The sequence below is a fragment of the Peromyscus californicus genome, unplaced genomic scaffold (genome assembly GCF_007827085.1).
Source record: "Peromyscus californicus insignis strain IS unplaced genomic scaffold, ASM782708v3 Scaffold_53__1_contigs__length_281908, whole genome shotgun sequence".
Taxonomy (NCBI): Eukaryota; Metazoa; Chordata; class Mammalia; order Rodentia; family Cricetidae; genus Peromyscus; species Peromyscus californicus.
The window spans coordinates 103,223-175,311 of record NW_026294566.1 but is presented as its reverse complement, the minus strand read 5'-3'; the positions used below and the strand labels follow the sequence as shown (position 1 = coordinate 175,311).

The window sequence follows — 72,089 nt, the reverse complement described above, 5'->3', positions numbered from 1 at the left end:
GATCCTTCTGCCCAGGTATCTATATGCTCAATATAGCCTGTTTCAAGAAAGAGGCACTATGAAAAAGGGTGGCATAGCTTTCTGTCAATGTATGATGATTAAAGTAGTAGTATTGCTATGAAAGACATACTGTGTTATATACTATGATGAGGTGTTTAAATGTAATACAAACTTCCAAAAGGAATTTGTCGGTCATAAGTTGGTGTGAAATTATCCTATCAGGTGAGTTTTCTTTTGTTTACTGTTCTGTTTTGTATTCAATCACTTCTTTTTGTAAACTACTAACCTCCTTGTGAACCTGTAATGACCTTCTGTTGTGCTGAGACCAGCAACCAATCTCTTCCCTGGAAGCTGATGCTAATGTTCTTGCCCTGGCTGTGTGCTTTTGTCTTTGCCTTCACCACTTAGAGGTCACTATTTTCTCCTTAACAATAATAACATTTCCGAGGAAATTTACAGAGGAATGTGAAAATTCAATAAGGGTCAAAGTAGAAGGTAATCTTCATCTTTAGGTATGACCTGTACTCCCTCTCTACAGAGTAGTAGGTATTGAGAAATGCCTGTCCATGCAATTTGTCTTTTATTTATTTTCCTTCATAAATAACTTGAGAGTATATTTTGACATTAATTCATGAGTTGAAAGGTTGCTTTTTATGTAGCAGTTTAATAATGAGACCATATATCACACTAAAAGTACTAATTACTCCCCTAAGGACCAGAATATACTCAATCAGGGATATGCTCAGTAAGTGGTTTCCATCATGAGAATTACTTTCTATGGTTGCCCTGAATTTAAGTTTGAAAGTGGATATGCAGCTGGGCGGAGGTGGCACATGCCTTTAATCCCAGCACTAGGGAGGCAGAGTCAGACGGACTTCTCTGATCTCATGAAAATGTCACAACATCCTACCTCTTAATATATAACATTTAAAACTTGCATATCGATTACTGATAACACAGCAAATTCTTTAGATAAATACTCTTTTCTGGGGCAAATAAAGGACTCAAGCCATGATAACAAAGAAAAATTGAATTTTCACCTCAGAATCCATTGACTATCAAGAACGTGGCCATGAATTTCTCCAAGAGGAATGGGAATGCTTGGACACATCTCAGAGGGATTTATACAGAGAGGTCATGTTTGAGAACTAGAGCAACCTGGTTTCTGTGGGGGAGAATAAATTTTTTCATGATTGCTACTTAGCCCCAGCAATGTCTAGCAACTTATATTAGTATTTTGAAAAGTTTCTATCAACAAATTTCAATTGTTTCTACATATTGGTGAGTGTAATATTGACTGAAATTTTTCCTATTTTAAATGGTCTTTTAATTTAGCCTAATACTTCCTTCAATCCAATTTTTTTGTAGTCAGTCAGTAACAATAATGTGTGAATACAGTTTGACTCCAACAGTTTCATTTTGTAATGGGGCAATTTAAGGAAAGTTGAATGTATACAAAATTAACATTAAGGCTTATTAAAAGTCTACAATGACTGTCATATATGTACTAGTAAGACTCCACTTATGAATCTTTCTTTATATAACTTCATATCCATTGAGTACAATCCTGTGTTAGATCCCAACTCTTTTCCACATCATGTTAAGAAATATTCATATGTCTTTCCTAATTCACAGACTTTTCTGTATCAAAGTCAGAGCTACTCACCTGTCTTGAATAGAAAAACAACCCTGGATTGTTTACATAGAGGAAGCAGAAGGTAGAGACTCAGGTAAGTTGGAAGAAAACTGCTTCATTTGTGGAGTACAAAGAAAGAAGCAAATAATAGCTTCATTTGGATTAGCCCAACTCCTCACTAGAAGCGATGCCTGAGAATTTTCATTTAGAATTGTGTACTAGGATCAAGCGCACAGAGAACTTTATATGATTTTCCCTCATTTCTTCAGACTAGTGATTAGATGAAATTTAGAATGCCAATATTAATTTGACAATTTATGTGGTACTTTACTTTGTGTTCCAATAAATGTCTGATATTTTTCTCCTATATGACAGTGATTATAGTGTTTTTCTGTATTTTTTGAATTTTTTTATGGTGTATCTGCATCAGTTTATTGTTATTTCTTTGACCCCCTTGCATGCCATTCCTTTACCACACTAACCTAATGTCCTGATTCCCACATCCCCTCTCATTCTCACTATCAAAAAATAACATAAAATACATTAAAAATTGAGGAAGATTTCTGCTGGCCAATGATTTCTGAACACAAGGCTTTGAATATGATTGATATACCCTGATGATACTCAATTGAAAAATCGATTTTCTTATTCCTGGAAGCTTAGTACTACACATGCTCTTGGGAAAAAGATGTGACTATCGGCCTACTTTCCATTTTACAAGCTGAGATTTTGTCTGTCTTGAGTTTCTATGGGTTTTGGCCTTGCTGTCACACACATGGTGGTTGTATGGCCATTATTCTTATAATGTTGTAAACTTCTTCCTTAAAGTCATTTACCATTTCTTGTCCTTATGTTCTCTCTGCATCCATTTTTTCATATGTGCCTGAACCCTCATGTAAGGAATAAGATAAAGGAATCCCAGGTAAGATTAGTTCTTCAAAATTTCCATATTAAGCTTCTCTAGTGAAGGATGAGTGATGCACAAAACTAACGGTATAACAATACAGCATTATTTGCTGGCAAATAATTTCAAGTTTGGGTATTGGTTACACCATCATTTAGTAAAGACATTTAAATTGTTTTTAGATATATACCTGCTTTAACAAGCTTCTAGAGAAGTACAGTTGTCTGTGTTTCTTCAAGATTTCTCCTGTGGTCCAGAGAGATAAAAATACTTGTTGCACATCTGATTACCAGAGTTCAATTACCAGGACACAGACAGTAGAAAGAGGTTTCTGAAAACTACCATCCAATCATATGTATGCCCAAATATATAGTCAATAAATATATAAATATATTTTTAAGATTATCAAGAACTGGCCTATAATCATAGTTACTCTTCTTTGTATTTAAAATTTATTTAAATTTTCTGGTATAAAATATATATTCAGAAAATTTGAATCAAGATTCTTATGCTTGGTGCTAAGGTTATTGCTAGTCTCTCTTTCACCTATTGTACTGACTTTCCTTCCTTCAAAACTGAAAAATTGTCCCAAATTTTTGTTTCCTAATTCAAAGTGTCCCTCTATCTCAAATCCCTAATCAAAGAATTATAGACACCTATTGAATGCTGTGACAAGGAGAATTACCATCTGCCATGGGTTATCCCTGTTAGTGCTTGTTTAATGCAAACAGTTATCCCTGTTAGTGCTTGTATAATACAAACTGGTGAGACCTGAAATGATATAATCATTAACAATGATTATATCCATTAAGCTGGACTAACATTCTAGTTATATATTTTGTATGTATACTTGAAAAAATTTACATAAATATATAACTGTAACAATTATGAACTGGAGGTTGTAGGTAGAGTTTTCTTGCCTGGCCCACAGTCAGGACAAATCTCTCTCACCTGCCAGTCCCACAGCCATTCAAACCCGACCAAGTAAACACAGAGACTTATATTACTTACAAACTGTATGGCCATGGCAGGCTTCTTGCTAACTGTTCTTACAGCTTAAATTAACCCATTTCTATTAATCTATACATTGCCACGTGGCTTGTGGCTTACCGGCATCTTCACATGCTGTTTCTCATCATGGCAGCTGGAAGTGTCTCTCTCAGCCTTCCACTTCCCAGCTTTATTCTTCTCCTTGTCCCGCCTATACTTCCTGCCTGGTCACTGGACAACCAGTGATTTATTTATTGACCAGTCAGCAACACATTTGCCATACAGAACATCCCACAGCACTTCCCCCTTTTTTTTCAAAAAGGAAGGTTTTAACCTTAACAAAGTAAAAATACATATAATTTGGGAATTTGGGCGTAGCTTCTCTTACTACTTCCTGCTGGAGGGGGGCGCTGTATCTTATGGGGAAACAAAGAAAATTTTAGAATTATGGAATAGTCCATGAGGGTGTATCGTCTGAGCCAGTTGCCTTCAAATCATTCTGGATGTTGGATCATCTGGGCCATGGTGTCATCAGAGACCTTTCAGGGGGTCTTGGCTGGTCAAACCTGATGTATCTTAATCTTGAACAAATCCATAGCCTCTGGCTTTTTGTGGAAACAAAAGAGACTCTTTTCCAAAGCAACATATCCTTATATCCAAATTTTGAAGTGAAGGTACCTTTAAAATATACATTTTGGCATAACTCAACAGCTTTTACAATCAAATGTTTTAATGCAGTTAAAAATCCCAAAGACAATACAATCCAGATTCTCTGTGTAATACTCATCTTTACGTGGCTTATTTTTTATATTAATTTTACTGTCTCTTTAAAGACTTTATTTTTTAAAACTATGTATTTGTTTCTGTAACTGTATATATCACCTTTTTAATCTCTTTCAAGCCTACATATATTTTACACACATTGTAAACTATTACATCTGAATCTGTCTTATTGTGAATCTACTGCTTTAAACTGCAGCAGCTGTGGCTGCTGGCTCCGCCCACCTCAGCTTCCCAACATGGCTACATTTACCTCCAGCTCTAAAAACTGAGAAAAAAAGATTCTAAAACGGAGCTAAAAACAGCTTCCTAATTGTCTCTCTCAAATGAGCGGCAGCTGCCTGTTTGAGCTTCTGGTGGGTTCCTAGAGTGCGTGCTCGACCTGCAGTATGGCGGGAATGAGGCCTCTGCAAGTGGCACATTAAGCTACATGGTGGATTTAGCCTTTGCTAGTACAAAACAAAAAAGAGGTTTCTGGGCTACACGCTGCTTGGCTAAAAGCATAGACCCACGATAGCTCCTAGAGCTGGAGGTAAATGTAGCCATGTTGGGAAGCTGAGGTGGGCGGAGCCAGCAGCCACAGCTGCTGCAGTTTAAAGCAGTAGATTCACAATAAGACAGATTCAGATGTAATAGTTTACAATGTGTGTAAAATATATGTAGGCTTGAAAGAGATTAAAAAGGTGATATATACAGTTACAGAAACAAATACATAGTTTTAAAAAATAAAGTCTTTAAAGAGACAGTAAAATTAATATAAAAAATAAGCCACGTAAAGATGAGTATTACACAGAGAATCTGGATTGTATTGTCTTTGAGATTTTTAACTGCATTAAAACATTTGATTGTAAAAGCTGTTGAGTTATGCCAAAATGTATATTTTAAAGGTACCTTCACTTCAAAATTTGGATATAAGGATATGTTGCTTTGGAAAAGAGTCTCTTTTGTTTCCACAAAAAGCCAGAGGCTATGGATTTGTTCAAGATTAAGATACATCAGGTTTGACCAGCCAAGACCCCCTGAAAGGTCTCTGATGACACCATGGCCCAGATGATCCAACATCCAGAATGATTTGAAGGCAACTGGCTCAGACGATACACCCTCATGGACTATTCCATAATTCTAAAATTTTCTTTGTTTCCCCATAAGATACAGCGCCCCCCTCCAGCAGGAAGTAGTAAGAGAAGCTACGCCCAAATTCCCAAATTATATGTATTTTTACTTTGTTAAGGTTAAAACCTTCCTTTTTGAAAAAAAAAAAAGGGGGAAGTGCTGTGGGATGTTCTGTATGGCAAATGTGTTGCTGACTGGTCAATAAATAAATCACTGGTTGTCCAGTGACCAGGCAGGAAGTATAGGCGGGACAAGGAGAAGAATAAAGCTGGGAAGTGGAAGGCTGAGAGAGACACTTCCAGCTGCCATGATGAGAAACAGCATGTGAAGATGCCGGTAAGCCACAAGCCACGTGGCAATGTATAGATTAATAGAAATGGGTTAATTTAAGCTGTAAGAACAGTTAGCAAGAAGCCTGCCATGGCCATACAGTTTGTAAGTAATATAAGTCTCTGTGTTTACTTGGTCGGGTTTGAATGGCTGTGGGACTGGCAGGTGAGAGAGATTTGTCCTGACTGTGGGCCAGGCAAGAAAACTCTACCTACAACCTCCAGTTCATAATTGTTACAGTTATATATTTATGTAAATTTTTTCAAGTATACATACAAAATATATAACTAGAATGTTAGTCCAGCTTAATGGATATAATCATTGTTAATGATTATATCATTTCAGGTCTCACCAGTTTGTATTATACAAGCACTAACAGGGATAACTGTTTGCATTAAACAAGCACTAACAGGGATAACCCATGGCAGATGGTAATTCTCCTTGTCACAGCATTCAATAGGTGTCTATAATTCTTTGATTAGGGATTTGAGATAGAGGGACACTTTGAATTAGGAAACAAAAATTTGGGACAATTTTTCAGTTTTGAAGGAAGGAAAGTCAGTACAATAGGTGAAAGAGAGACTAGCAATAACCTTAGCACCAAGCATAAGAATCTTGATTCAAATTTTCTGAATATATATTTTATACCAGAAAATTTAAATAAATTTTAAATACAAAGAAGAGTAACTATGATTATAGGCCAGTTCTTGATAATCTTAAAAATATATTTATATATTTATTGACTATATATTTGGGCATACATATGATTGGATGGTAGTTTTCAGAAACCTCTTTCTACTGTCTGTGTCCTGGTAATTGAACTCTGGTAATCAGATGTGCAACAAGTATTTTTATCTCTCTGGACCACAGGAGAAATCTTGAAGAAACACAGACAACTGTACTTCTCTAGAAGCTTGTTAAAGCAGGTATATATCTAAAAACAATTTAAATGTCTTTACTAAATGATGGTGTAACCAATACCCAAACTTGAAATTATTTGCCAGCAAATAATGCTGTATTGTTATACCGTTAGTTTTGTGCATCACTCATCCTTCACTAGAGAAGCTTAATATGGAAATTTTGAAGAACTAATCTTACCTGGGATTCCTTTATCTTATTCCTTACATGAGGGTTCAGGCACATATGAAAAAATGGATGCAGAGAGAACATAAGGACAAGAAATGGTAAATGACTTTAAGGAAGAAGTTTACAACATTATAAGAATAATGGCCATACAACCACCATGTGTGTGACAGCAAGGCCAAAACCCATAGAAACTCAAGACAGACAAAATCTCAGCTTGTAAAATGGAAAGTAGGCCGATAGTCACATCTTTTTCCCAAGAGCATGTGTAGTACTAAGCTTCCAGGAATAAGAAAATCGATTTTTCAATTGAGTATCATCAGGGTATATCAATCATATTCAAAGCCTTGTGTTCAGAAATCATTGGCCAGCAGAAATCTTCCTCAATTTTTAATGTATTTTATGTTATTTTTTGATAGTGAGAATGAGAGGGGATGTGGGAATCAGGACATTAGGTTAGTGTGGTAAAGGAATGGCATGCAAGGGGGTCAAAGAAATAACAATAAACTGATGCAGATACACCATAAAAAAATTCAAAAAATACAGAAAAACACTATAATCACTGTCATATAGGAGAAAAATATCAGACATTTATTGGAACACAAAGTAAAGTACCACATAAATTGTCAAATTAATATTGGCATTCTAAATTTCATCTAATCACTAGTCTGAAGAAATGAGGGAAAATCATATAAAGTTCTCTGTGCGCTTGATCCTAGTACACAATTCTAAATGAAAATTCTCAGGCATCGCTTCTAGTGAGGAGTTGGGCTAATCCAAATGAAGCTATTATTTGCTTCTTTCTTTGTACTCCACAAATGAAGCAGTTTTCTTCCAACTTACCTGAGTCTCTACCTTCTGCTTCCTCTATGTAAACAATCCAGGGTTGTTTTTCTATTCAAGACAGGTGAGTAGCTCTGACTTTGATACAGAAAAGTCTGTGAATTAGGAAAGACATATGAATATTTCTTAACATGATGTGGAAAAGAGTTGGGATCTAACACAGGATTGTACTCAATGGATATGAAGTTATATAAAGAAAGATTCATAAGTGGAGTCTTACTAGTACATATATGACAGTCATTGTAGACTTTTAATAAGCCTTAATGTTAATTTTGTATACATTCAACTTTCCTTAAATTGCCCCATTACAAAATGAAACTGTTGGAGTCAAACTGTATTCACACATTATTGTTACTGACTGACTACAAAAAAATTGGATTGAAGGAAGTATTAGGCTAAATTAAAAGACCATTTAAAATAGGAAAAATTTCAGTCAATATTACACTCACCAATATGTAGAAACAATTGAAATTTGTTGATAGAAACTTTTCAAAATACTAATATAAGTTGCTAGACATTGCTGGGGCTAAGTAGCAATCATGAAAAAATTTATTCTCCCCCACAGAAACCAGGTTGCTCTAGTTCTCAAACATGACCTCTCTGTATAAATCCCTCTGAGATGTGTCCAAGCATTCCCATTCCTCTTGGAGAAATTCATGGCCACGTTCTTGATAGTCAATGGATTCTGAGGTGAAAATTCAATTTTTCTTTGTTATCATGGCTTGAGTCCTTTATTTGCCCCAGAAAAGAGTATTTATCTAAAGAATTTGCTGTGTTATCAGTAATCGATATGCAAGTTTTAAATGTTATATATTAAGAGGTAGGATGTTGTGACATTTTCATGAGATCAGAGAAGTCCGTCTGACTCTGCCTCCCTAGTGCTGGGATTAAAGGCATGTGCCACCTCCGCCCAGCTGCATATCCACTTTCAAACTTAAATTCAGGGCAACCATAGAAAGTAATTCTCATGATGGAAACCACTTACTGAGCATATCCCTGATTGAGTATATTCTGGTCCTTAGGGGAGTAATTAGTACTTTTAGTGTGATATATGGTCTCATTATTAAACTGCTACATAAAAAGCAACCTTTCAACTCATGAATTAATGTCAAAATATACTCTCAAGTTATTTATGAAGGAAAATAAATAAAAGACAAATTGCATGGACAGGCATTTCTCAATACCTACTACTCTGTAGAGAGGGAGTACAGGTCATACCTAAAGATGAAGATTACCTTCTACTTTGACCCTTATTGAATTTTCACATTCCTCTGTAAATTTCCTCGGAAATGTTATTATTGTTAAGGAGAAAATAGTGACCTCTAAGTGGTGAAGGCAAAGACAAAAGCACACAGCCAGGGCAAGAACATTAGCATCAGCTTCCAGGGAAGAGATTGGTTGCTGGTCTCAGCACAACAGAAGGTCATTACAGGTTCACAAGGAGGTTAGTAGTTTACAAAGAGAAGTGATTGAATACAAAACAGAACAGTAAACAAAAGAAAACTCACCTGATAGGATAATTTCACACCAACTTATGACCGACAAATTCCTTTTGGAAGTTTGTATTACATTTAAACACCTCATCATAGTATATAACACAGTATGTCTTTCATAGCAATACTACTACTTTAATCATCATACATTGACAGAAAGCTATGCCACCCTTTTTCATAGTGCCTCTTTCTTGAAACAGGCTATATTGAGCATATAGATACCTGGGCAGAAGGATCATGGAACATAGCTTCTTTCTCATTCATAAGAGATGACTCAATTCCATTTTCAGTAGGACATGTGTATGCATGTTTTTGTTATAGCAAAAGGTTACATAATGCATTAATGCAGAGAATTTATGCTAAAAACTAACCACATGGCATGGCACACGCCTTTAATCTCAGCCCTCAGAAGGCAGAGCTTGGTGGATCTCTATGACTTTGAGGCCAGCCTGGGCTACAGAGTGAGTTCTGGAAAAGGAGCAAAGCTACACAGAGAAACCCTGTCTCAAAAAAACACAACAAAATTGCCGGGTGGTGGTGGCGCACGACATTAATCCCAGCACTCGGGAGGCAGAGCCAGGCGGATCTCTGTGAGTTCGAGGCCAGCCTGGACTACCAAGTGAGTTCCAGGAAAGGCGCAAAGCTACACAGAGAAACCCTGTCTCAAAAAACCAAAAAAAAAAAAACCACAACAAATAACAAAAATAAAAATAATAATAAAAAGGTGACAACATAGTAGAAAGGAGCACACACTTATGAGACATGAATTCTAAAGACTTTCTCTTAACAATCAGTTCAAAAACAGAAAAAGAAAGCCTTGTAAACACTGAGGGATAATTTAAAGGTTTGGGATCCTGGAAAAAGAAGCTTTTGTAGGAGAACAGACAACATGTCCCACCTCCACACATAATACATTTACCTGAGAAAAAGCCATCTCTTTTACTCTTGTCTCTGGATCCTCTCAGGAAACTTTTATCTCAAAATTTTACCTTCCTGGGGCTGGAGAGATGGCTCAGACGTTAAGAGCACCGACTGTTCTTCCAGAGGTCCTGAGTTCAATTCCCAGCAACCACATGGTGGCCCACAACCATCTGTAATGAGATCTGGCACCCCTCTTCTGTATACATAATAAATAAATCTTTAAAAAAAAAAAATTTACCTTCCTAATAATATTTTGGGTTTGAAAGTAAGCAGAGTCCCATATACTTTTTACCAAAATAAGAGATTGAAAGGCAGGATCAAAAAGCTAATTCTGTGTATTATAACAGAACAGAGATGTAGAACAACATGAGCTACTAGAGGCAGACAAAATTGTAGGTTCTACTTTCTTGCACTCAGGTAGCTAGGTTATTTGACCAGCATCATGAATGACTTTAGTACAGACCTGGCAGCATGGTTAAATTGACTTGCTAGAGCTAGCAGTGACAGGATGACATTTCAAAGGGAGGCTGAGCGCGGCTGACATTGAGAAGCATTAAGAATCCTCACACTCTTTCTTTGGGTTAGACAATCAAAGCAAAATGAGGCTCCCGTGGAGGATAACAGACAGTGTCTGTGGAGTAGTCTCAGATGAAAGTAATTCTTCAACTGGGTAAAAAAAAATCTAGTTGCTTGTTTCCAAGAAGCATGAAGGCAATGAATTCACCTCTAAAGTCTCCACTGATTTTTCTCATTAGTTACCATGATACAATTAACTGACCAATCCATGGAACTGGAATTCACTACATAGAAATCTGCACACATATGAAGTTTCTCTTTGTTTTCTACATGAGTTGCATAGTAATTACTCAAACATCCCTTTAATATTTGGAAGAAGCTAGGCAAACCTTTAAAATAATAATAGTCAGAGCAAGATGATCATGTATTTATGAACATAGAGACAAACTTGAAGGAGACAAAATAGAAAACTATAAAACAGAACAGACAGAATTGAGGGTCCCCAAAATCAAGGAAGTAGTATAACCTGAGAGAAGTGTTTCAGATCCCTTTTCTGCTTTTCTATGACAGTTGAGAGTGGTTGTGAGTAGGAGGGGACTAATAATGAGATCAGAACTTCAGAAGCTAATTAGAGGCTTAATCCATGCAGATGGCATAGATCTCAGTGATTCTACATGGTGAGTTACCTTTTGTCCATGTGCTCCAAAAACTATTAAATTCTCTATCAAGATGTAACAACAGAAATTGAGCTAAGTAGCCTTGTGATGAAATACCACAGGCAAGAGTTCAAATAAGCTTTTCTTCATTTGAGATGATTTTCTTCGATGATCATGATCTTATGTGATTTCATATGATAATATAGGTATATGCACAGCTACCTAGACCCACATGAACACACCACATGCACTTAATTTTCTGTTGGAATCATCTTTCTGTGTAACATAACTCAGTATTTCTTTTACTTATTGAATTTTCTGTTAATGTTTTCAATTGTGGAAGTCTTATTTAGAGTAAAAAAATTCACTTACATTTTGACAACAACCAAACCTTGCCTCAAAATAAAGGATAATAGGCAAAGAAAACAACACACTAGATGTGCTTCTTAAAACATTTAAAAATAGAAATTTACTTACATAATAAATACAGCCTGAGTTATGAATATGCCTCCAATTGTTAGTTTTTGAGTGGTTTGATTTCTAGTAATGCATACACAATTTTTTCAACTCTTGGGAATCCTCTAAGTTCTAATATGACACTCAGTCATTGCTAAAATCAGCATGATGTATTTTACAATATGAGGTAGAGAGTAAGATTAAGGAAATATTCAGTGAAGTTTTATGATATTAAGGAAATATCAAGTATAGATATTCTTTCAAATAATACTCCACAATATTCTTTTAAATGATTAAAGAGTGACAATAATCTTCAAAAAATATCATTGTGGTTGAAGATATGTGATATATTCCATTTTTAAGTTCTGTAGGAAAAGATCCTGTGTCTCATATTTATATTGAATCACACTGGCATTTGCATTACTTACACTATGAACTGAATAATTTGTGAAGGTTTAAAGGTGTGGAAGATTTTTCTGTGACATATAGATATTTTTATTTTATATTATTATACTCAAAACAGTTTATGAAAGGAATTCAGCTCCCAGAGTGATTTAGCATTTACATTTGCTTTAGTAGAACACTCATTTTAGCATTTGTCAAAGCATTTATATAGATTCCTTAAGGAGTCATTTAGCCAATTTTTGAGAAGTGTTCAAAGATACTAGGTTATCAGGTATCTACCTTGAATTTCACTTGACAATATTTGAAGAATAAGTTACATCTTGTTTATTTTTGCCTGTATGCATACCTCTCTACATAATCAGTTTATAGAAATCATACAGCCACAGTTCTCAACCTGTGGGTCATGGTCCCTTTAGTGGGTGCAATGACCCTTTACCAGGGGTCTTGAAAGACTGTCAGTAATATCAGATATGTACATTACAATTTATAACATGAACAAAATTATGCTTATTAAAGAGCAATGAAAATAATGTTATAGTTTAAGGTCATCAAGAAATTAATAACTATATTAAAATGTCTCAGCATTAGGAAAGTTAAGAATGACTATCCTACACTGAGACTTATCAGTAGTCAATGTACAAAAATTTTTTTGTCTGTGTGTTTGTACTGTTATTCTTCTACAAATTTAATAATTTATTAATTATTTTATATCCTGACCTCCTTGTCCCCTCCCTCCTTTTCTCCAATTCCTTACCCAATTCCACTCCACACCCCAATCCACTCCCCCTCTTTCTGTTAAAAAAAGGGGCAGCCTCCAATGCATATCAGCAAAGAATGACCTATCAATTAGCTCTAATGCTAAGCCCCTCCCCTTGAAATTATGTTAGGCAAAGCAATCCAGTAAGAGGAATGGGCTCTAAAGAGCCAACTAAAGCCTTAGGGACAGACCCTGCTCCCAGTGTTATTACTTCCACAAATAGACAAACTACAAACATGTTACACATATGTAGAAGGCTGAGTTTGGTCACATGAAGGCTCCCTGGTTGCTAGTTAAAACTCTGTGAGTTCCTATGAGCAAGAAGAGAGGGAAGAAGAATTGCAGGAATCAAGGGGATCAAGCATTATCTTATCTCACTGTGAAACTAGAGACACAATTTACTTAAAACAATCCTTTCTCTCCTTCCCTTGGACTTATAATATTGTTCTTTGCATATGTTTATTTCCACCATTATAGTTTTCTATAGAACACAGTTTAAATTTTAATGATGTGTTTTTATTATAATTGACATTTCTGAAATAGCTAATCTTCATAATGCCATCATTTTTTTAAAAATGAAGATTCAACTTGACAAGGAAAATAGAAATAAACAAAAGGTATAATACATTTATTTGTACTCATAAAAACAGGAAATTAATATGAGGTTAAAAACAATCATTAATATACACTCTTCAAAAGTTAAAATATTGAGAATATAATAATGGCTTGGAATATAATGATATCACATGTAAGTCAATATCATCTTTCACAAATTGTATTATGTAACTACTTGGACTTTGTATTGCAGTCATTAATCATCTATTAGCAAGAATTCTTCTGTTTCACATTGCTATCGCTTTAGTGTTTTCAAACACAAGCAATAAATAATGAGAATAAATGTTTTCATAAAGCCATATGCATAGCTAATTTTTCAATAAGCATTTAGTAATTACAGGGTCTACTTCTGAATAAACACTTCCAAATTCACATCAAGTATAGGGCTTCGTAAAGTGATGTTTGTGGTCCTGTCTAAGGAATGAATATTGATCAAAGTTTTGTTTATTTCACAAATTCAGAAGGAAATTTTATTGCATTAATATATGATACTGAAAGAAAGTTGATAATTATTATAGAATTTCTTCAAGTTTCTTTCTATTGAGTTGTCTGATGTCTTCATTTTCCACATTCTTCATATTTGTGAAGTTTCTCTCCAGTATGGGTTTAAGAAAGATAAAGAAGTGTTGAGGATGTGGTAAATGAATTTTAACATTCTTTAAATTCATAAGTCTTGACTCAGATATGAGTTCTGTGATGATCATTAATAGAAGAGCAATGGGTAGAAGACTTGATGCATTTTTAGTTTTTCTGCAGTTTACCTCTAGTAAGGATTCTATGATGAACATGAAGAGAAGAGCCATGCATAAAGCACTTTCCACATTCATCACACTTATAATGTTTCTCTCCAGTATGGATTCTCCTATGACATTGAAGATTGGAGGACTGGACAAAAGACTTTCCACAGTCATCACATTTATAAGGTTTCTCCCCAGTATGGACTCTGATCAACATGAAGAGATGAGTCATCTCTAAAGCACTTTCCACAGTCATTACATTTATAAGGCTTCTCTCCAGCATGGATTCTTCTATGGTATTGAAGTTTGGAGGACTGGACAAAGGATTTTCCACATTCATTACATTTATACGGTTTCTCTCCATTATGGATTCTCTGATGAGCACAAAGAGATGAGCCATCCCTAAAGAATTTTTCACATTCTTCACATTTATAAGGCTTTTCTTTAATATGGATTCTCTTGTGATATTGAAGATTGGAGGACTGGACAAAGGACTTTCCACATTCATCACATTTATAAGGCTTTTCTCCAGTATGGATTCTCTTGTGACGTTGAAGATTAGATGAATGGACAAAGGACTTTCCACATTCATTACATTTATAAGGTTTCTCTCCAGTATGGATTCTCTTTTGACGTTGAAGATTGGATGATTGGGCAAAGTACTTTCCACATTCATTACATTTATAAGGTTTCTTTCCAGTATGGATTCTCTGATGAACATGAAGAGATGAGACAACTCTAAAGCACTTTCCACATTCATCACACTTATAAGGTTTTTCTCCAGTATGGATTCTCCTATGACATTGAAGTTTAGAGGATTGGACAAAGGACTTTCCACATTCATCACATTTATAAGGTTTCTCTCCAGTATGGATTTTCCTATGGCATTGAAGATTGGAGGACTGGATAAAGGACTTTCCACATTTATCACATTTATAAGGTTTCTCTCCAGTATGGATTTTGTGATGAACATGAAGAGATGAGAAAATTCTAAAGCACTTTCCACATTCATCACATTTATAAGGTTTCTCTCCAGTATGGATTCTCCTATGACATTGAAGTTTATAGGATTGGACAAAGGACATTCCACACTCATCACATTTATAAGATTTCTCTCCAGTATGAATTTTGTGATGAACATGAAGAGATGAGACAATTCTAAAGCACTTTCCACATTCATCACATTTATAAGGTTTCTCTCCAGTATGGATTCTCCTATGACATTGAAGTTTAGAGGATTGGACAAAGGATTTTCCACATTCATCACATTTAAAAGGTTTCACTCCAGTATGGATTTTCCTATGACATTGAAGTTTGGAGGACTGGACAAAGGACTTTCCACATTTATCACATTTATAAGGTTTCTTTCCAGTATGGATTTTCCAATGACATTGAAGTTTGTAGGACCAGACAAAGGACTTTCCACATTCATCACATTTATAAGGTTTCTCTCCAGTATGGATTCTCCAATGAACACAAAGAGTTGAGCCATGCCTAAAGCACTTTCCACATTCATCACATTTATAAGGCTTTTCTCCAATATGGATTCTCTTGTGACATTGAAGATTGGAGGACTGGACAAAGTACTTTTCACATTCATCACATATATAAGGTTTCTCTCTAGTATAGATTTGGTGATGAATGTGAAGGTATGAGAGTTTGTTATAGGACTTTCCACACACATTACATCTGTATGGTTTCTCTTCTGCAGTGTGACTTGAATCATTTTCAGTTATATTTGAATTAATATCAAAAAACTCATCACAGTCTTTAACCTGGCAAAATTTTGTTCCACTGTGCTTTATATTATTCATCTCTAGATGTGAGGATTCAATTGTGACCTTCATATATGCATCATCTGTTTGTCTCTCATAAATATCTTGAGTATTAGTTCCATTATACTGAGTACAGTTTGAGAATTCATAATGAATTTGGTCTTTTTGATTGTTTGTCCAATGCTTCTCTTTGATATGGTCATGTTGGTGCAAAGAAGTCTTTGAGTACTTATCAAAAATCTTTGGATGTGCATGGTTTTCAGAATCATTAACTGTCAAGCAAGTATTTATCTGAGAATTTTTAGGAATTGTGTCATCAGTAGAGTAAGTCCATGGGTCCTTGTCATTAAAAGGTATTTCAAACTGAATATTCTGGTAATTATTTAGCAAAGAAAACTTAGCAAGGTCATTATTATCATCACTAAGTATATAGGAATTTTGAAAAGTACTTTCCCTATGGTACATAGTATGCCACATTTTATTCTTAAAATATTTATGTTGATCTAAATTGTAGAAATTTTCACACAGTGGAAGTAATTGTTCAGGAAAATCTACTGAATTCTGAGTAGAGGAAGTAGCATACTGCTGATGATTTAAATAATTTTCTGTGCTTAAAACATTCCTTTCTTCAGGGACTTTTTGAGTACCATTTAATCCCACCACACTTGAAAAATATTGCAAAGAATTTGAACTATTACACTGTGGGTCCCTTTGTGAAGTTTTCACATACCCATGTAGAGTATAGCCAGGTGTCCATGCATGGTGCAAATATTTTTCCATATAATCACTTGGTTCTGAACTTGTAACTGACATAGAGTGTGCTCTCCTTGGACACACTAGGGGTTCTTGATGTTTTTCATAACTAATACCTTTGGTATTTTTTTCGAAAACATAATTCTCTTTGAAACATAATTTATAGTCTCTCTTGTAACCATGATAATTCCAGAATTTCCTTGTATGTAACACGTCAAGACCACAATTTTCACCTAAGCCTGCTCTTTGTTCCTGTAAAGAATCTTGTTTGTACTTCTGTTGAAAAACCTCCTGAGTCTGGTAATATGACAGATCTGGAAAAATTAAAACAAACAAACTCTTAATTCGTACAATGATTTGAAAACAATATGAGAATATAATGCATAAAAGAACAGCAGTTTGTGGAACATATCAAGGCTGTATAGTAGGAAATTTTCTAAGTTTGACTGTAGGAACTAAATGTGCTTATGAAAAATGAGTGTAATCCATGGAATGTTTGGTCTTTGTGAAGTCATATAACAGGCAAACTTACACAACAATTTTGGGCAAAAAAATTGAAGCTCTTTCCCACTTGCCATGTAAATTGGAAACATGTCTATTATATTTCTTGCTATGATTCTTTCTGCTTACAAAATCATAGTCCAAGAAATCACAGTTTTTTTGTTGACTCTACTCCTCCTTGGGAACATCCACTTTTTTCCTTTTTACTTAACAGGACAACCTGGATTGCATCACAACTCATTTTCTCCCACAAAGACAGCATGCCCCTCATCCCTTCTGTAGGCATACACCAGAACCTGGTCAATCATGGCAGTCATCCACTCTGAATTATTACTGTCCCACACAAGAGTGAGCAAGTAAGTCCATGCCAACATATTCTCTCATCCACATGCAACAAATGCATAAATAATAAACTCTGTGTCATTTCCTGAACACATGATCAAGATAAAAACTACAACCTGTACTGCTAACTCTTACAAACATTATGAAGGACCCTGGCTTTCTTCTGTCCCTAACAAGGGAGCATAGAATACTTCCCAATTCTCCTTCATGCAAGTCATCAGCACTTTTGATCCCAGTCTAGTGACATACATTTTATACTTGATCTCAGATTGGTGGTTCCACAATATCCCCTCATTCACATACCCTCACCAATCCCAGGTTCTAATCTATATTTTATCTGATGTGCCCACACCTAGATGGATTATCTCTGTCCAGAATACTCCTATACTCACCCTTATAATTGGATGCCATTCTTGCAATTTTGCCCAGGTCCTGTGCCTGCTTGACACCCCACCACCGATTCTATATCTAGCCTACACAATAAGCTTCCATGTACTTAGTGTGGTCTCTTAAGTCTTCTTTGTGCATAGAAGACATAAATTACAAAATAGTTCACCGGGCCAATTTTGATCACAAGATCACAGAATGTGATCACTACATATGCTAGCTTGAATAACAATGTTCCCTAAAGGTCACACACTTGACAACTTTGTTTTCATGTAGCCACATTATTTGACTCGCAGTATGGCTTAATGTATAAAAGGTAGGACTGAGTTAGGACCTTGAAGTATAAGAAATACAAACTATCTTTAGTTTCCTTTCTGGTGCTTGCTTGAAATTTGATATTTGAACCATATCTGTTCTTTCTACCACATTTACTGCCTCTTGACTTCATCCTGTGGCATAATGGAGTCTTATTCTCATGTTACCTTAAGCCCAATGAAACTCTGAGTTTTACACATTTTCCTGGTAATGGTGTTTAATCAAAATGATAGAAAATTACACATAGAATATAAAGAATAAAGCCAGCATTTTACCCCAGCCCCAAAGTCTATCTGTCTCATATAAGTATTCTGCAGTCCATAATTACCATGATACAGAAGATGGAAGAACGATCATGAACACTATAAAAGTAGTCAAAGTGCTTAAATTAGACAAAGACAAACAGCCCAATAAAATTAATGAGGAGAACCTAAAAAACCTGAGTGATGTAAGAGACCACAGAGACATAAATGAAGACAGTCCAGTCTCAAGAAAATTCAAAAAAAAAGTATAGATTTATTGATGAGAACTCAGTCTAAATTGAAGTTGTTACAGGAAACTAATTAGAAAAGTCAAGATAAATCTTTATAAATAAGAGAGAAAAAAGTCAAATATAATATCAAAACTTAATAAAAACAAAAAAACTAATTTAACTGCATATCAGAAACACACACATATATATTTGTATATTTAAATATAGCACTAAAAAATTGCACAAGAAATGATCAACACCATAGCAATGTGAATATATATATATACATATACATTTATGTGTATATATATATATATATATGAAAAGAATCTTACCTCAATGGCATAGATAAAATCTTCCCCAAGATCATGAAAGACAAATTTGCCAAACTCAAGAAAGTCATAACATTTCAGATAATGGAAACATTCACAACACAAAATAGGCAAAAATATAAAGAGAAATACCACACAGCAAGCCCTAGTTAATATACAAAACAAAACAAATGCATTAAAACATGAAGGCAGTGCTGGAGTGATGGCACAGTGCTTAAGAGCACTGGCTGCTTTTCTAGAGTACCCAGGTTCCATTCCCAGCCCCCACATGGCAGTTCACAGCTCTCTGTAACTCCAGTTCCAGGAGATCTGACACCTTCACATCAATGCACATAAAATAAAAGTAAATAAATTATAAAAAAATAAAATATGACAAAGGGAATTAAATGTCTCATATAAAGAAAAGCCCGCTAATTGGACTCCCAGAGATCCACCCAGGGCCTAGTCATGGATCTCTGCATCCAGATACCTCAGTAGTTGGATGAGGTTTCTAGCACAACAATTAGGGTGTTTGGCCATCCCATCACCAGAGTAGGTCAGTTCGGGCTGTCTCTCGACCATTGCCAGCAGTCTGTTGTGTGGGTATCTTTGTGGATTTCTGTGGGCCTCTCTAGCACTTTGCTTCTTCCTATTCTCATGTGGTCTTCATTTACCATGGTCTCCTATTCCTTGTTCTCCCTCTCTGTTGTTGATCCAGCTGGGATCTCCTGCTCCCCCAAGCTCTCTTTCCCTCGACCCTCACCTTTCATTACCCCCACTCATGTCCAGGCTGTTCATGTAGATCTCATTCCATTTCTCTGTCATTGGGCGATCCCTGTGTCTTTCTTGGAGTCCTGTTTTCCAGGTAGCCTTCCTGGTGATGTGAGTAGCAGACAAGTCATCCTTGTTTCATGTCTAGTATCCTGCTATGAGTGAGTACATACCATGTTTGTCTTTCTGAGTCTGGGTTACCTCACTCAGGATGATTTTTTCTAGATCCATCCATTTGTCTGCAAACCTCATGATGTCATTGTTTTTCTCTGCTGAGTAGTATTCCATTGTGTATAAGTACCACATTTTGTTTATCCATTCTTCAGTTGAAGGGCATCTAGGTTGTTTCCATGTTCTGGCTATTACAAACAATGCTGATATGAACATAGCTGAACAAGTGCTCTTATGGTGTGGTTTAGCATTCCTTGGGTATATGCCCAAGGGTGGTATAGCTGGATCTTGGGGGAGATGGATTCCCAATTTTCTAAGAAAGCACCATATTGATTTCCAAAGTGGTTGTACAAGCTTGCATTCCCACCAGTAGTGGAGGAGAGTTCCCCTAACTCCACATCCTCTCCAGCATAAGATGTCTTCAGGGTTTATATGAGCGAGAATTGTTGAGACCAAGGTTGGATAAAGCACAGGGACAAATAGCCAAATGAATGGAAACACATGAACTATGAACCAATGGCTGAGGGGTCCCCACTGGATCAGACCCTCCGAATGGGTGAGACAGTTGATTGGCTTGATCTGTTTGGGAGGCATCCAGGCAGTGGGACCGGGTCCTGTGCTCATTGCATGAGTTGGCTGTTTGAAACCTGGGGCCTATGCAGGATTGTTTGGCTCGGCCTGGGAGGAGGGGACTAGACCTACTTGGACTGAGTCTACCAGGTTGACCTCAGTCTGTGGGGAAGGCTTTGCCCTGGAGGAGATGGGAATGGGGGGTGGGCTGGGGGGAAGGTGAGGGGGGCCGGAGGGGGGAGAACAAGGGAATCCGTGGCTGATATGTAGAACTGAATTGTATTGCAAAGTTAAAAAAAAAATAAAGAAAAGCCCATTAGAATAATAGCTGATTTCAGAGGAGAAGGTACTAACCCAAAGAGCCAGGGACAGTGCAATTCTAAAGAGAATAAGGGCCTATACTGACAACAGTAGTAAGCAAACCTGCTATAATTGAAGGAGACAGGATTTTTTTATGAATTAGAAGGTATGAAATGATTCATAACATGCATACCCATAGAAAACAAGAGACAGGAAACAGTATTTAAGACTGACAGGCAACTCCGGCCAGGACAGCAGATATCCTAACTGCAGACCTTCACCTCAACATTTTCTTTTCTTAATCCAATCCCACAGTACCATCTCCAGCTCTGATAAAATGGCCTGCTGCAGGTTCCCTGCTGCCTGTAATTTCATCTCCATTGGTTAAAACACATCTTCCAATTCTAACACCATTTTTCACAACCTTTCTTGATCTCAGCACCCAACTCTGGCAGGAATTCCCTGGAACTCCAGAGCCCCTCCTGCCAGGTAAGAAGTAAACTCCAGGACTTCACCTCTCATCATGGCTCTTTAAGTCCAATGTAATAGATTCATCCCAAGCTCTGTAGCAGAACTGCAGCAGCCTCATACTTCCCTATGTCAGAGTATCCCACAAGCCACCGCTGAACCATCCTTCTATTTCTGATTGCATTGTCCACACTACAAATCCAGCAGAAACAAAGACCCGGGATCCCATCTGGGAAGGGAAGCAGGGAGGCAAATTGCTGATTTTCACCTTTTTCTCTGCTCTTCTAAATCTATCCCCCAAAACTGATCCCCAGATCTGGAAGAAAACACAACAACTTCTGAAGACATTTCTTCCCTCCTGCACTAATCTAAAAAGGATCACACAGATTTCCCCATCCAAATTTTCATCTCATAATTCATTGCTTTGTTCCTATTTGAAACTCCAGCAGTAATTCTCTTCAAACAGAGGCCATCCTTATCAGAGAAGCCAAGACACTAGTTGCACATTATCTATTCTGCATCCATGCCCCCATGTCCTGTCTCCCAATCTCATCCTCAGACCTTTATCAGACATTCTGCCATTGACTCTACTCACTCATGGTCTACTTATTAGTGGATAAGAGCCATGAAGACAATGATAACAAAGCTACAATGTGTAGAAGCACAAGAGGAATGAAACAGATATATATTCTTCAGGAAGGGAAATAGAATAAACAAGTATGAATAGATAGTTCAGGGTGAATAGAGATGGGGTTCTAGGCAGGGGTACAGGTTGAGACTGATAAAAGTAATGGGCATTTGAGGTGTAGCATTGAAACCAAATTTAGTAGGAACTTCCAGAAATATACATGAAAGATATAAAAAAAATTGCTAAATAATAGGGGAATCAGAGTCGAAAATATCTCTCTTTTATAATCTAAAACAGATTTCAGTATAAAAATTGTTCCAAATAATTGAATGTTAGCGCTGTAGACCAAAGTATATACCCAAACATGCATGGCATTTGCCAGTTCTACCCCTTCCTCTCAGTGAACTGAAAATAAAGTTTAATTACTGAAGACAATAATGATATAAATCATTGAAAATTAAGACATAGGCCTAGTGCCTACAGAGAGCACTAAACCCCTATTTTCTTTGGTAGAAGAATAATGTCTGCATTTTAAACAGAAACATATGCCAACTCAGCCCAAACAGCCTTTATCTTCAATGGTGTTCTGCCAGCAAGATAAGGTAGGACAAAGGTGGAACAAATATTGATGGAGCAAGTAACCAATAATAGATTTGAATTAAGGCCATTTCTCCAGATGGATACCATACCTGACATTTCTTTTTTTCTTTTTCTTTTTTTTTTTTTTTGGTTTTTTTTGAGACAGGGTTTCTCTGTGTAGCTTTGCGCCTTTTCCTGGAACTCACTTGGTAGCCCAGGCTGGCCTCGAACTCACAGAGATCCGCCTGGCTCTGCCTCCCGAGTGCTGGGATTAAAGGTGTGCACCACCACTGCCCATTTCTGACATTTCTTAAATGACCATAAACTTGATGCTATAAAGCCCATGGGATTAGGATAAAACAACATACTACTTATCTAAAGAAAGAAATTGTAGCAATAAAATGACTCCTCATGACATTCTGCAATACTCATAGGTCAGTGTGTTGTTTACATGTTATCAGGGAAGATTTCTCCTAAAGAATATACAAAAATATATAGACATACTGCCAGAAATTCTACAGTGAGTCAGAGACCTTGAACAATCAACTCTAAATGAGATCATTCTATCAAATACCTCCCCTCCATAGCTCAGGAAACCCTGCAGAAGAGGAGGTGGAGATAGTATAAGAGCCACATGGATGGAAAATATCAAGAAAACAAGGCCCTCTAAATTAACATGGGGGAATTTCATATGAACTCAGATAGAATGAAGCAACAAACACAGGGACTGCACAGGTTCATTCAAATTTTCTGTGTAAAAATTATGGCTTCTGGTTTAAGGGTTTTATGGGATTATTGAGCATGACAATGAGTTGATCTTTGATTATTCTGTCTATTCTTTTACTTTTTTGGTTCTGTTGTGTTTTTTTGTCTTGTAAAACTCCAATATGATAGATTTAATCTTATAAGAATTAATTTTGTTATATTTAAAAATAATCAAAGATTGAATTAAACCAAACCACTATTTTACATGTGAACAAGTGAACTGTCACTTAACATACTGAGACACAACATAACTTTTCTCCAATAGAGTGACACTCAGTCTATCTATAGGTCTCTCAATTTTTCAGTTGCCTAAGAATATCTTAAATTGATAAAAAGACTTGCCTTTCATCTCAGCATTTGAAAGGCAGAGGCAGGTGATTCTCTATGGTTATGAGGCCATCCTGATCTACATATTCAGTTCCTGGCCAACCAGGGCTACATGGTTACAGACCCTGTCTCAAAAAAGAGGAAAGGTGAGAAAAGCAAATTATATGTCCATGCAATAAAAAAAATGCCAATAGAGTCAATTAGGCCAAGTTGCCCTTTGCAACATTAAGATGGATGGGTTTCTCCCCTGTAAAACTAGTTGTCAGCTAAGCAGACCTTGATCTTGACCTCACTATGTCCTCTCCTAGTTTACCTAACTGATAGCAACATCCCAGATGACCCTTCGATATGAATCATAGTCTGACTTTTTCTTAAAGTGTTCTTCACTGACTTGAATGCAGACTATGAATGGTGGCCAGAGTGTTTTAGAATCTGTATTTTGCAAAAAGTCTTAGATCTCTAATAAGTTTCTATTCAAAAACACAAAAAACCACACTGGACAGTGGTGGCACATGCCTTTAGTCCCAGCACTCAGGACACAGAGGTTTTATTCTCAGAACTCTGGGGACAGAAGCCGGCAAATCTCTGTGAATTCCTAGACAGCCTGGACTACAGAGTAAGTTACTGGACAGCCAGGGCAGTTACACAGAGAAACTCTGTCCTCCCAAAAGCACCACAATGATTAAAGGCCTACTGAATAAAATTTATATTTTCAAAGTAGACTGGAAGGTAGAAGTCTATTTCAAAGTAAAATATCATAACTCAGAGTTTACATGTGAAATTAAAAAAAATTTTAAGTGTAAATTATTTTAAATATAATTATATAATTTCTTTTTTTTTTTTTTTTTTTTTTTTTTTTTGGTTTTTCGAGACAGGGTTTCTCTGTGTAGCTTTGCGCCTTTCCTGGAACTCGCTTTGGAGACCAGGCTGGCCTCGAACTCACAGAGATCCGCCTGGCTCTGCCTCCCGAGTGCTGGGATTAAAGGCGTGCGCCACCATCGCCCGGCATAATTATATAATTTCATTTTAACATTATCCCTGCCACTTTCCCTCCAACTCCACCCATATCCTCAAATCAATAATAAAACCTCCAGTTGATAATTGTTACAGTTACATATTTATGTATATATTTTTTCAAGTATACATATAAAATATATAACTTCAGAATGTTAGTCCAGCTTTATTGTTAATGATTATATCATTTCAGGTCTCACCAGTTTGCATTAGACAAGCACTAACAGGGATAACCCATGGTAGATGGCAATTCTCCTTGTCACAGCATTCAATAGGTGTCTATCATTCTTTGATTAGAGATTTGAGATAGAGGGACACTATGAATTGGGAAACAAAAATTTTGGAAAAATTTTCAGTTATGAGGGAAGGAAAGTCAGTACAATAGGTGAAAGATAGACTAGCAATAACTTTAGCACCAAGCATAAGAATTTTGATTTAAATTTTCTGGTATAAAATACATATTGTGTATAATGTAGATACTATGACATTTCTGTTCCTACCTGTATCCCCTTGAATGTCATATCATCTTAGACTGACACATAAGTCTTCAAGCATAACATATAATATATATGGAGAGAGTGAGCATCCTTTATTTTCCCATTTATCGAAGAACTGTTTTGAGCTTTCTCCATTTAAAATGTTTATGTTGGTAATTACTTGTAATAAACATATTCTATTATATGTAGATGTGTTCCTCCTACTGTTGAATTTTATAATGAAGTGGTGTGTTTTTCAAAAGCCTTTTCTGAATTTAATGAAGAGATCATTTGGGCTCTCATAGACTGTTCTTCTAATGTATTACATACATTGATTTACTCACATTGATTCTCATTAGCATCTCTTTGGTGAAGCCACCTTGATCCTAGTAGACAATTATTTTTATGTTTTCTTGAAATGGAAATTTTCCATTTTGTCTTATAATTGCAAATGTATTGGTGTTAGTTTTTCTTTAATTATCTGGAGGGATTCTTTCCTGAATTGATCTGGCTTTCTTAAGTTGAGTTTTTTGTTGTTGTTGTTCCTTCTGTTCAACTTAAAAACATGTGACATGATAAATTATTTATGTCATTTGATTTATCTTTGTTAGGTTCTATGCTAAGAAATTCACTCATTTGTTTTTGATATTATACATATTGTAGGTAAATGGATAAAACTGAGAAGAATTATACTAAGTAACTTAATCCAGAAAGACAAATGCTGCATATTTTCTCAAATTTATGGATGCTAGCTTTTAAGATTTTAGTCTCTATGTTTTCTAGAGGTTTTAATTAGCTAGTATGGGGCCAAATGGGATATTGGGATTTTCAACAGAAGGGATAATTAAAAATATCACTGTTAAAAAAAGGAGAAATTAAAAGAATATTAAGTCATGAAAGTGATGATATAGTAGTGTAGAAGAGCAAATACAAAGAGGAATTATTATGATTATAAGCCTGTTGTTGATAATCTTATTTATTTATATATCTATTGACTCTATGTATGTGGGCATACATATGATTGGATGGTAGTTTTCAGAAACCTCATTCTACTGTCTTTGTCCTGGCGATTGAATTCTGCAATTCAGATTTGCAGGAATGTTTTTTTATCTCTCTGGACCACTGGAGAAATCCTTTGAAGAAATATAGACAACTGTACTTCTGTAGAATCTTGTTAAAACATGTGTATATTTAAAAACAATTTAAATGTCTTTACTCTATGATGGTGTACCCAATACCCAAACTTGAAATCATTTGCCAACAATTAATGCTATATTTTTATACCATTAGATTTGTGCATCACTCATCCTTCGCTAAAGAAGCTTAATGTGGCCGGGCAGTGGTGGCGCAGACCTTTAATCCCAGCACTGAGGAGGAAGAGCCAGGTGGCTCTCTGTGAGTTCAAAGCCAGTGTGGGCTGTGGTGGTAATAAATAAAGTTGCCTGGGGTCAGAGCTATTAGAGCCATAGCAAGTGCATGGCAGTGGTGGTGTACGCCTTTAAGGACCTGGAGTGCGGTACATACAGGCAGTGATGAGGCAGTCACATGATTGGGTTTACAACCAATCAGAAGCCAGAACAAGGAGACTAGAGACAGACACACAGGAAGAAGGGCTCCTCTTTTGGAGAGCTCTCTGGGCTGAGGAGGATCCCTGAATCAGGAAGGGTGAGGCTCTTGGCTCTGACCTCTTGGTTTTCTTCTCTAAATCGGCTCTGTGTTTCTTGTCTGATATCTACACTGAATTACATCTACATTTGGCACCCAACGTGACAAGAATCCATTAAAAACCGTTTAACTGCTAAGCTGGATTCACATCTCGGACACTAGGTGGCTGTTTTGAAATTCCCTCAGATTTGTACTGTTCTACGAGGACTTAGTTATCCAAAATTTTAAAGGAAACTATTTAAAAGAGAAATTTTTTTCCACATTAAAAAAAATGGGTTTTCTGTGTTCATTGGAAGAAAATTGGGCTTCGTTTGCAATTTTAGACAGTCTAACAATGGAACAGCTGTATGAGAAGATTAATGTTGATAGAATTATGCATTTTATTACTACATTTATTCTTATTTTACTATTTAAGAAGATAGTCAATTTAAGTTCCAGGGTGACAGCTTTAGAAACTCGATACAATTGTAAAAACTCAGACAGAAGAAACTAACAGTGAAGTTGCTTCAAGATTGGATCATAGGGTTACAGAAAGAAAGCCTGTTTTCACACAGTCACCCTTAGTTTGTCCAGTAACCGTACAGCAGTTGCCTGATCAAATGACTACACAAAATATTTGGGCTCCAATCGAAATGTTGGATTTACGAAGGTTTAAGGAGGCAATAGTATCTTATGGCATGCATTCCCCATATGTAAAGCAAACGTTAAACTCTTGGTCAACATATAATAGGATTGTACAACAGGATTGGCGGGAGCTGGCACAAGCTGTTCTGGAACCCAGTCAAAGGCTTCAGTGGCTAACTTGGTTCAAGGATGAAGCTAAAAACATAGAAAAACAGTGGAGGGATAAAGGAATACAAGTCTGCCAGGATCAGCTTATTGGAGAAGGTCAATATGCTTCAGCACAAACACAATGTTTATATGATGTACAAACCCTAATTTTATGTCGAACAGCAGCCTTGAATGTATGGGACAGAGTTGAGGAAACAGGAAAAAAACTGAGTCATTTACAAAGGTTGTACAAGGCGCAAAAGAATCTTTCATAGATTTTTTACAAAGACTGGCTTCAGCAGTAAAGAGAATGGTCCCGGATTCAGAAGCTAGTAAGATAATAATTGAGTCTTTGGCCTTTGAGAATGCGAATGCAGCATGCAAAACAATAAACAGGCCATTAAAGCCAAGATCTGCACCTTTGGAAGATTGGATTAGAGACACGGTTAATGTGGAAGCTCATGAGCATGATGATACGTGGGTAGGAGAAGCAATTTCAAAAGGTTTGAGGAATGTTAGAGTTTTGGATGTGGAAAGCAAGGACATTTGAAAAGGGACTGTAAACAGGTCATTCCTAGAAACATGTTTCCTCAAGGAACAATGGCAACAGAATGCCCCTTCCTTCTGGAGTATGCAGAAGGTGTGGTAAAGGAAAACACTGGACCAACAAATGTACATCAACAAGGGACAGACAGGGTAATCCTTTGCCTCAGTCTTCGGGAAACTCCCAGAGGGGCCTCATGCAGGCCCCAATAGCAAATCCAGTTCAAACCTTTCCTGCAGTCGTAGAGGAAACCCCTACTCAGAGCAATTAAATAACCAAATGCCTATTGGAATAAGTCATGCTGGTCAGGATGCTGAAACAGAGAGAATAGAAAATTCAGGAGAAAACATAAAGAAAATTTTTTGGCAAACTTCTATTAATGAACAAAGACCAAAATTATCGATAAAAATAAATGGTGTTTTGTTGTCTGGTCTGGTAGACACAGGTGCAGACATTACCATAATTGCACCAGAATTTTGGCATCCAACTTGGCCTCTTCAGGAGGCAAACATTCAACTGTTAGGAATTGGGACATTATCTCAGGTGAAACAGAGTGCAAGATGGCTCGAATGTATAGGTCCAGAAGGACAGAAAGGAAAATTGAAACCATATGTGGCTAACATAGCTATGAACCTGTGGGGTCGAGACTTGTTACAACAATGGAATACTCAGATTAACATCCCTCCAATCTCAGAAACAAATCATAAACTATCACATGTTTCTGAAAGAAATATTAGAAGGCATTATTCTAAGTGGTCACCAGCCATCCATATTATACAAGAACAGGGCACAACAACTGATGATCTTCCAAAAACAACAACAGCTCTACCTTTAAAATGGTTAACAGACAAGCCTGTATGGGTCCAGCAATGGCCTTTAACAACAGAGAAACTCCAGGCTTTACAAGAGCTGGTAGAAGAAGAGTTAAATGCTCAGCATATTGAAGAATCAACCAGCCCTTGGAATTCTCCTGTATTTGTTATAAAAAAAAATCTGGTAAATGGAGAATGGTAACAGACCTTAGAGAAATTAACAAAGTAATTCAGCCAATGGGCTCTTTACAATCTGGAATTCCTTTACCTACTCTGTTACCAAAAGGCTGGCCTCTCATAGTTATTGATTTAAAAGACTGTTTCTTTTCAATACCCTTACAAGAAAAAGACAGAGAAAGATTTGCTTTCACAGTGCCTACTTATAATAATTCTCAACCGGTTAAAAGATTTCAATGGAGGGTTCTCCCACAGGGAATGTTGAATAGCCCAACTTTGTGCCAATATTTTGTAAAACAGCCATTAGAAGTGGTATGTAAAAAATTTCCTAAATCTATAATTTATCATTATATGGATGACATTTTGTTAGCTGATTCAAATGCAGATACTTTAGAAAGAATGTTTGAAAAAGTAAAGAAAATTTTGCCTTGCTGGGGATTACAAATTGCTTTAGAAAAGGTACAAAGAGGAGATTCTATTAATTATTTAGGATATAAAATAGAACTTCAAAAAATTAGACCTCAAAAAGTGCAAATTAGGAGAGATCGACTACAGACTCTTAATGACTTTCAAAGATTATTTGGAGACATATCTCATCTAAGAACTATTGTTGGGGTAAAAAATGATGAACTGAATAATTTGTATAAACCTTAGAAGGTGATAAGGACTTAAATAGTCCAAGAGAATTATCACCTGAAGCTGAGAAAGAATTGGCCTTGGTAGAAAAGAAAGTACATGAAGGGCACGTAGATCGTATTGATCCAAAGCTGGATTGCATTTTGGTTATTTTACCTTCTAGGCATTCCCCAACAGGAATATTAATGCAAAGGGAAGATATTATATTGGAATGGATATTTTTACCAAATAAACCAAATAAAAAATTAAAAACTTATGTGGAAAAAATCTCTGACTTGATTTGGAAAGGAAAATTGAGACTTCGTCAATTAGCAGGAATAGACCCAGCAGAAATTGTCGTACCTTTAACTAAGGAGGACATTGAAAAATTATGGATAGAAAATGAAGCTTGGCAAAAAGCTTGTAGTAATTTTTTGGGAGAAATTAACAGCAAATATCCTAAAAGCAATAGAATTGATCTTATAAAGAGAGCTGATTGGATCTTGCCTCGAATTGTGAGGAAAAAACCCATATCTGGAGTTCGTACATTTTATACAGATGCCAACAAACAAGGAAAGGCAGGTTACAAATCAGAAAATTTAAGTAAAGTGGTTCAAAGTCCTTATAATTCAGTTCAAAAATCAGAATTGTATGCTATTCTGTTGGTATTAATGGATTTTTCAGAACCTCTCAATATAGTAACTGACTCTCAGTATGCTGAAAGAGTAGTATTACATATTGAGACTGCAGAATTTATCCACGATGCTTCAGAATTAACTTCATTATTTATTCAATTACAAGATACAATCAGAAAAAGGAGTCATCCTTTATATATAACTCACATCCGATCCCATACTCGTCTGCCAGGCCCTCTAGCACAAGGCAATGATGAGATTGATAAATTATTGATAGGAAATGTGCTGGAGGCCTCAGAATTTCATAAAAACATCATGTAAATAGTAAAGGTTTAAAAAAGGAATTTTCCATAACCTGGCAACAAGCCAAAGAAATAGTAAAAAAATGTCCTACTTGTTCCTTCTACAATCAAACACCATTACCAGCAGGATGTAACCCAAAGGGTACTCAGAGGAATGAAATCTGGCAGATGGACGTGTTTCACTTTGCAGAATTTGGAAAACTGAAATATGTACACCACACTATCGATACTTATTCAGGATTTCAATGGGCAACTGCTTTGAGTTCTGAAAAAGCTGATTCTGTAATCACTCATTTTCTAGAAGTTATGGCCATTATGGGTATACCTGCACAAATCAAAACTGATAATGCTCCATCATATGTCTCTGTTAAAATGAAACAGTTTTTTGCTTATTATAATATAAACCATGTTACAGGTATACCACATAATCCTACAGGTCAAGCAGTTATAGAAAGATCAAAGAGAACTCTAAAGGATATGCTAAATAAACAAAAAGGAGTAACAAAAACCCCCAGAAATAGACTACATAATGCTCTATTAACTTTGAATTTTCTCAATGCCAATGAGAAAGGAACAACAGCTGCAGAGAGACATTGGATAATAGAAAAAACTACAGAATTAAATCAACCTATATACTTTAAGGATGTGCTGACCTCAGAATGGAAACCAGGATATGTGTTACGTTGGGGACAAGGTTTTGCTTTTGTTTCTACAGGAGAAGATAAGCTGTGGGTACCATCAAAATTGATAAAGGTTCGATTTGAACAAGAGAGACCTCTTAATTAGAGGAGGTGATAGTTCATCAACTATCATAAACATCCAATTTAAACTAACTTACACCAGTAACACATGCCTTTTCATTTAATCAGATAACTTGTCAAAAAGGAACATCCCCAAAAAACCTTGGGGAAAGGTTTTTGTTTTTGTCTTTTACGAGAATGAAGGTTAAGGAATTTGAAGAACACTGGACAAATGAGACAACTGAAGAAAAGGGACAAATCATCTATCCTAAGAAACAGAGTGAAATGGCATATGGGTATGTTATCTAAAAAAATTTTATGTCTTCCTAAATGTTTGTTTCTGCTTTTCTTTAAAGATTTAACACTATTTAACTTCTAATAGTCCCAGTTCAATTAAAATTTAAAGCTGACTTTGGAGTTGGAGAATGGCTCTCTCCTTCTTTAAACTCAAGCATGTTGTTAAAAGGAAAATGCAAACTCCCTGTATCATGCCAGAAGAAAAGAGCCATCTTCTGCTATGGGACAGGAGAAAAGCCAAATTAATTAAGGGACTATTCTATTACGAATCTCAACTCTTTGATTCTATTCTGATTCTTTAAACTTTTCTTAAAGTATGAATTTTATATCAAAATTTACAAGATCAATATATATATAGATATATATACATTTTAAACTTTAAGATATAAATGGTCATATAGAGTACTAACGAATTCTAAAAAGTTGCATATATAGTCTTTGTGTTCGAGTCTCTTATCAGCTTTTTGCAGGAAATCACGGTTAGGCCTAACATCAACTGAAGTCTCCAGGAAGAAGATGGGGCCCCACAGCAACAACAATTCCACGTGGACAATAATAACATCACTAAGCTGACAAACATCATCTACAGATAGCTTTGAACTACAAAGTGCTCAGAGCAATTTTGAGATGACTAGCTGAGATGATCGAGTCTCAAAGACTACTTGAATAAGGATTTGAGATAAACCCTGAAATTTGGCATTATACACAGACTGGATAACGAAGGATATATTTACCTTTCCTAGAATTTGACAATTAACCTAAAATTTTTCTTTCAGGATAAAGATACCTTCGCCCATACCCAGCAGGAAGCAATTTCAAGAATACGACGCCCACATTCCCAAAGAGGTGGTGTGGGGCGGTTGGTTTTTTTTTTGGTCTTTTAATGGGTTTTGGGTCTGGGATAATTTTCATTGATTAGGGGGGTTGGTTACAAGTTGTTGTCAAGGGTTAGGAAAAAGGCTAAGCAAAGGAGATTAGATTTAAGGTTCTTATTAAAAAAAAAAGAAAGAGAGACAAGAAAAATGTAAATACTTTACATTGGATTGGATTGTTTTATATTGTATACAAATTATATATATTGAAATTGATATTGTTAGAAAATGTTATATATATATTTTTCTAATTGTACCATTCATCTAACAATGTAACGCAATTTTCTGATCCTTGAATGTTATTACCAACTATTAGGATATAAAGAAATGAAAGTTAGTAGCTAGATATTATAATAGAACTTGCAGTTATATTAGGTATGTTTTCAAGATTGAGTAGATATATTTTAGATAGACAGGTTATCTTCAAACCCTTCAGAGATCTACAGAATATGGCATTCAAAATGTTTTAATAACTTAGAAAATTTTTCTTTTTTGTTATGACTACGAGACATGTCGGCTCCTGGCAGTACCAATCTACTTCAGAGAAAATATGGGCATTGAAGAAACTGTATATGGAGTTAGCTTTCATTGTGGCAAAAGTTAGCCACTGGACAACAAAGTATCCTTGAATCAACAGGACAAAATTAACAGACAGGACATGAAACAAAGGACTACTGATTCTTGCCAAAACAAGTGTGGTTATGGCTTTATCAAAAGGCATCTTCAGAGGCCAGGACAATATGGCACCATCCCTGAAGTGGCCTTCGCAATTCGGAAAAGGTACAGTGCCCTTTTCTTCAAAGGCAGCTGAACAGGCAGTGGGCCGATGGCCTCTGATGTGCAATGGAACAGCAGCTGAAACAGTTATTCTTGAAGAGTAACTAAGCTCATGCCTCTCAATAGTAGACTGGCATTTGATAGAGGGATATGGAGAAGAATGGGATGCTGAGATGAAGCCATATATACACAGCCAAGAAGAATGGACAGCTGAATTAAAAAACCATCAACAATTTCCAGAATTTAAAATCCTGAATCATGACATGACACTAGTGGAATTCAGGTGTTTCTGGTACATGGACTACTCTCACTCAATGTGAGGTTGAACTGTTGACCTTGTGTACATCCTACTTCACAAATGAGTCTGTCAGATATGCTAAGGCTATAGGCTGAAGATGATGCCCCAGCACTGCAGAGAAACCTCAGGTGGCTGTCCAGACAGCTGTCTGTTTCTGTCAACTCACAAATTTTTTGGAAGTTGCTTGCATGCACTTCCTGTTTTTATTTTTGTTAGCTAATATTATTTCCTTCTTGGGTCTCTGAGCGAGTTGAAGATTAGTTAGTTATAGTTGAAGGTTAGTTAGTTGAAGATTAATTAGGATACATTTTGGACTTACCAAAATAGGATAGATAATGAAATTATTTTCTCTGAATTTGTCAAATACAAATGGACTAGACATTGTTTAGGTATTTATTACTTATATATATTGTATATAGTTATTGTACTTTTGTATATAGTTTTTCTTATATTAGTTATAAGCTTTTTCCTTTTTTTTCCTTTTTATTAAAATAGAAAAGGGGAAATATGGTGATATTTTATTTGTATTAAAATGTTATTTGTATGTTAATAAATAAAGTTGCCCGGGGGTCAGAGCTATTAGCAAGCTATAGGAAAGCAGGGCAGTGGTAGCGTACACTTGTAATTCCAGCACTTGGTAGGCAGAGCTGGGTAAGTCTCTGTGTGTTCAGGGATACAGCCATTATTAGATACACATCTTAATACCAATCATGGAAAACCTGGAGGCCTATACAGACAGGCCGTGAGGAGGCGGTCATGTGGTTGGGTTTACAACCAATGAGAAGGCAGGACAAGAACTCTATATAAAGACTTTAACACAGGGGTAGCTCTGGTTCGGAGAGGTAGGACCACCGCAGGAGGAAGGGTAAGGTTTTAGCTCTTAGCTCTGACCTCTTGGCTTTCTTTTTTGCATTGGTTCTGTGTTTATTATTTAATAAGAAGGTTGGATACATCTACAACATACTCTCTCCATACCTGTTCTATATTCTGATTGAAGTCTTAAGTGTCATTCTAAAATAATATGAAGTTCAAGGGATTACAGAAAGGAAAGAAAAAAGTCATAGTATCCTTATTACATATAATATTTATTTTATACCAAAAAATTAAATTAAGATTCTAATGGGTGGTGCTAAGGTTATTGCTAGTTTCTCCTTCACCTTTTGTACTGACTTTCCTTTTGTCATAACTGAAGAACTCTTCTGAATTTCTGATTTCCAGTTCATAGTGTCCCTCTATCTCAAATCTCTAATCAAATAATAATAGACACCTAATAAATACTGTGAGGAGAGGTACCATCTGCCATGGATTATCCTTTATTGCTTGTCTAGTACAAAGTGGTGAGACATGAAATGGTATAATCATTAACAATAAAGCTGCACTAACATTCTGAAGTTTTATATATATAAATATATATATATTTGAAAATATATGCATAAATACATAAGGGCATCAATTTACAAATGGAGCTTATATTATAAATTTAAGGATATGGGAAGAGTTGGAGGGAAAGTGGCTGGGATAACCTTGAATTGAAATGATATAATATCTGAAAAAAATGAAAGTCCTATGGAATTATCAATGTGATTGTGGAGATTTTGAAACATTCTCTCCTCAGGTCCATAAAGCTCTGTGGACCTGACAGGCATATTTGTTTTTCATGATCTTTTTTTGTTTTCCTTTTAGTAAAGACTCACTTTCAATAACTACACATTAACATGTATTAATAATCATTAATTATAGAAAAACTATATATGATATTTTATCATTTATATATTAGGAAAGGATATTTTTACCTGAATTGATAATGCAATTTCCAAGTGAACAGAATATTTTTAATAATGGCTAATACTTTAATTTCATATTCTAACAACTATGTTTACAGTTGTTTGTTACATGACATTTTTAAAGAGAACCCTGTCAAATCTTACATATTATAAAATACTATTTTATGAAATGACCTTATCCATGTTTACCATGTTTGAACATTTGTTTCTTTTTGTAATAAGTCCTGAAGGTTTATGATTCATCTTTTTGCTACAGTCCACATATTGTTGTCATTTTATGTATAAATTTCTATGTTATCTTTGGCTAATTCTATATACTTAGATAATAATTGCCTTTCATTTCCTACAGCTTTGCTTTGTTATCCCTTTCAAGAGTTGCTTCCAAAAGAGCACACAGAGGATACTTACCAAAAAGAAATATCAGGGCTATTTGTAAGTACTAATCTTATTGAATTACACATAAGAAAGTTCTGGGCATGTAGATCTTTCAATGATGAACCAGAATTATGTACTGTTGGAAATGATCTTCATGAAGCACACATCACTGGCATTTCTGACAGAAAAGATGAAGTTTCCCCAAAAAAAACCTCACTCTGCATCATTTCCATTCAGATCTTGCAATATTTATTCAAATACTCAAAATGACTCATGCCACATTGAAGGGAAAACACCAAAATCCAAAGTGTGTAGACAGTACTTCAGAAACGCTTCAAAATTTGGAGAGAATCCAAGATTTAGTGTTGGACAAAAATATAAGAAATTTGGGAGGAGTTATAGGAGATGCTCAGACCTCTTTAGAATTATTGTGGTTCATACTGGAGAAAAACTGTGCAAATATAAAATATGTGTAAAATTGGTTTCTAAGTTATTAGTACTTAAGGAGCATTATAAAATCCATATGACAAAAGAATCATGCAAATGTCCAGAGCCAGACATGTTCCTTTCACATGCATCTAAATATAGAGCTCATTGTAAAATTCACACTGAAGAGAATGCTTTCTAATGTATAGAGTAAGTCCATTGCCCATGGGTTTTCTTTTCATTTTTCTCAGAGACCCAATACTGGAGTAAAACCTTTTATATGTGAAGCATGTGGCAAGTCTTTTACATGGAGTTCATCACTTCATATTCATCAAAGGAACCATACTGGAGAGAAACCTTATAAATGTAAAGAATTTAGCAAGTCATTTAATCAAGCCTCAACTTTTAAAGTTCATCAGAGGATACACACTGGAGATAAATCTTACAAATGTAATATCAGTGGCAAGTCATTTACTCACATATCAACACTTCAAATTCATAAAAGAATACATACTGGATTGAAGCCTTACAAATGTAAAGAATGTGGAAAGTTCTTTACCAAAGGCTCAAAACTGAAAGTTCATCAAAGAATACACACGAGATAAAACTTACAAATGTAATGAGTGTGGAAAGTCCTTTATTGTTAGGTCATATCTTAAAGTTCATCAAAGACTATATACTGGAGAAAAACCTTACAAATGTTCAGATTGTGGAAAGTCCTTTACTGATAGCTCAAAACTTCAAATTCATAAAAGAATACATACGGGAGTGAAGCCTTACAAATGTAAAGAATGTGAAAAGTCCTTTACCAGTGGCTCATCACTAAAAGTTCATCAAAGAATACACACTGGAGAGAAACCTTACAAATGTAATGTGTGTGGAAAGTCTTTTGTTCAGAGCTCAACACTAAAATATCATCAAAGAATACACACTGGAGAGAAACCTTACAAATGTAAAGAATGTGGCAAGTCCTTTAACAATGCATCAAATTTTCAAGCTCACCAGAGGATCCACACTGGAGATAAACCTTACAAATGTAAAGAATGTGGAAAATCCTTTACTGCAAACTCAACACTTAAAGTTCATCAAAGAATATACACTGGAGAGAAACCATACAAATGTAAAGACTGTGACATGTCCTTTACCAATACATCAAATTTTCAAGCTCACCAGAGGATCCATACTGGATATAAACCTTACAAATGCAAAGAATGTAGAAAGTGTTTTAGGACAGACTCACATCTACAAAGGCATCACAAAATACACACAGGAGAGAAAATTTACAGAAGAAAAGGATGTGACAAATCCTTTACTGGAGCCCCAACACTTGAAGTTTATCAGAGAATCCATAATGGAGAAGAAAGTTAATATACAGATTGTGACAAGTTCTTTGTCCATGAGTGATGTTTTCAAGGCCACTAAAGACCCAATGAATGCAGAACCCTTAAAATTATAATTAGTGTGTTATGTACTTTTCCTGTGTATCATCTCTGCAAAAACTCACCAAAACCATACACTAGAGAAAGCTTACAAATACAAAGCATGTATAATAACATTACCTGGGTACTTAAATCTTAAAAATCATCACAGTGCATACTAGAGAGAACCCATACAATATTAAGAAAGTAGCAAGTGTTATGGAGTCGTCAGATATTGAAGGCTAACAGAATATCACTAATGGGAAGAAATTGAACAAATGTACAGAATTTTTTAAAAAATTCTTTATAAGAAGCTCAAAACTTAGAGCATGTCAGAAAATTCATGAAAGAAACAAATTCAATTGGTAATTATTGACCCAGTACTCATATAAAAGAAGGGTTCTTCATAATGTCAGTAGTGGAAGGAAACCTTTAGCAAATATTCAAACCTTACTCCATGTCAAATGAGTGAACTCAGGAAGCCCTATTCTTAGTGTGATTTTACAAATATTTTAACAAGAAATAAAATTTATGTTGACATAAAATTTCCTTGGAAAACTATCTACATATATAGCAATGTATTAAACAGAATTACACAGAAATCATATATTTTAATGATATAGGATTAATTTGACAATAGATGAAGGTAATAATAACTTAAAATGTGAAGACTTAATGTATGTCAGGAATAGGTTACTAGTAGCCATATTGAGTCAAAAATCACTGCATAATTTTCTGTATATTTTATGGGATGAGATATTGAGCTCAGAATGATATTACTTTTATACAAATATTCTTGTTTTTCTAATATTTGAGATTTTATTAAATAAAATACAGATTGTTTTAAATCTCAAGCTATTCTTCCTTTTTCCTCAATTATCAATAAATACAATAAAGCTGATATTCAATTTCTTCTTCATTCGAATTTTGGACATTGATCTTATACAGATATTTTGTATGTAATGTCAGTCATTGCATTACAGAATATACAATAAAAAATCATGAAAATACAAAGTAGAATTGCTTTAGGAAAACTGTAACAGGTTCAATCATTTGAAGTATAAGTGTGTGTTAAGTCCTGAGTGGGTGTAATTGTGAACTTGAGTAGTTTACATTAGCAGATCTAGGTCAAAGACTATAGAATTAGACACACACAAAAAGGCAAACAAATTTTCTCTCATTGCTTGAGGCTTGAAACATTACAAATCCTGTGATCATGTGAGTATATTATAAGTTTGTGCCCAATCTGTTCACCATAAAAATCTCTTCAGATTATTAGGCCTCAGCAGTTCAAGGCTACAGAGACTGGAAGCACTTAGATGAGCCAAGCATGTCTACCTGTATCACTTTAGAAATTAACCCTGCCTCTCTATTATTAATATGCAATAACTCTTTGAATCTATTTGAATATAGGTATTACTGTTTTTTGTGGGGAATCTAGGTTGTTGTGGTTTCTCATCAGAGAACACAGAACACCTGATCCCAACTTTTCTTTGTTTCTCTGTGTTGAATCTGTCTGGGTTTTCTTCATTCTCAAACCAATCCTCTTAGATCTGTCACTATAGACATACAGGGCATGAAAGCAATAGCCAATAGTCTCTATTCAAACAAGGAAGGAATTACTTGGATGTTTACAATGAATTTTATTCATAATTTCTCATTAAGGAAGAAAATTGACTGCTTATTACCAATGAGCCAGAGAATAGCACTACCTCAATAAAATTTTATAGACTAATGAACAAGAGCAACCATCAGCAAATTTTACCTATTTTTGACTATATGAAAGTAATGCTAAACTAGTCAACAGATAAGCAAATAATTTTGAAGTGATTTTTTTTTTGTTTTTTCAAGACATGGTTTCTCTGTATAGCTTTGCGCCTTTCCTGGAACACATTCGGTAGCCCAGGGTGGTCTCAAACTCACAGAGATCCACCTGCCTCTGCCTCTCAAGAGCTGGGATTGAAAGCATGCACCACCAGTGCCTTGCTGTAAGTAATTTTCAAAATTGGAAAAATGACTCATGTAACCCAGAAATTGTTTCTTCAATGTCTGATCTCACGATTTCATCATGTACATGTGACATTTTCATCTCTTTTTAAAATTGATGGAAGTTTAATTTATTTTAATGAATAAAGTATATTATATTAATTAATTGATATAATAGAAAACCTAAATCTAACATAAAAATTATCCATATTACTTAATTTTGCCCAATTATTTGTTCTTCCAGGAAAATTTAATTTGGATTCTATTTACTTGGGGCATGGTGGAAGATTACTCTAGAAAAGACTTCCTCCAGGACATTTTAGTGAACTAACTTGCACAATAATGGTGTGGTCATATCTGATGAGAAATGCAGGTCATAAAGCCATTATAGCTGCTTGAAGAAGATCCAGCAAATCTAAGCTTCATGATGGCTTCTGTGTCCATTTTTTTTTATCTGGAATAGCTGCATGCTTGAGGGACTTTTAATAGTTGTACAAATTGGGGATATTGAATTGCTGGGTAATTTCTTGTGAATCATTTATGCCTTCTCCTAGAAGTTCTGCTTCTAAGCTTTGACAGGAAAATCCTGAGCATACTACCCCTCCCACTTTTAGGGAGATATCCTTATCTATTTCATGGGCTTCTTGTCTCCTAGGAGAATGTGACAATCATATAAAATCCAGAGGCCTCCTTTAGAAGACATGACATATTCTTAAAATATCTGTCCCTGTACTTTCTCAGAAACAGGAAAATCAAAACAAAGTAAACTTACAAAGGTCAACAAGATTCAGTAGGTTGAAGGAGTTGGCCACAGATCAGATTGTAAAACTCTTCCCACTACACACTCAGGCAATTTTGTGGCACATACAGCATTAAAGTGAAATTAGCAAAGGTTACTTCTGCCCCACATTAATATGCAAAGAATGATGTGAAGAGATGATAAAAAGATGAGGTGTCAGGAAATCCTTTTCTAAGAAAAAGTTAGCTCATGAAGAGCCATTGTGCTGTCTATGACCAAGGAATATAAAAATGCCAGGATTAGAACTATAAATAAATTAGATAAAGATATAAAATATAAACATTGTATTATGCCAGAAATTTAATAATAACGCCAACATCTTTTGCCTGAGCATTTTTCTTGAGCATTCTGACCATTAATAGTTAATAATATATAATTAATATATTAATAGTTAATAATATATAGGCTGGCAGGGAAATTTCATTTTGGTGTAGAGTCCTTGAAGCCACAAAAGTTACCAACTTTAGAAAAGGCCTCCAGTTTCTTTAAAAACAGGGATTATATGGTTGAATTGTAAAATTTATTGTAAAAAGATAACTGTTTATCAAAGATGACTATACTTGAGGAAAAATTATTGTAAAAGATAACTGTATTCTGTCACAGTTCATCAGTGATGACTAAACTTATAACCCCAGATGCACAAAAGAAAAAAGTTAAACACATGCCCAAAAACAAAATTTGTTTGATCTATGTTTTAGAACAATGTGAATCTATTCCTGATTAATGAATTCTGTATAAATAAGTAAACACTCTGGCTGCAAGTCAATCAGGCTGCAAGATTCTCTGGGTACTCATCCCTGGCTCATCCTACCCTTATATACTCCTTATCTTTTCTCTGAAACCTGGCCACATTGGGGAAGGCCTCAGGTATAATACTATTCTAAATGGATGTTGTAATATTACAAGGGCATTGAATTTGGTAAAAAAAAAATTAAGCATAGTATATAAATGAATTATCTGTAGGTTCTTAATCAATATTATAATACTAAAGACAGTATTTCCCATATTTCTGCTTCTAATTTTCTACTATTCAATATGTGGTTTTACATTTAACTTCAAGTATATTAAACTAAAAATATTTTAAAAAATCAACCTTGGATTATTGTTTTTGCTTATGTGTGTTTATGTGTCTAATGCATATGTATAGCTTCAAGCCTGCTGACATATTCCTATAAATAAGGAAGTATTCAACCAAGCAAGATAAATTTACTGGAGATGGTCCACTGAACTCCACTGCTCTAAGGAAACTGCAGAGGAAATATCAGCAAATAGAAGAAAGGCTGATTTTTCTTATATTTCTCTTATTTCAGTCACTAGTGGTGAGAACATGTGAACAAAATGCTACTCATCTCATGGGAACTGTATGAACAAAGTAAGACACTTGCTAAAACTCTGATTAGTTCACAAAGTTATCAACAACTGGTTATGACTTTCCTGTGCTTATAACATCTTAACAGTTGACCTTCTAAACAGAGTTCACAAGTGTTAACCTATTTAACAGCTGAGTCTCTGTCAGAAATTGTGGATCCCAACCTAACAGTTGGGAATGTTAAACAAATGATAATATCTGAAATGAGCAAAAAACCCTATTTCACTACTCTGAAACATTAGGATTATGAGTTCAAGCATATCCTTGACTAATTACTGACACACAAGCCAGGCTGGATAACAATGAGTATTTCAAAGGAATTTATGAAAAATGAAACCAGGAACAAAAAACCACCATCCTTTCACAGACATCCTTACTTGAAAATTATGTTCACATTCTGCCTGATATTTAAATACAAATAGACCACTTACATGATAACCATTATTCTATACATTGCAGCAGAAAAATACCACTCACTAAGTGAATGCACAATAGAACATGAAAAAAAGTCACAGAAGGAATAGATGAACCACAAAATAAGCTTCACTAAATGGATTTGCAAAACATATAGCCACTTTATACATCAAATGTTGCAAAAGAGAAGCCATAATGTGACCTTCACATCAGTCTTTAGTGAACATTTTTAGTAATTTACTTACTTCAAAGAAATTAGAAAGGGATGTTAGAAGTTTTTTTCTTGACTATGAAGAAAACTGTGATGTCTACAGTTTTACCAAATGTTTATATGAAAAGAATTTTTCTCTTCTATGACCTTTCCCCTATTTCCTAATATAAATATGACATGAAAAAAGCTCTAAAGTATTTACAGGGCTAGAGACACGGCAGTATCTTAATACAAGCTCATTCCCAGGAACAAAGTATGGATTTTGAGAACTTGCAGTAATCCAAACAACAAGAAGTTCCAAAGGTCTAATCTTCTTGGGAACAAGAATAAACATGCACAAGTACAGAGAGATATCACATAATTAAAATTAAAACAACTCTTAAACTAATTTTTACTCATGTTTTTCTCCTGTAATTCTAGTCACAAAGGTATTTAGGAATCTAAATGCTTACAGAATTTCTCTGCATTATGTATTGGTTTGTGTAACAGAAAGCAAGCATGTAGGATTGACATCAGAGAAATCAATCATGTTTAGTTTGTGATATTATTTGGGATTATTTAGAAAATGCTGCCCTAGGGGAAGAAATATGTCATGGTGGGTTGGTCTAAGAGTTTACCATTTCCCTTTTACACTTTGTGCTTTATGTTGCAGATTAAGGATGGGAATTTTCAGTTTCCTACTGTAGCTGCCATGTATGACACTTGTTTCCATGTCACTTTCATTCTGACCCTATATCAGTCTGGAACCAATGGCCAATTAACCACTTTCATATGTTCACATTGACATGATATATCAGAGCAACAGAAATGAATTAATACACATTCATAAACTTTTACACGTGGATTCATTATCTCACGTAATTGAAGTATGAAATCTAAATTAGTTACCATATCCTTTAAATCCATAATCCTTTCTTCCATGTGAATTTGCAGGTATAAACCAAATACAGAGGGACATCATAATGTTTGAAGAGATTTTTGACACCTGTGAGATATTTCCCTCAAGAAAAATCTTATGTACTGAATGTAAGTGTTTTGGCTAAAGATCTTACCAAATCTTTATAATCACATTTCCTTTGGTATGAGTTTCTTTAGATCTTCAAAATCTAATGTTGTATTCACAGGATTTAAGACAGCATTATACACTAATAGTATTACTCTTGTAGGGTTCTTCTCCATTATGTGTTCTTTTATGTATTCTAAGATTACTGTGACGTTCAAATTCTTTATCACACTGATTGCATTTGTAAGATGCCATTGCAGTATGCGTTCTTGTACGCCTTTGAAGATGATTGTGATGTGCAAAGGCTTTACAACACTGGTTACTTTCATATGGTTTCTCTCCTGTATGTGTTCTTTCATGCATTTGAAGAACATTGTTTTGAGCAAAGGCTTTATCACCATGTTTACATTAATAGGGTTTCTCTCAGTATGTGTTCTTTTATGCACTTTAAGATCACTGTTACAAGGAAAGGCTTTACTGCATTGGTTACGTCAATAAGGTTTCTCTCCTGCATGTCTCTTTTTATATATTTGAAGACAAATGTGATGTAAGAAGGCTTTACTACACTGATTACATTCATAGGGTTTCATTCCAGTATGTGTTCTTGCATGCCTTTGAAGATGACTGTAATGTACAAAGGCTTCATTACACAGATTACATTCACAGGGTTTCTTTCCAGCATGCATTGTTTCAAGTGCTTTAAAATGACTGTGATCTGCAAAGGCTTTACCACATTGATTACATTCATAAGGTTCCTCCCAAGTATGTGTTTTTGCATGCCTTTGAGGATGACTTTGATGTTCATAGGCTTTACTACATTGATTACATTCATATGGTTTGTAACCAGTATGTGTTCTTTTATGGCTTTGAAGATAACTGTGTTGTGCAAAGGCTTTAACACATTGGTTACATTTTTAGGGTTTCTCTCCTGTATGTTTCCATTTATGTATTTGAAGATAACTGTGATATGCAAAGGTTTTATTACACAGATTACATTCATAAGGTTTCTTTCCAGTATGTGTTATTTCATGTGTTTTAAAACGATTGTGATCTGTAAAGGCTTTACCACACAGATTACATTCATAGGGTTTCTCTTCAGTATGTGTTCTTTCATGCCTTTGAAGGTGACTGTGATCTGCAAAGGCTTTACCACAGTGATTGCATTCATAGGGTTTCTTTCCAGTATGTGTTCTTTCATGCCTTTGAAGATGACTTTGATATGCAAAGGCTTTACCACAGTGATTGCATTCATAGGTTTTCTCTCCAGTATGTGTTCTTTCATGCCTTTGAAGATGACTATGATCTGCAAAGGCTTTACCACAGTCATTGCATTCATATGGTTTCTCTCCAGTATGTGTTCTTTTATGCCTTTGAAGGTGACTATGATCTGCAAAGGCTTTACCACAGTGATTGCATTCATAGGGTTTCCTTCCAGTATGTGTTCTTTCATGCCTTTGAAGGTGACTATGATCTGCAAAGGCTTTATCACAGTCATTGCATTCATAGGGTTTCTCTCCAGTATGTGTTCTTTCATGCTTTTGAAGGTGATTATGATCTGCAAAGGATTTACCACAGTGATTGCATTCATAAGGTTTCTCTCCAGTATGCGTTCTTGTATGCCTTTGAAGATGTCTGTCATGTGCAAAGGATTTATCACACTGTTTACATTCATAGGGTTTCTCTCCAGTGTGTGTTCTTTCATGCCTTTGAACAACACTGTTTTGGGCAAAGGCTATACCACACTGATTACATTCATACAGTTTCTCTCTAGTATTTGTACTTTCAAGCATTTGAAAAGTACTGTGTTGTGCAAAGGCTTTCCCACACCGATCATGTTCATAGAGTTTCTCTCTAGTATGTCTTATTTTTTGCAAATGAATAGAAATATGATGAGGAAAGGCTTTACCATATTGATTACATCCATATGTTTTCTCTCTAGTTTGACTTCTTTCAGGTCTGCAAAGATAATTTGAAAATGTAACAGCTGTACCATATTCATTAATCTTTTGCATCTTTATTTCTGTGTGAATTAATTTTACATTTTGGTGTAAATGTAAAGAGAAATTGGATCATAAGATTTTATCACTTTGCTTATACTTATGTTGTTCCCCTTCATTAAGGATTATTTTGCTCTGTTGAAGATACCTACGATGTTTAGAGCCTTCATTACATGGATCACTGTAGATGTATCCAACCTTCTTATTAAATAAGAAACACAGAACCAATGCAAAGAAGAAAGCCAAGAGGTCAGAGCTAAGAGCTAAAACCTTACCCTTCCTCCTGCGGTGGTCCTACCTCTCCGAACCAGAGCTACCCCTGTGTTAAAATCTTTATATAGAGTTCCTGTCCTGCCTTCTCATTGGTTGTAAACCCAACCACATGACCGCCTCCTCACAGCCTGTCTGTATAGGCCTCCAGGTTTTCCATGATTGGTATTAAGATTAAAGGCATGTGTATCTAATAATGGCTGTATCCCTGAACACACAGAGACTTACCCAGCTCTGCCTACCAAGTGCTGGAATTACAAGCGTACGCTACCACTGCCCTGCTTTCCAATGGCTTGCTAATAGCTCTGACCCCCGGGCAACTTTATTTATTAACATACAAATAACATTTTAATACAAATAAAATATCACCATATTTCCCCTTTTCTATTTTAATAAAAAGGAAAAAAAAGGAAAAAGCTTATAACTAATATAAGAAAAACTATATGCAAAAGGACAATAACTATATATAATATATACAAGTAATAAATACCTAAACAATGTCTAGTCCATTTGTATTTGACAAATTCAGAGAAAATAATTTCATTATCTATCCTATTTTGGTAAGTCCAAAATGTATCCTAATTAATCTTCAACTATAACTAACTAACCTTCAACTATAACTAACTAATCTTCAACTCGCTCAGAGACCCAAGAAGGAAATAATATTAGCTAACAAAAATAAAAACAGGAAGTGCATGCAAGCAACTTCCAAAAAATTTGTGAGTTGACAGAAACAGGCAGCTGTCTGGACAGTCACCTGAGGTTTCTCCGCAGTGCTGGGGCATCATCTTCAGCCTATAGGCTTAGCATATCTGACAGACTCATTTGTGAAGTAGGATGTACACAAGGTCAACAGTTCAACCTCACATTGAGTGAGAGTAGTCCATGTACCAGAAACACCTGAATTCCACTAGTGTCATGTCATGATTCAGGATTTTAAATTCTGGAAATTGTTGATGGTTTTTTAATTCAGCTGTCCATTCTTCTTGGCTGTGTATATATGGCTTCATCTCAGCATCCCATTCTTCTCCATATCCCTCTATCAAATGCCAGTCTACTATTGAGAGGCGTGAGCTTAGTTACTCTTCAAGAATAACTGTTTCAGCTGCTGTTCCATTGCACATCAGAGGCCATCGGCCCACTGCCTGTTCAGCTGCCTTTGAAGAAAAGGGCACTGTACCTTTTTCGAATTGCGAAGGCCACTTCAGGGATGGTGCCATATTGTCCTGGCCTCTGAAGATGCCTTTTGATAAAGCCATAACCACACTTGTTTTGGCAAGAATCAGTAATCCTTTGTTTCATGTCCTGTCTGTCCCTTTTGTCCTGTTGATTCGAGGATACTTTGTTGTCCAGTCGCTAACTTTTGCCACAATGAAAGTTAACTCCATATGCAGTTTCTTCAATGCCCATATTTTCTCTGAAGTAGATTGGTACTGCCAGGAGCCGACATGTCTCATAGTCATAACAAAAAAGAAAAATTTTCTAAGTTATTAAAACATTTTAAATGCCATATTCTGTAGATCTCTGAAGGGTTTGAAGATAACCTGTCTATCTAAAATATATCTACTCAATCTTGAAAACATACCTAATATAACTACAAGTTCTATTATAATATCTAATTACTAACTTTCATTTCTTTATATCCTAATAGTTGGTAATAACATTCAAGGATCAGAAAATTGCATTACATTGTTAGATGAACGCTACAATTAGAAAAATATATATAACATTTTCTAACAATATCAATTTCAATATATATAATTTGTATACAATATAAAACAATCCAATCCAATGTAAAGTATTTACATTTTTTTTTCTTTCTCTCTTTTTTTTTTTTAATAAGAACCTTAAATCTAATCTCCTTTGCTTAGCCTTTTTCCTAACCCTTGACAACAACTTGTAACCAACCCCCCTAATCAATGAAAATTGTCCCAGACACAAAACCCATTAAAAGACCAAAAAAACCAACCGCCCCACACCACCTCTTTGGGAATGTGGGCATTGTATTCTTGAAATTGCTTCCTGCTGGGTATGGGCGAAGGTATCTTTATCCTGAAAGAAAAATTTTAGGTTAATTGTCAAATTCTAGGAAAGGTAAATATATCCTTCGTTATTCAGTCTGTGTATAATGCCAAAATTCAGGGTTTATCTCAAATCCTTATTCAAGTAGTCTTTGAGACTGGATCATCTCAGCTAGCTCTCTCAAAATTGCTCTGAGCACTTTGTAGTTCAAAGCTGATCTGTAGATGATGTTTGTCAGCTTAGTGATGTTATTATTGTCCACGTGGAATTGTTGTTGTTGTGGGGCCCCATCTTCTTCCTGGAGATTTCAGTTGATGTTAGGCCTAACCGTGATTTCTTGCAAAAAACTGATAAGAGACTCAAACACAAAGACTATATATGCGACTTTTTAGAATTAGTTAGTACTCTATATGACCATTTATATCTTAACAAAGTTTAAAATGTATATATATCTATATATATTGATATTGTAAATTTTGATATAAAATTCATACTTTAAGAAAAGTTTAAAGAATCAGAATAGAATCAAAGAGTTGAGATTCGTAATAGAATAGTCCCTTTATTAATTTGGGTTTTCTCCTGTCCCATAGCAGAAGATGGCTCTTTTCTTCTGGCATGATACAGGGAGTTTGCATTTTCCTTTTAACAACATGCTTGAGTTAAAGAAGGAGAGAGCCATTCTCCAACTCCAAAGTCAGCTTTAAATTTTAATTGAACTGGGACTATTAGAAGTTAAATAGTGTTAAATCTTTAAAGAAAAGCAGAAACAAACATTTAGGAAGACATAAAATTTTTTTAGATAACATACCAATATGCCATTTCACTCTGTTTCTTAGGATAGATGATTTGTTCCTTTTCTTCAGTTGTCTCATTTGTCCAGTGTTCTTCAAATTCCTTAACCTTCATTCTCCTAAAAGACAAAAACAAAAACCTTTCCCCAAGGTTTTTTGGGGATGTTCCTTTTTGACAAGTTATCTGATTAATTGTAAAGGCATGTGTTACTGGTGTAAGTTAGTTTAAATTGGATGTTTACGATAGTTGATGAACTATCACCTCCTCTAATTAAGAGGTCTCTCTTGTTCAAATCGAACCTTTATCAATTTTGATGGTACCCACAGCTTATCTTCTCCTGTAGAAATAAAAGCAAAACCTCGTCCCCAACGTAACACATACCCTGGTTTCCATTCTGAGGTCAGCACATCCTTAAAGTATATAGGTTGATTTAATTCTGTAGTTTTTTCTATTATCCAATGTCTCTCTGCAGCTGTTGTTCCTTTCTCATTGGCATTGAGAAAATTCAAAGTTAATAGAGCATTATGTAGTCTATTTCTGGGGGTTTTTGTTACTCCTTTTTGTTTATTTAGCATATCCTTTAGAGTTCTCTTTGATCTTTCTATAACTGCTTGACCTGTAGGATTATGTGGTATACCTGTAACATGGTTTATATTATAATAAGCAAAAAACTGTTTCATTTTAACAGAGACATATGATGGAGCATTATCAGTTTTGATTTGTGCAGGTATATCCATAATAGCCATAACTTCTAGCAAATAAGTGATTACAGAATCAGCCTTTTCAGAACTCAAAGCAGTTGCCCATTGAAATCCTGAATAAGTATCGATAGTGTGGTGTACATATTTCAGTTTTCCAAATTCTGCAAAGTGAAACACGTCCATCTGCCAGATTTCATTCCTCTGAGTACCCTTTGGGTTACATCCTGCTGGTAATGGTGTTTGATTGTAGAAGGAACAAGTAGGACATTTCTTTACTATTTCTTTGGCTTGTTGCCAGGTTATGGAAAATTCCTTTTTTAAACCTTTACTATTTACATGATGTTTTTTATGAAATTCTGAGGCCTCCAGCACATTTCCTATCAATAATTTATCAATCTCATCATTGCCTTGTGCTAGAGGGCCTGGCAGACCAGTATGGGATCGGATGTGAGTTATTTATAAAGGATGACTCCTTTTTCTGATTGTATCTTGTAATTGAATAAATAATGAAGTTAATTCTGAAGCATCGTGGATAAATTCTGCAGTCTCAATATGTAATACTACTCTTTCAGCATACTGAGAGTCAGTTACTATATTGAGAGGTTCTGAAAAATCCATTAATACCAACAGAATAGCATACAATTCTGATTTTTGAACTGAATTATAAGGACTTTGAACCACTTTACTTAAATTTTCTGATTTGTAACCTGCCTTTCCTTGTTTGTTGGCATCTGTATAAAATGTACGAACTCCAGATATGGGTTTTTTCCTCACAATTCGAGGCAAGATCCATTCAGCTCTCTTTATAAGATCAATTCTATTGCTTTTGGGATATTTGCTGTTAATTTCTCCCAAAAAATTACTACAAGCTTTTTGCCAAGCTTCATTTTCTATCCATAATTTTTCAATGTCCTCCTTAGTTAAAGGTACGACAATTTCTGCTGGGTCTATTCCTGCTAATTGACGAAGTCTCAATTTTCCTTTCCAAATCAAGTCAGAGATTTTTTCCACATAAGTTTTTAATTTTTTATTTGGTTTATTTGGTAAAAATATCCATTCCAATATAATATCTTTCCTTTGCATTAATATTCCTGTTGGGGAATGCCTAGAAGGTAAAATAACCAAAATGCAATCCAGCTTTGGATCAATACGATCTACGTGCCCTTCATGTACTTTCTTTTCTACCAAGGCCAATTCTTTCTCAGCTTCAGGTGATAATTCTCTTGGACTATTTAAGTCCTTATCACCTTGTAAGGTTTATACAAATTATTCAGTTCATCATTTTTTACCCCAACAATAGTTCTTAGATGAGAAATGTCTCCAAATAATCTTTGAAAGTCATTAAGAGTCTGTAGTCGATCTCTCCTAATTTGCACTTTTTGAGGTCTAATTTTTTGAAGTTCTATTTTATATCCTAAATAATTAATAGAATCTCCTCTTTGTACCTTTTCTAAAGCAATTTGTAATCCCCGGCAAGGCAAAATTTTCTTTACTTTTTCAAACATTCTTTCTAAAGTATCTGGATTTGAATCAGCTAATAAAATGTCATCCATATAATGATAAATTATAGATTTAGGAAATATTTTACGTACCACTTCTAATGGCTGTTTTACAAAATATTGGCACAAAGTTGGGCTATTCAACATTCTCTGTGGGAGAACACTCCATTGAAATCTTTTAACCGGTTGAGAATTATTATAAGTAGGCACTGTGAAAGCAAATCTTTCTCTGTCTTTTTCTTGTAAGGGTATTGAAAAGAAACAGTCTTTTAAATCAATAACTATGAGAGGCCAGCCTTTTGGTAACAGAGTAGGCAAAGGAATTCCAGATTGTAAAGAGCCCATTGGCTGAATTACTTTGTTAATTGCTCTAAGGTCTGTTACCATTCTCCATTTACCAGATTTCTTCTTAATAACAAATACAGGAGAATTCCAAGGGCTGGTTGATTCTTCAATATGCTGAGCATTTAACTCTTCTTCTACCAGCTCTTGTAAAGCCTGGAGTTTCTCTGTTGTTAAAGGCCATTGCTGGACCCATACAGGCTTGTCTGTTAACCATTTTAAAGGTAGAGCTGTTGTTGTTTTTGGAAGATCATCAGTTCTTGTGCCCTGTTCTTGTATAATATGGATGGCTGGTGACCACTCAGAATAGTGCCTTCTAATATTTCTCTCAGAAACATGTACTAGTTTATGATTTGTTTCTGAGATTGGAGGGATGTTAATCTGAGTATTCCATTGTTGTAACAAGTCTCGACACCACAGGTTCATAGCTATGTTAGCCACATATGGTTTTAATTTTGCTCTCTGTCCTTCTGGACCTATACATTCGAGCCATCTTGCACTCTGTTTCACCTGAGATAATGTCCCAATTCCTAACAGTTGAATGTTTACCTCCTGAAGAGGCCAAGTTGGATGCCAAAATTCTGGTGCAATTATGGTAAGTCCGCACCTGTGTCTACCAGACCAGACAACAAAACACCATTTATTTTTATCGATAATTTTGGTCTTTGTTCATTAATAGAAGTTTGCCAAAAAATTTTTTTTATGTTTTCTCCTGAATTTTCTATTCTCTCTGTTTCAGCATCCTGACCAGCATGACTTATTCCAATAGGCATTTGGTTATTTAATTGCTCTGAGTAGGGGTTTCCTCTACGACTGCAGGAAAGGTTTGAACTGGATTTGCTATTGGGGCCTGCATGAGGCCCCTCTGGGAGTTTCCCGAAGACTGAGGCAAAGGATTACCCTGTCTGTCCCTTGTTGATCTACACTCGTTGGTCCGGTGTTTTCCCTTACCACACCTTCTGCATACTCCAGAAGGAAGGGGCAGTCGGTTGCCATTGTTCCTTGAAGAAACATTGTTTCTAGGAATGACCTGTTTACAGTCCCTTTTCAAATGTCCTTGCTTTCCACATCCAAAACATCTAACATTCCTCAAACCTCTTGAAATTGCTTCTCCTACCCACGTATCATCATGCTCATGAGCTTCAACATTAACCGTGTCTCTAATCCAATCTTCCAAAGGTGCAGATCTTGCCTTTAACGGCCTGATTATTGTTTTGCATGCTGCATTCACATTCTCAAAGGCCAAAGACTCAATTATTATCTTACTAGCTTCTGAATCCGGGACCATTCTCTTTACTGCTGAAGCCAGTCTTTGTAAAAAATCTGTGAAAGATTCTTTTGGGCCTTGTACAACCTTTGTAAAGGACTCAGTTTTTTTTCCTGGTTCCTCAACTCTGTCCCATGCATTCACTGCTGCTGTTCGACCTAAAATTAGGGTTTGGACATCATATAAACATTGTGCTTGTGCTGAAGCATATTGGCCTTCTCCAATAAGCTGATCCTGGCAGACTTGTATTCCTTTATCCCTCCACTGTTTTTCTATGTTTTTAGCTTCATCCTTGAACCAAGTTAGCCACTGAAGCCTTTGTCTGGGTTCAAGAACAGCTTGTTCCAGCTCCCGCCAATCCTGTGGTACAATCCTATTATATGTTGACCAAGAGTTTAACATTTGCTTTACATATGGGGAATGCGTGCCATAAGATACTATTGCCTCCTTAAACCTTTGTAAATCTAACATTTCAATTGGAGCCCAAATATTTTGTGTAGTCATTTGATCAGGCAACTGCTGTACGGTTACTGGACAAACTAAGGGTGACTGTGTGAAAATAGGCTTTCTTTCTGTAACCCTATGATCCAATCTTGAAGCAACTTCACTGTTAGTTTCTTCTGTCTGAGTTTTTACAGGTTTAACAAGTTTTTCCAAAGCTGTCATCCTGGCACTTAAATTGACTATCTTTTTAAATAGTAAAATGAGAATAAGCATAGTAATAAAATGCATAATTCAGTCAACATTAATCTTCTCATATAGCTGTTCCATTGTCAGACTGTCTAAAATTGCAAACAAAGCCCAATTTTCTTCCAATGAACACAGAAAACCCATTTTTTTAAAAATGTGGAAAAAAATTTCTCTTTTAAATAGTTTCCTTTAAAATATTTGATATGTTAAGTGACTTACCAAGTCCTTGTAGAACAGTACCAATCTGAGGGAATTTCAAAACAGCCACCTAGTGTCCGAGGTGTGAATCCAGAGAGAGAGAGAGAGAGAGAGAGAGAGAGAGAGAGAACACCAAGAACCGTAGCCGCAAGTTCTGCCTAAGAGCTTGAGTCCAGCCTCGTGTTCCCGCTTGAGCCTAGTCAAGCCTTGGCTCTGTCTACCTTAAGCTCCAACCACTTATGTTGGCTTTACAGGCAGGGGCCCTGTTCGGCAGAGCAGGCCTGAATTGTTTGTAGCACCGGCTTTAAGCAAGTAGCTCAAGGTTAGTCCGGCCTGAGGCCAAGCTGACCTGGGCCCGGGCTAGGGAGCTGGCCGCCCTGGCGGGAAATGGGACCTGCTGGCCGCCCTGGCGGTAGACTGGACCTGCCGGCCGCCCTGGCGGGAAACTGTACCTGCCACCAAGAAAAGTTAAGCGGTTTTTAATGGATTCTTGTCACGTTGGGCGCCAAATGTAGATGTAACCAAAGGTCTTATTAAATAAGAAACACAGAGCCAATTCAGAGAAGAAAGCCAAGAGGTCAGAGCTAAGAGCCTCACCCTTCCTGATTCAGGGATCCTCTTCAGCCAAGAGAGCTATCCGAAAAGGGGGAACTACTTCCTGTGTGTGTCTTTATATAGTCTAGCTGTTCTGCCTTCTCATTGGTTGTAAACCCAAACATGTGACGGCCTCGTCACTGCCTGAATGTACCGCCCTTCAAGTCCTTAAAGGCGTGTGCCACCGTGGCCACGCACTTGCTATGGCTCTAATAGCTCTGACCTCCAGACAACTTAATTTATTAACATACAATTAAAATCACATTTTAGTACAAGTAAAATACCACCACATAGAAAGTCCAGAAATCTATTAGCTGATCAGTCTCCCAAGTCTGGGTGTCTCAGGTATTTTTTTGGTAGGTGTTGGAATCCCAAAAATGTAGGCTTTGGGGCTGAAGAGAAGGTTCAGAGGTTAAGAGCATTGACTGCTCTTCCAGAGGTCCTGAGATCAATTTCCAGGAACCACATGGTGGCTTCCAACCATCTATAATGCGATCTGGTTCCCTCTTCTGGCATGCAAGCATATAATGCAGGCAAAATACTAAATACATACATACATAATACATACATGCATACATCTTAAATAACAAAACTAAGCTTCAAAGCCAGGGAAGAAATGGATGTGCTGACAAGGTGAAGGAAAGAAGACAAAAAACCAACACACCACCTTCCTCCTTCCATTGTCCTTCAAGCAAAAGGTGTGACCCAGATTAAGGGTGTGCCTTCCATCTTTAAGGTCTGGATTAAAGGCACATGTCATCCACCCTCAGGATCCTGATGAAAGGCATGTTGTCTTCTTGCCTCAAGTCCAGATCACAAATGTGCCCTCCATTTTAAATTATAATTCATTGCAGATATAATAAACTTTACAAACAATAATATTGATCACAATCCACATCTTGCCAACTAAACACACAATCCTATCTTCATAAGTCATGATTAATTTCCAAATGAAATACAATAACCAGGTCATAGTTATGCCTAAAGATAACCTAACTATCCCACATAAAATTATAAACCCATTATATATTTAGAATAGTAGCAATGTCCCTTAAGGAACATCTTTCTAGTAACTCAAACTTACATCTCATATCAAATGATCTTCTCTTAATTGGTTTTGCAACATATTATAAGGAAACTAAGAAAAATACAAATATGTGTACAAATGCATTAACAAAATACAACAGAAACACTCGTGTCAGTTATAATCCTCATTCTTCAACTGGTCACATGGCCTTAGATGGTATTTAGAATTACATTCCTGTGCTTTGCATTCTGTATTTCTTTTACCCTCTAAAAGCACATCAGAGGCTCATGGTTCTTTTCCTGGAAAAGTGACCTACACCTTCATTCCTGATTGGTGTGTTCCCTTTGTCATCCTTCTTGGGTTAGATTAATATATTTTCCCAATGACTTTAATCACAGGGCACAGTAGCACATAGAGATGCCCTAAAGGATCTCCTACATTTCAGACATAATCTTTCTTACCTCCATTGTAGAGAGAGTCCAATTTTTCTTACAGTAATCCTGATGTATCACTCCTCCTTAGGGCTTTATTCCTTTCTTAGTCTGTTGTTTTAAGGGTATTTGAAGACCAAAATGACCAAGGGTCAGTCTGAGTTTCCAATTCATTGGAAAGTGTGTTATGCCTCCTGGCAGGAACACAATAGCCTCTGAACAAAAACTTCTAGGCCAGCAAAACTTAGTGTTGCAGAAACAGCAAGCACAAACTCTTCTAGTTGGTCACTAGCAGTAATAGTGAGTAGAAGTATTCACTTTTCCATACCCTACTTCCTGTATCCATGGATGCTGGCTATAGGAGAAACTTATCATATATTGGATGCTGATTCAGAGCATATACTGCCTTCTGGAGAACCTTTCCCTAGCTGTCCAGATGTTGCCACCTTATGGGTGCTGTAACCTTGTTTTCAAAAGACCAAAGTCAATTCTCTTTTCTATGAGGCTATATCTGTGACTCAGTGTTGTTCTCGGTTGTTGGGTGAGCAGCCACAGTAGCCAGATTAGCTGTGGTGAGTGGAATTTTATGTTGAGTGCATGCATTTTTCCCACCTTTGCCACCATGGCCACTTTGTTCTTGGGCCCATTGGGCAATGACAAGAATGGCTGAGAAAAAAGGCTGACTGTTGAAAGTAAGAGTCATCCTTCCTTTGTGATTATTGAACTCCTCAACTTATCACATGTGTGCTGAACTTGTGCATCAGATATAGATGTCTTCACATGCTTTGGCGATTTGAAGAGGTCTATCCACATACTTCTCCCCAGATGTGTTTCTCACCAATTTTTCAATCAAGCTCCTTCCAAGTTGCTGAATATCCAGTCAATCTTTGGCTACAGCTCAGTGAGTAGTTGCACATTTGGACATTTCTCCTTTCAAACAAACTGTATGACCCTGGGTACTGCCTGACCTACTGCCCACTCTGTCTTTCAGGCTTGTCCCAGAATCATGTTGAAATGCTATAGCTGTCCATTTCTGGGTGTTGCCTGCATGATGCACAGAAACATCATTAAAACCCACCCTAGCCTTCTCCTCCTCAGTCAGCCAATCATAGGGAATATCCCATGAGGCTATAGGCACATACTTGGCAGCAGAAGGCATTGTAACAGAAGTAGAATACATAGGCATTTGGGAAACTTCTTGATGCAGCTTGTTTTTACCTTCAGGACCTCTTGTTTCTGATCTGCTACACACTTCTATCACTTGATAAGAGATTGCTGCTCTGCAGGTCTCTTTTTATGACTTGGTGGGTCTGATAACACTCGAATTGTGATGGGCTGTTCAGGTTGCATGGTGAGATTTTGAATCACTGTCAAATGTTTTGTTTCTCCCAGTGGCTGGGATTAATGGCATGTGCTTACATGTTGGAACCATACTTTTTTTGAACATGGGTCCATGAGCACCAGTGGCAGACACTTGAAATGACTTTAATCATTATATTGTCCCTAGTCTCCAATGCTCCTATTCCTTTATGTTATTCAGTTTTGTTCATTTCCAGTGAGTGAGTGTGTGTGTGTGTGTGTGTGTGTGTGTGTGTGTGTGTGTGTGTGTGTAGACTTGTAACATAGGCTTCAAAATTTATTGTGATCTTCCTGCCTCTATGTCCAGATTGCTGGTACTAAAAGAATGCACTACCACACAGAGCTTGACATATAATCTTTATGGTCAAAGTCTCCTCTTCTTATGGTGGCCAGGGAGACCAGGAGATTGTGTCAGAATCCCTGATACTGGAGTTATATATAGTAGTGAGCTTCTATATGTACTGGGAATGGAAGCTAGATGCTCTGAAAGAATCTTCAGTGTTCTTAACTCGTAAGGCATTTTCTACCCTAAGTTTTCTATTCTTATGTTTCCTGTACAATGCAGTAGTCAGGGTCAGACAACTGGTGCTGATGAAAAAGTAGAATTCTCCTCCATTTGAGAGAATAAGGCAGGAAATAGCTCCCTAATGATTATCTAATGGTCAAACATGGTCATCCAATTATCCATATATGTACAATCAACAACAATGGATGCAGCAGGTTGGGTTAATATATTTGAGCAAACTGATTCAACCACACTTAACAAGGAAGAGTTTAGAAGTTATTTGGAAAATTAGTGAATAAAGAAATAAAAGTTAAAAGAGAAGTAATATTTTTTAATGTTATTTTTTAAAATTTATTTTTCTAATATCAGCTTGATACAGTATATATTCTTATCCAAATAGTGAAATGTTTCATTGAGGCTTGGCCAGAAATGAGTAAAACCAAAACTTATTATAAGCCACAGTCCCCCCTGCTAGGCAGCCTCCCTGGTTCTGTGGGTTGCAGTGTAATTGTTCTTGGGTTTATATCTAGAATCCACTTATGAGTGAGTACATATCATGTTTGTCCTTCTGAGTTTGGCTTATCTCACTCAGGATGATATTTTCTAATTCCATTCATTTGCCGGCAACTTCAAGTTTGCATTTCCACCAACAGTGGAGGAGTGTGCCCTTTGTTCCACATCCTCTCCAACATAGACTGTCTTCAGTGTTTCTGATCTTAGCCATTCTGACAGGTGTAAGGTGGTATCTCAGAGTCATTTTGACTTTCATTTCTCTGTTGATTAAGGATGTTGAGTATTTCTTTAAATGTCTTTCAGCCATTTGTAATTCTTTTTTGAGAACTTTCTGTTTAGTTCTTTAGCTCATTTTTTAAATTGGATTGTTCAGTATTTTGATGTCTAGTTTCTTGAGATCTTTATAAACATTGGAGATCAGTCTTCTGTCTGAGGTGGGGTGGGTGAAGGTCTTTTCCCATTTTGTAGGCTGTCTTTTTGTCTTATTGACCATGTTTTTTGCCCTACAAAAACTTCCCAGTTTTAAGAGGTCCCATTTATTGATTGTTGTGCTCAGTGTCTATGCTGCTGGTGTTTTTTTTTTTTTTAGGAAGTGATCTCCTGTGCCAATGTGTTCAAGTGTAGATAAGCAATATCTTTTAATTAATAATTTATGGGAAAACATTTTAAATTAAAAGGGGCTAGATAGATGGCTCAGCAATAAATGCACTGACTTTTGTGACAGAGGACCCAGTCTCCACTTATAGAACCCACAAGGTAGGAAATATTTTGTTGTAACTCCAGTTCCAGGCACCTTCTCATTCTTCTGGCCTCTGTAGGCCAGAACAGTGTGAACAGACAAAACATCATATAAATATTTCTTTAAAGTTATAAAAAGTAAAGAATGGGATTCTTTACAGTGAGATCACAGCCCTCAGGCAGACAGTAGCCAGGGATAGTTAAAATGAACTCCTTATTGTCTTGCATGGAAGAAGCTGTGGCCCCCTGCCAAGCCAGCCTGCTCAGAGGCAAAAGCAGCTTTATTCTGAGGTTAATAAAGCTCATCATAACCATTCATCTAACAGCAGAGTAAATAATGCTGTTAAGTGACTTTTTAATGATGATTTCTGCATTTCTGTTCTCTATCTTTGTGAGAATTGTGGTATTGGTATACTGATCTTTTAGACTGCACATTAAGATTGACAGGTCTCATATGCCTGAGAGCAATCTTCATTCACTGTATCATTTACTTGAATTTCAGCTAAGACTTTTGGGTACAAGATGAATATCCCAGAGGCAGTGGTTTCTATCATTTGATAACTTATATATGGCTCTGCATGATTTTTATGTATGAATTCCCCTAACTGTCTCTACTTTTACATTGTGATTGCATGCAAAAATGGATTTGTTAACCTAGCCTGCTTAAGAATATGGAGAACTCTACCCAAACGTGTCCAGATTCCTTATGTAAAATCTACATGCTTCCTTTGTTTACATAAAGCATTGTAAATGCATTCCATACTCTACCATCCTCCTGAAGGTAAGAAAATTTTCTCCTTTCTTCCATCTTGGATATTGTGATGGCTATTCTTGGTAGTCAAACAGACTACCTCTGCAATTAACTAAAACCAGAAGAGTTGGGTACACCTGTGAGGGATTTTTGAAAGGTTTTGAAATTAAAGACCCATCTTTAATCTAGATTTTTTGAGGTGATATCCACCTTCAGCTACTTGTTGTCTGTGCACACATTTACATGCAGCACTGAGGAGGCAGATTCTTCTGAGGATTTCTGAGGTCGAGGCCAGTGTGGTCTCAAGAATGAGTTCCAAGGGTACACAGATAAATCCAGTCTCAGAAACATCAAAAAACAAACAAACAAACAAATATAAAACCCAAAGTATAAGATCCACCTTTAATCTTGATCATACCTTCTGGTGGTAACCTACATGCCTAAAAAACACAGAAGGAGTAAGCTATCCCTTTGCCTGTTTGCCCTAACTCTGGCTACCAAGTTCATTCTTTTTCTTTCTTTCTTTCTTTCTTTCTTTCTTTCTTTCTTTCTTTCTTTCTTTCTTTCTTTTTTTTTTTTCGAGACAGGGTTTCTCTGTATAGCTTTGCACCTTTCCTAAAACTTTCTCTGTAGCCCAGGCTGGCCTTGAACTCAAAGAGATCTGCCTGCCTCTGCCTCCCAAGTGCTGGGATTAAAGGCATGAGACACCACTGCCCAGCTACAAGTTCATTCTTTTACCAGCATTAGGGCCTAATTCTTTAGAATTGTGGTGTATACTAAAGACCAGCTGAGGTATACAGCTTCATGAACTGAACAACTACTGAATTCTTCAAAGTTCCAATGGTAGCAGCCCTTGATGGACTATCTAAACCACAGTTTGTGAGACATTCTAAAAAATCCATTTTCTTTCTACATAGAGAGATTCAATCTACCAGTCCTTTTCAGGTAGAGAACCTTGAATAATGTAGTTGTGTTTTTCTTCACCTGCCCACTGAGGAAGATGTGCTGACTAACAATAGTGTTCATAAACACATTTTTCATAGCTGAGTTATTATCTTAATATCACACTATTCATGAAGGCTACTCTGTATTATTATTCATTTGCCAAAAGTTTGCTCTGTTTTTCTGTAATAAACTTCCTAAAGCAATGGACCTTTTTTCCTCATTGTGATGAAGTTCCTGCTTTTCTTTGCTGGTTGCCTGAAGTCCCTATGACAACCAGGTAAAAACTACCTTCGGTTCACCTGATGTCAGTATTAAGTCACACAATAAACACTCTCCTCGTGTGTCTTTACATCTCTCTTTAGATTTTAATATTCCGGAATCCCTTTTACCTGTGTGACAAGGAATCACTCCACCCCATATAGTTTAGTGGTCTGTACAAGGTAACTAGCCACATTTTGTCTTTGGGGGGCAAGAAGATGTGCCTATGGAGTAGAGGGAGAAAACATAGTCAGCTTTTGGAGCCATGGGCAAGTGCTATCAATATGCACATCTCTACTCATTTAGAAAAAGTCTTTGTCTAGGGTTGAAGGCAGGATCAGGAACTATTGTGCTGTGTCTTTAAGCACCCTCTAACCCAGTGGGAGGTGCTGTTGTCACTCAGGCCTCACTAGCCAATCAGGCGCTCCAGGTGATTTGCCAGTCAGAAGTCATGCAGGGTCCTTCCGGCCACTGGCTTCAGACTTGGCTTTGAAGAAGAGCTGGTTCCAGCAGTTTTGTGTGGTGTGCTGTGAGTCCTGCTGCAGGGAGCTGAGCCAAGAGCATGGCCAAGCTGGGAAACCATGACTTGGTGAGTGAAGGGCTGCTGTCTCCAGATGAGGTGGAGCAGATAATGAGGTGTGGGATCCAGTGTGGTGAGACTTCCTTTGATGTGGGTAGGAAGGAACCTGCCTGCAGAATCCCAGTCCTGTGAAGTCCCATGTGGTACTCAAAACTCCCTGGACCCAGGTGGGGACGCCTCTGAATAACTTTGGCCTGTGGGCTGAATTGTTTTACAGAATTTGGTGCAGGCAGCTGTGTGTAGAAACATCTTTGTGCCGAGGGAGGGTGGCCCTCACCTTTAATCCCAGCACAGGGGAGGCCAAGTTAGGCCTCTTTGAGTTCAAGGCCAGCCTGGTCCACAGAGTGAGATCCAGGACAGGCACTTAAACAACAAAGAGAAGACCTGTCTCAAAAATCAAAAACAAAATAGTAAAGTTTTTGTAGTAAACTTAGACATCCTTTTGGTGCACCCATGGAAAGCAGGTTGTCAAAAATGGAGAGTACCTTACAGTACCTTTTAGAGGTTCAGCAATTTGCATTTCTCTTTCATGTGTAAGATCCATTTTTAGTTAATTTTGTGGAGGTTGTAAAAGGCATCTCATGTGTTAGGTAACACTCCTCTATTAACGTGTGATGTAGATGAGTATAATTGGTGATATAAAGGATTTACTAATTCTTTGCAGATAGTAAGTCTCACAAAATAGAATTTAGCTGAGGGAGGATTACCTCAAAAAAACCAAAACCTCAAAGGTAAGTGCATTGTAGTCAGGCCTGTTAGAGATTAGGAAAGTAGGATACACATTTGATTGGCTCCAAACCATCACAAAGGAGCCACTGCTTATTTAAAACAAGCCACTGAATCAAAATTTGGGACTCTAACAATCTTCTTATTCAGGCATTACAGGGTAACAACAAACTTTACATCCTGGCATGCCATGAAGTTCCAGTTTTCTTCTTGAGAAAAGCATAGTTCTGCGAGATGGACAATATGACAAATATGTCAACTTATTTGAAAAGAAACACTAGCTGGGTGGTGGTGGTGGTGGTGCACACCTATTTTCCCTGCACTCACTCAAGAGATAGAGGCAGGTTGATCTCTGTGATTTTAAGGACAGCCTGTTCTGCAGAGTGAGTTCCAGGAGAGGCTCCAAAGCTACACAGTAAAAAATCTGTCTTGAAAATACGAAAAAAAAAAAGAAAATAATAAAAGAAAAGTAAAACACAAATGTATTAAGGAATTACCTGATCAAGCAAGGCTTGCATTTAGGCCCTCAGGCATAGATTAGGAAAATTCTTGTATGACCTAGTAATAACCTTGAACCTAGGGCTAGGAAACTTTCCCTAAGGGCCTGGTGTACTGATAATAAAACCAAGCCCCTTCCCGAAAGCCAGGAATATGCTTTGGTGAACTAGCAAAGGTCTGGAACCAGGGTGTTTGTGGTGGGGTTACTTCAGACCCTGAGAAACCAACTCTTTCCCCCACATGGGGCTATAGTTATCAGTCCACAGTTCACTGTGGGCTTAGTCAGTAATGTTCCTGAGATGCCCTGGAAGCATTGTTTGATTAGCCTCCTCTTTGAGTCTGCCCCATTGTATGAGAGTTTCTGCTGACATCCTAGAAGTTCCCCATTTCCTTTTATTTCACCCCTGAAAGTAGTATGCAAGGTGCTGTTCTTCTTAAGAAGCTTAGGTGACATGAGACATAGCTTGTGTAATGCCTCCCCACCCCAGCTTTTATCTTTTCTACCTTATACTTTTCCTCTCTTTCTCATCTTTTGTGACCTTCACCTCAGAACCCTGTCACTGAAGAAGATTCTACTGTTTCACATTACTGGGATAATTAAGAAAGAATTTTGCACATGCCTTTAATCCCAGCACTTGGGAGGCAGAGCCAGGCAGATATCTGTGAGTTTGAGGCTGGGCTACAGAGTGAGTTCCAGGACAGGCTCCAAAGCTAGAAACCCTGTCTCAAAAAACCAAAAAAAAAAAAAAGAAAGAAAGAAAGAAAGAATTTTGGAAATGTCTTTGTTGTGTAAGTCTTTCCTCTAAGTGAATAGACTTGCACTCTTCTGTCCCTATTTAAATTGCTGAAAGTGTAATCTAAAGCCTGAACCTAAATGTCACAAAGATGATTAGCGTATGTGCAATGCAAAATCTGTTCTAAGCTGGGTTCTCTTTTAGCATTAGCAAGTGATGGATGTATGTTATCATTAAAGAGATTTTTCTTCATTAATCTCTGAAGTGTGTTGAGTGACTTCTTCCTTGGAAAGCATGTTAATTCTAGAACAGCTGGATTTCAATCCTGTTAGAAAAATGTTTCTGAAACAAGTTCTCTTATGTTGACACCAGTGGCCTTGGTCCCAGTCTGTTGCTCTCTATGGCAATGACTTTGCTGTTCTCTATATTACACATTAAAAATCTTATATTAAATGATTGTATCACCTCATGGTTTCAAAACTATCCATTTGAGTAATGCAGTTGAATATCCATTGTAGTAAAAGGAAAGAGATTTGCATGTGGAGCATGGTTTCTACATTTAGACCAGAATAGAAGGAATAGTTTATTGTGTACACTGCTGGGCGAAACAGGGTAGGCAATCAGCTACTGAAGTCACCATTATAAAAACAAACCTGATTGTAGCAGGAAGAGTAATTTTGTAATTTCTCAGCATGTATTGATTGATGACTTGTGAATGAAGACAGACCAGACTGGTTGGTGTTCAATTTGGGAAGGTCAACTTGCACCAAATATATTGAATTTTCAGTTAGGTAACTTTCTTATGCAGATAGTTCAGTCACTCTGTTCTTTAATGTGTCTACATCATTAATTGTTTCATTTCTTTTCTATCAAGAACTGTTGATTATTGATTTTATGTGTAGAGCAGTGTTTCCTGCTTGAAACAGTTATGACAGCTCAAAGGTTTGAGAAAAAAGCCATTGACTGTATCTGTGGTCAGGTTACAGATCACAGCAGCCAACAAGTGCATATGGTAAGATAAATCTAGCTTTTATTAAAGATATTCCCTTTATTAGAGAAAATTCCACTCTTTTTTTAAAGTCAATATAGCTAAGGTTTATTTTTTGTTTTCTTTTTTTTTTTTTTTTTTTTTTTGGTTTTTCAAGACAGGGTTTCTCTGTGTAGCTTTGCGCCTGTCCTGGAACTCACTTGGTAGCCCAGGCTGGCCTCGAACTCACAGAGATCCGCCTGGCTCTGCCTCCCGAGTGCTGGGATTAAAGGCGTGCGCCACCACCGCCCGGCTGTTTTCTTTTTTTTTGAGACATGGTTTCTTTGTGTAGCTTTAGAGCCTTTTCTGGAACTCACTCTGTAGCCCAGGCTGGCCTCAAAATTAAAGATATCTGCCTGCCTCTTCCTTCAGAGTGTTGGGATTAAAGGTGTGTGCCACCACCACCTGGCATAGTTAAGTTTTTTATCTTGAAAAATACATTATTTTTATCACTTTAAAATATCACTTATTGCTGTTATATTTACCATTTTAAAGAGCATTACTGATCTTATCTATTTGTTTCTGTTCTCTAATGTGTCTAGGTCATTAATTGTTTCATTCCTTTTCTATCAAGAACTGTGGATTATTGATTTTCTGTGTAGATCAATGTTTCCTGTAGCCCAGGCTTGCCTCATGCTATATAATGGAGAATTGCATAGAACTCTTAAACCTGCCTCTGCTGCCCAGTGCTGAAAGACAGTCCTGCATCTTCTTCTAGGCTGGGCACAGTGAGAAGGACAAATGGAGAAGTTAATGAGTATCCCCCAGTCTTTCTGACATTTTTTGGGGGACATAAACATAAAGAGGGACCTGTGCAAGTATTGAGATCACTGAGCATCTTTGAAGCTGATGAATTGAAAGGCCAGAAATTGAGGGAAAGGACAAAGGGTAAGAGCTTTCCTGTTTCAACAGTATTTGAGATGAGCGATGTGGAGTGATGTAACCAATTTTAGATGATCCACAAATGTCTTGTCTTCCTGTTTCTTGGGGTCTACAGAGCAGCACATTCAGAAATCTGGATAAAACACTGGCTCTATATTGAAACAGAATTACTGTAGTTATGCTTGGTCAACCTCTATAGACAATCTGGTTAAAGTGGTGTGGCCCTGCCTAACAGGACTGCTATTTTACTTGTTTAAGATGTGTAGTCTCAGGAAAAAAAATGCATGTGAGTAATTCTTGGTTTGCTCTCAAACAAATCCCTAGTATCTGGAACACATGACCATGAACTCAGGCCCAACTCTTCCAAATAATTCTTTGAGATTATGACTATGTCATGTGCATGCTCTTTTTCCTACCTACAAGCCCTACCATTGACCACTAATTGTTTTCTAATTCTTGGCCTTTTTTTTTAAATTTACATAGTTACAACAGTTACTGTTTGAATGTGACCCGTGTTTGCCTGCAGGATTTCCCAGATATGAAGCAAAGGTTTGGCTACACTGGACAATCAGTGTGTATTTGTACACAAAGGACTCTGTGCTTGGGAAGGGGAACAAGAAGCACTCTGGGAGACTGGAAGATTTTTGAAAATACAGATTTCTCAGATGAGCATCCTATCTGCTCCTAAGGTGGAAGGGCAGAGCTGAGAAGGCCTGTGCTGTGTGTGTCATTTGATCTCTGATCACCCAGTGGGGGAGCCGCCTCTGTCCTGAGTCTGAGGTGGGTGGTCTTAGCTAATGTGGGACCTCAGGACGGCTTAGCAATTAGTACCAATGGGAAGGAGCTTGCAGGTTCTTTCCAGGATTCTCATTTTGCTCTGCTGTAGGAGCTGTGAGGAAGACCAAAATCCATGCCATGGTGAGTGTAGGGACCACTGACCCGAGACCAAGAGCAGAAGTTCTGCTGAGCTGAAAGAGCTTCTGTGACTGTGAAGGACCATGAGCCAGACTATGGTTCTTTTGGTCCCTGTGGTGATCTGAGAAATGGCCCTTCTTTGAGAATCCCTGAGTGTGGATTCAGTGGTGAGGGGGAGGCTCTGCTTCTCTGGCTATGGGGCTGTGATATCTGTAATATATTTGCATGCTGTTAGGCAAGTAGAAAGATCATATTCTAGATCATGTGTCATAACCCATGTGGCAGGAAATAGACATTAAATTATTCTTCTAAACTGTTTTATGATTGGGCATCAGTGGGACTTGGTTTTTGTGAAACCACATGGGGCCATGAGAGTTCACAGAGTCATAGCATGAGATTTCGTTCATTTGCTAAGAAAGTTCTAGAGCTTGGGGCCTCTCTTTTTGGAAGATATACCCATAGCTACAGGGTCAGAGACAGCATTTAAAGGTCACTTTGAGTTATTTTTGTGGGAGTTGTGAAATTTGTGTTTATTTAATTTCTATACACATCGAATTACAGGTAGTTGGATAATATTTGTCATGGTCCCATATTTCCTCTGTGTTCTTCATTTTGTCTCTTGTTTAAAAGTTGATTTTATTTTTCTGCTTTTCTTGGCTTTTTTTCTCCACATCTACTTTATTCATTCTCATATATTGTACATATTCTTGATGGTTGTAGATTTGTGGTAAATATAGAAGTCACATTGTGTCAATATGTGTACTACTTTTTCATAATCCTGTGAGCCCTCTGAGAGTAACCAATTTGCATTTACCTTTGGAATCAGGTATCCTGTCATAAATTGTTGGGAGGTTTCTGTGTATTGTATTCAACTCTTGCTACAAATTTACCACATTCAATATTTTAATATTGATGCATCATGTTCCTGATAAATCATTCATTAATGTCTCTATTTATTTACACTTTTTTGTTCTTGTTGTTAATCTGTGATAGACTTTTAGTTTATTGGATAGAATGTACTATGGGGCTTGGCCAGTATCTCAGCACATGTTTTTGGAAATAATCTGTGTTCACATCCCAACATGCAAGTTGGGAGTTTCATAAGCATCTGCTATTCCAGATCCAGGGGATCTGACATGCTCTTCTCTTATGTGTCACCTCTACATACTTGGAAGACATTCTTTCTTTCATGTGTTGACATACACATGAAAATGAGGACAAACTTGTTTTCAAAAGTTCTTGTGACATAAAGCAATTAGTGCAAAATAAGTTTTTTTAGATGTGTAATATAAATCATATACTTTTGATTTAAAAATTTAATCTTGTATTTGATAGGGAAAAGTTTTCAGTTCCTTACTGATTCAGACTCACAAACAGTCATCAAGCATAGGAAACAAATTGGTGTCTCCTGGCGAATATCATTTTCTTTATCATAAGACAATGAGATCTTTTAATAGTCACAATTGTTTTCTATAAAGTTAAAATACCAGAAGGCTTCCAGTGTATCTCTCTAATTTTGGTGGAAAAACCCTCCTCACCTAACTCTTTTTTTATTATTAGTAAATGAGAGAACTGGCATACAGAAGATGAGTGATGACCAGAGATATCTTTTTGTGTGATTTAGATCATAATCTTGTAATTCTTGTTAAAGTACCATGATATATGTTTGTAGGTGTGTTGTTGTGTCTTTATTTTTTTCAGTGGAGTAATGTTTTTAGTTTTATTGCCATCTAATTATATTGTTTCCCTGAAAAATAATGAACCATCACCAATTTTTATATTCATGAAAATTTATTATATCATGTTATAATTACCTTGAGGTTTTCTGTTTGTTTTTTGAACTTTGTGTGCAGAGACACTTTTAGTTTTTTTGATCTTAGAGGCTTGTCTATGCTCATTCCTAGACATGTCTGTTTTTCCAGTAACTCTTATCTTCATATTTAATTTATTTCTCCTTAAATGATTGATATGGTTAATTAATACATTGGTGTAGAGTTTCAAAAACTTTTGAAGTATCATTGTCTCTTTGTTTTAGTTATTTTTTACTGTCAGCATGATATGGCCTAGAGTCATGTGGGAGAGCATCAACTGAGAGTGCTTACAGATCAGAATTGCTAGTTACTGTTTGAGAGATTGTGTTGGTTGATGATTAATGTGGGAAGGCTCTTCCACTGAGCATAGCAATATCCATAAGCAAATGGGCCTGGGCTGGATATGAGAGCTAGCTGACCCAAGACAGTAGCCAGGCAAGAGCAAAAGCAATTAAACAAAGTTTCCCAATGGATTTTTGCATTCAGGTGCTAGCTTGAGTTTCTATCCTAAGCTCTCACAATGATGTGTTCTGATATGGTAATATCATCCAAAACCCATTCCTTACTTACGTTGCTTTTGATTGGAAAATTTAATCATAGCAAGAAACATGCAAGTTAGGACAAAACATGGGACAACAAAGGTGATTTTGTTACAGTATAGGACCTAGGACTGTTGAAGACATTAAGAGTTTAGATGGCAAAAGGCATAGAGAGCTGTATACAGAGCTTTAGGGGATCATCTTGTGAGACTGCTAAGATGGGAGAATTGAGAGTAATGCAGTGGAGGTCAAGGTCATAGATTTTCAGTGGGAAATGGACTCAAGGAAAAATATAGCCAGAGGTCATTTCTATGGTATTTTGGCTCCAAATCTTTCTTACTTTCTCCCTTCCCTGAGAAATTCTGTAAGTCAGAATTAAAAGCAATGGGCTGATTTTTTAGAGAAAATGTTGATTTTGTTGCATGTTTACTACAGATGACTCATGCAGGTCTCCAGTGAAAAAGAAACAAAGAAGTGAAAAATTTGTGTTTTTTAGAGAAAATCATTAGGTAGTTTCGGATGGCAGTCCAAGTGGTGAAACAGACCCTTTCTCTGATTATAGTAGAATAGATTTAGGAATCATTTCATTGACGTTTTTCTTTTCAGTTGACTCTATTTGGTCCTACCTTAATTCTCTGAGTGATTCAACTTCCAGTTCTTGTACATCCAGGCAGTGTTGGGCATGGACTCCCTCTTGTGGTCTGTGCCTCAAATTACACGAGTTATTGGTTGGACTTTATACAAGCTCTGAACTGCTATTGCCCCAACATATCAAGGACAAGTGTGGTTCAAATATTTTTTTGGTTTTATTGTTATCATTCCCACCACTGGGAGCCTTGTGTGGCTACAGAAGCTGGCCAGTTCATGTTCTCTATTCTCAATTACTTGGAGTCCTCACTTCAGTCATACTCATAGCTTCCTGGAAATTTCCACTGCACTAGGCTTTCACATTGCCCCCTAATATCTTCCTTATTCCAGTCTTCTCTCCATGTATTCACTTCCTCTCTCCTTTGCTTCCTCATCTGATCATTCCTATTCCTGCTGCCCATCCACCCACAAAATCTACTTTATTTCTTCTTTCCAGGGGGATCTGTGCATCCCTCCCCACAGCTGTCCTTTTTACTTATCTTCTCTAGGTTTCTAGATTGTTCTGTGATTATTCTTTAATTATCAAATAATACCCACTTATAAGTGAGTACATATCATGTTTTTCTATGTGGTTCTCAGTTGCCTCATCTAGAATAATAAAAATCTCAGGAAACTTGATATGAACAAACCAATTAATCTAATAAAAATGAAGTATAGATCTAAACACAGAATTCTCAACAGAGGAATCTAAAATGGTGAGAAACACTTAAAGGAATGTTCCACACTTAGCCATCAAGGATGTGCTAATAAAATGTAATTTAAGATTTATTTTACACCTTTCATAATGGCTAAGATCAGTAACACAAGAAACATCACATGCTGGCATGGATGTGGAAGAAAGGGAACATTCCTCTATTGCTGCGGGGAGTGGAAACTTGTACAGCTTTAAATTAATATGGTGGTTCCTTTGAAAATTAGGATTTGACCTATTTAGAGACACAGTTATACCTCTCTTGGGTATATACCCAAAAGATGCTCCTCCACACTTCCACAAGGTCACTTGCTCAACTATGTTCATAGCAGCTTTATGCATAATAGCCCCAAACTGCTATGTGGTTGAGCGTTTGTTCCTGGTTTTGCTTTTCATAATTCACAAATTCTCTTGAGATGTTGTTTGTTATTCAGTCTGACTGGGAAATCCATAATTATTCAGGAATACATTTGAACTCATGACCCTTATGTGTCAGCCTCCTAAGTACAAGTACAAGAGCAGATGATGCACCCCAATGAGTGCTGTTTTGTCAACATGTTTCAACCATGTTAGTGTTAAAATACTTCATCGAAAAAAGCATAAGACACACTAAATACCCTGTGCATTTCCAAATCATCATTTTCATCTGTCTTCAAGAGCTGTAACAATGTAAGATAACAAGCACTCAATTGTACATTTTCCTGGAGACCTGCTTGGGGAGGGGGTTCAGGACTCTAAGATGTGTGGAGTCTGCATTGGTTAGAGAGAAGGAGGAGATGGACATGATCTGAGGGTAAATCGAGATGGCTGCCAGCAGCATTCAATTGAAAAAGATATTGCTTATACTCTATAATTACATGTAGTATTAAAAAGGAGAAAAAGCCGGGCGGTGGTGGTACACGCCTTTAATCCCAGCACTCAGGAGGCAGAGGCAGGAGGATCTCTGTGAGTTTGAGCCCAGCCTGGTCTACAAAGTGAGTTCCAGAAAAGGCCCAAAACTACAGAGAAACCCTGTCTCAAAAAACCAACAAAAAATAAAAAATAAAAAATAAAAAAATAAAAAGGAGAAAAGAAGGCTTAGGAGCTGGTGTGTGGCTTGAAATCATGGGTTGAGGAAGATATCCTTGATCTTGATACTAGACACCAGCCATATGTTAATGAAAGGACCACAAGATTTTCCTGCTACAGATAAGAATGAGTGCTTTAGCTACCAGTCAGTCACTTTCCTCAATTCCCTGAAGTAACGGGGACCCTTGTTGGAGACCGACTCCGGACAGCTGTGTCTTGAATTTTGTGTGACCTTCCTTACTTTATCAAACCTTGCAAAAAACAGGTTCCTGGCCTAACCGCGGGCTGTACAACTTCCTGGAGTACCTGCTAATCAGCCAGCTGCAGGGGCCTGGGACCAATGCGACCTCACCCTTCCTTAGGAATTTTCCATTCTTCTCTCCTTTTGCTTCCCCTGCCCCCCTCCCTGCCTGAAGCCCTGCTTATAAGCCTCAATACCCAGTCAATAAAGGAGACCTTGACGCGACTCAGACTGACTCTGTTTTCCCTTATGCGCCTGGTCTCCTTTCTTTCTCGCCCCCATTGATCTTTCAGGAGGTGCCTCCTCGGGTCTCCCCAATAACCTGGCCCGCGGGGCGGGTCAGACCCTTTCCCAAATGCCTGACCTTGGGAAAAGGACTTCTTCCAGGGAACAGACACTATACTACAATTTCTTAAATTTACTGTATAGGTCTGTTCCCCTCATAACACTCCCAAAAGTGAAGATCCTGGTGTCTCACTCTTTTTCCACTGTACCATTCTATTCTAATTTCTCTATATTTGTTAACTGAACTCTTGCCTTTAATTACTTCAGACTCTGGATGTGAAAAATATGCATCTCATCCTTGGGATCAGGTGTGTCTAGTAAATCTCTAACTTTCCTGTTCTTGGTGCAACTAAGAGGGCACAAAGGAATTCCTGGTTCAGCGGTGGCAGGGATTTGTTTCCAATAATTATTTTGTTAAGAGAGTCTACCGTTGTACACATTTTTATCATTTACCAAAGCCTGCACAAATTTCCCCAAAGGGAAAAGCATTAATAGTGAGAATCATTAACAATAAAAGCAAAAAGTACTGGAGAAATGTGGTCCATCTGCAATGTCAAAATGCTGGAACTTTGTCAAGCATCAATGGTCCACACCAGTATTCACAACATAGCTTGTCTTGGGATGGATATGTATATAATACTTGAGGTTTCATCCTTCTTCATATCCCCATTAATTTTATATTTGCCGCTTCATCTTGAAATACTGCCTTCCAGAGGATTATTTAAAGATGCCAGATAATGCAACAGAAATGAAATTTATTGAAAAAAAATATAAAATTAAAAAATATTTTTGATATGTTTGTGTTACTGTAATTATGGGGCTTTTGGTCATGTCATATATGTAGGATCAGGAAAAAAAAAACTTTGTGTGGTCTACTTTGGCATGGTGTTTAAAGTCAGGTCCCAGACCTACACAGATATTTCTTGATTAGCTGTCTCACTGCTCCTCAAATAAAATTAGTTGAGATATTTAATCAGTAAAATATTGTCTTCTTTTAAATTGTAAATGTATTATCATCTAATGGTAGAGGAAAACAGGACAATTTGAATAATAGATCCTTGCAAATGGTAGTGATATACTCCTATCTTTTTTTTC

General features: G+C 36.5%; 1 protein-coding gene and 1 pseudogene across 1 annotated transcript; both read right to left on the bottom strand.

Annotated features, from left to right (window-relative positions):
• Window positions 1–14,056: 14,056 nt before the first annotated feature.
• On the bottom strand, window positions 14,057–21,284 carry LOC128095948 (zinc finger protein 665-like). The gene is given in 5 exon segments (XM_052714933.1): window positions 14,057–14,102; window positions 14,271–14,444; window positions 14,446–16,382; window positions 18,637–18,690; window positions 21,222–21,284. Coding segments are annotated over 5 exon segments (2,274 nt in total).
• A 170-nt stretch (window positions 21,285–21,454) lies between these two features.
• On the bottom strand, window positions 21,455–45,240 carry LOC128095947 (zinc finger protein 431-like; annotated as a pseudogene).
• Window positions 45,241–72,089: the final 26,849 nt, after the last annotated feature.